Source organism: Pan paniscus, chromosome 17 (genome assembly GCF_029289425.2).
Source record: "Pan paniscus chromosome 17, NHGRI_mPanPan1-v2.0_pri, whole genome shotgun sequence".
NCBI classification, from domain to species: domain Eukaryota; kingdom Metazoa; phylum Chordata; class Mammalia; order Primates; family Hominidae; genus Pan; species Pan paniscus.
In genome coordinates, this window is record NC_073266.2 from 9,275,107 (window position 1) to 9,347,195 (window position 72,089).

Here is a 72,089-nt window from a genome sequence, read left to right on the forward strand (position 1 = left end):
TACAGTAAATATATATTGCACACTCTATGTAAAATATCAAAAACTACACCAAATATATATTATATAATTTACATAAAATATCAAAAGTACACCAAATAGATATTATATACAGTACATGAAATATCAAAAAGTACAGTAAATATATTTCATATATTGTACATATAATATTAACTAAAAGTACACCAAATACATTTTATATACTGTAAATAAAATATCCAATAGTACAGTAAATATATATTACATACTGTACATAAAATATCAAAAAGTACACCAAATATGTGTTATATATTCTGTAAATAAACAATCAAAAACTACAGTAATTATATTTAATATACTGTACATAAAATATCAAAAATTACACGAAATGTATACAATATACCGTAAAAAAAATATCTTAAATTACAATAAATATATATTGCACACTCTATGTAAAATATCAAAAACTACGCCAAATATATTTTATATAATTTACATAAAATATCAAAAGTACACCAAATAGATATTATATACAGTACATAAAATATCAAAAAGTACAGTAAATATATTTCATATACTGTACATATAATATTAACTAAAAGTACACCAAATACATTTTATATACTGTAAATAAAATATCCAATAGTAGAGTAAATATATATTACATACTGTACATAAAATGTCAAAAAGTACACCAAATATGTGTTATGTATACTGTAAATAAACAATAAAAAAATACACTAATTATATTTAATATACTGTACATAAAATATCAAAAATTACACGAAATGTATACTATATACCGTAAAAAAATATCTAAAATTACAGTAAATATATATTGCACACTCTATGTAAAATATCAAAAACTACGCCAAATATATATTACATAATTTACATAAAATATCAAAAGTACACCAAATAGATATTATATACAGTACATAAAATATCAAAAAGTACAGTAAATATATTTCATATATTGTACATATAATATTAACTAAAAGTACACCAAATACATTTTATATACTGTAAATAAAATATCCAATAGTACAGTAAATATATATTACATACTGTACATAAAATATCAAAAAGTACACCAAATATGTGTTATATATACTGTAAATAAACAATCGAAAACTACAGTAATTATATTTAATATACTGTACATAAAATATCAAAAATTACACGAAATGTATACTATATACCGTAAAAAAATATCTAAAATTACAGTAAATATATATTACACACTCTATGTAAAATATCAAAAACTACGCCAAATATATATTATATAATTTACATAAAATATCAAAAGTACACCAAATAGATATTGTATACAGTACATGAAATATCAAAAAGTACAGTAAATATATTTCATATATTGTACATATAATATTAACTAAAAGTACACCAAATATATTTAAAATACTGTAAATAAAATATCCAGTAGTACAGTAAATATATATTACATACTGTACATAAAATGTCAAAAAGTACACCAAATATGTGTTATATATACTGTAAATAAACTATAAAAACTTCAATAATTATATTTAATATACTGTACATAAAATATCAAAAATTACTCAAAATGTATATTATATACTGTTAATAAAATATCAAAAATTACAGTAAATATATATTACACATTCTATTTAAAATATCAAAACTACACCAAAAATATATTTTATAATTTACATAAAATATCAAAAGTACACCAAATAGATATTATATACAGTACATAAAATATCAAAAGTACAGTAAATCTATTTCATATATTGTACATATAATATTAACTAAAAGTACACCAAATACATTTTATATACTGTAAATAAAATATCCAATAGTACAGTAAATATATATTACATACTGTACATAAAATATCAAAAAGTACACCAAATATGTGTCATATATACTGTAAATAAACAATCAAAAACTACAGTAATTATATTTAATATACTGTACATAAAATATCAAAAATTACACGAAATGTATACTATATACCGTAAAAAAATATCTAAAATTATAGTAAATATATATTGCACACTCTATGTAAAATATCAAAAACTACGCCAAATATATATTATATAATTTACACAAAATATCAAAAGTACACCAAATAGATATTATATACAGTACATAAAATATCAAAAAGTACAGTAAATATATTTCATATATTGTACATATAATATTAACTGAAAGTACACCAAATACATTTTATATACTGTAAATAAAATATCCAATAGTACAGTAAATATATATTACATACTGTACATAAAATATCAAAAAGTACACCAAATATGTGTTGTATATACTGTAAATAAACAATCAAAAACTACAGTAATTATATTTAATATACTGTACATAAAATATAAAAAATTACACTAAATGTATAGTATATACCGTAAAAAAAATATCTAAAATTACAGTAAATATATATTGCACACTCTATGTAAAATATCAAAAACTACACCAAATACATATTATATAATTTACATAAAATATCAAAAGTACACCAAATAGATATTATATACAGTACATGAAATATCAAAAAGTACAGTAAATATATTTCATATATTGTACATATAATATTAACTAAAAGTACACCAAATACATTTTATATACTGTAAATAAAATATCCAATAGTACAGTAAATATATATTACATACTGTACATAAAATATCAAAAAGTACACCAAATATGTGTTATATATTCTGTAAATAAACAATCAAAAACTACAGTAATTATATTTAATATACTGTACATAAAATATCAAAAATTACACGAAATGTATACAATATACCGTAAAAAAAATATCTTAAATTACAATAAATATATATTGCACACTCTATGTAAAATATCAAAAACTACGCCAAATATATTTTATATAATTTACATAAAATATCAAAAGTACACCAAATAGATATTATATACAGTACATAAAATATCAAAAAGTACAGTAAATATATTTCATATATTGTACATATAATATTAACTAAAAGTACACCAAATACATTTTATATACTGTAAATAAAATATCCAATAGTAGAGTAAATATATATTACATACTGTACATAAAATGTCAAAAAGTACACCAAATATGTGTTATGTATACTGTAAATAAACAATCAAAAAATACACTAATTATATTTAATATACTGTACATAAAATATCAAAAATTACACGAAATGTATACTATATACCGTAAAAAAAATCTAAAATTACAGTAAATATATATTGCACACTCTATGTAAAATATCAAAAACTACGCCAAATATATATTACATAATTTACATAAAATATCAAAAGTACACCAAATAGATATTATATACAGTACATAAAATATCAAAAAGTACAGTAAATATATTTCATATATTGTACATATAATATTAACTAAAAGTACACCAAATACATTTTATATAATGTAAATAAAATATCCAATAGTACAGTAAATATATATTACATACTGTACATAAAATATCAAAAAGTACACCAAATATGTGTTATATATACTGTAAATAAACAATCAAAAACTACAGTAATTATATTTAATATACTGTACATAAAATATCAAAAATTACACGAAATGTATACTATATACCGTAAAAAAATATCTAAAATTACAGTAAATATATATTACACACACTATGTAAAATATCAAAAACTACGCCAAATATATATTATATAATTTACATAAAATATCAAAAGTACACCAAATAGATATTGTATACAGTACATGAAATATCAAAATGTACAGTAAATATATTTCATCTATTGTACATATAATATTAACTAAAAGTACACCAAATATATTTTAAATACTGTAAATAAAATATCCAGTAGTACAGTAAATATATATTACATACTGTACATAAAATGTCAAAAAGTACACCAAATATGTGTTATATATACTGGAAATAATCAAAAACTACAGTAGTTATATTTAATATACAATACATAAAATATCAAAAATTACACGAAATATATACTATATACCGTAAAAAAAATATCTAAAATTACAGTAAATATATATTGCAGACTCTATGTAAAATATCAAAAACTACGCCAAATATATATTATATAATTTACATAAAATATCAAAAGTACACCAAATAGATATTATATACAGTACATAAAATATCAAAAGTACAGTAAATATATTTCATATATTGTACATATAATATTAACTAAAAGTACACCAAATACATTTTATATACTGTAAATAAAATATCCAATAGTACAGTAAATATATATTACATACTGTACATAAAATGCCAAAAAGTACACCAAATATGTGTTATATATACTGTAAATAAACAATCAAAAACTACAGTAATTATATTTAATATACTGTACATAAAATATCAAAAATTACACGAAATGTATACTATATACTGTAAAAAAAATATCTAAAATTACAGTAAATATATATTGCACACTCTATGTAAAATAACAAAAACTACGCCAAATATATATTATATAATTTACATAAAATATCAAAAGTACACCAAATAGATATTATATACAGTACATAAAATATCAAAAAGTACAGTAAATATATTTCATATATTGTACATATAATATTAACTAAAAGTACACCAAATACATTTTATATACTGTAAATAAAATATCCAATACTACAGTAAATATATATTACATACTGTACATAAAATGTCAAAAATTACACCAAATATGTGTTATATATACTGTAAATAAACAATCAAAAAATACACTAATTATATTTAATATACTGTACATAAAATATCAAAAATTACACGAAATGTATACTATATACTGTAAAAAAAATATCTAAAATTTCAGTAAATATATATTGCACACACTATGTAAAATATCAAAAACTACGCCAAATATATATTATATAATTTACATAAAATATCAAAAGTACACCAAATAGATATTATATACAGTACATAAAATATCAAAAAGTACAGTAAATATATTTCATATATTGTACATATAATATTAACTAAAAGTACACCAAATACATTTTATATAATGTAAATAAAATATCCAATAATACAGTAAATATATATTACATACTGTACATAAAATATCAAAAAGTACACCAAATATGTCTTATATATACTGTAAATAAACAATCAAAAACTACAGTAATTATATTTAATATACTGTACATAAAATATCAAAAATTACACGAAATGTATACTATATACCGTAAAAAATATATCTAAAATAACAGTAAATATATATTGCACACTCTATGTAAAATATCAAAAACTACGCCAAATATATATTATATAATTTACATAAAATATCAAAAGTACACCAAATAGATATTATATACAGTACATAAAATATCAAAAAGTACAGTAAATATATTTCATATATTGTACATATAATATTAACTAAAAGTACACCAAATACATTTTATATACTGTAAATAAAATATCCAATAGTACAGTAAATATATATTACATACTGTACATAAAATGTCAAAAAGTACACCAAATATGTGTTATATATACTGTAAATAAACAATCAAAAAATACACTAATTATATTTAATATACTGTACATAAAATATCAAAAATTACACAAAATGTATACTATATATCCTAAAAAATATCTAAAATTACAGTAAATATATATTGCACACTCTATGTAAAATATCAAAAACTACGCCAAATATATATTATATAATTTACATAAAATATCAAAAGTACACCAAATAGATATTATATACAGTACATAAAATATCAAAAAGTACAGTAAATATATTTCATATATTGTATATATAATATTAACTAAAAGTACACCAAATACATTTTATATACTGTAAATAAAATATCCAATAGTACAGTAAATATATATTACATACTGTACATAAAATATCAAAAAGTACACCAAATATGTGTTATATATACTGTAAATAAACAATCAAAAACTACAGTAATTATATTTAATATACTGTACATAAAATATCAAAAATTACACGAAATGTATACTATATACCGTAAAAAAAAATATCTAAAATTACAGTAAATATATATTGCACACTCTATGTAAAATATCAAAAACTACTCCAAATATATATTATATAATTTACATAAAATATCAAAAGTACACCAAATAGATATTATATACAGTACATAAAATATCAAAAAGTACAGTAAATATATTTCATATATTGTACATATAATATTAACTAAAAGTACACCAAATACATTTTATATACTGTAAATAAAATATCCAATAGTCCAGTAAATATATATTACATACTGTATATAAAATGTCAAAAAGTACACCAAATATGTGTTATATATACTGTAAATAAACAATCAAAAACTACAGTAATTATATTTAATATACTGTACATAAAATATCAAAAATTACACGAAATGTATACTATATACCATAAAAAAAATCTAAAATTATAGTAAATATATATTGCACACTCTATGTAAAATATCAAAAACTACGCCAAATATATATTATATAATTTACATAAAATATCAAAAGTACAACAAATAGATATTATATACAGTACATAAAATATCAAAAGTACAGGAAATATATTTCATATATTGTACATATAATATTAACTAAAAGTACACCAAATACATTTTATATACTGTAAATAAAATATCCAATAGTACAGTAAATATATATTACATACTGTACATAAAATGTCAAATAGTACACCAAATATGTGTTATATATACTGTAAATAAACAATCAAAAAATACACTTATTATATTTAATATACTGTACATAAAATATCAAAAATTACATGAAATGTATACTATATGCCGTAAAAAAAATATCTAAAATTACAGTAAATATATATTGCACACTCTATGTAAAATATCAAAAACTACGCCAAATATATATTATATAATTTACATAAAATATCAAAAGTACACCAAATAGATATTATATACAGTACATGAAATATCAAAAAGTACAGTAAATATATTTCATATATTGTACATATAATATTAACTAAAAGTACACCAAATACATTTTATATACTGTAAATAAAATATCCAATAGTACAGTAAATATATATTACATACTGTACATAAAATGTCAAAAAGTACACCAAATATGTGTTATATATACTGTAAATAAACAATCAAAAAATACACTAATTATATTTAATATACTGTACATAAAATATCAAAAATTACACGAAATGTATACTATATACCGTAAAAAAATATCTAAAATTACAGTAAATATATATTGCACACACTATGTAAAATATCAAAAACTACGCCAAATATATATTATATAATTTACATAAAATATCAAAAGTACACCAAATAGATATTATATACAGTACATAAAATATCAAAAAGTACAGTAAATATGTTTCATATATTGTACATATAATATTAACTAAAGTACACCAAATACATTTTATATACTGTAAATAAAATATCCAATAGTACAGTAAATATATATTACATACTGTACATAAAATATCAAAAAGTACACCAAATATGTGTTGTATATACTGTAAATAAACAATCAAAAACTACAGTAATTATATTTAATATACTGTACATAAAATATAAAAAATTACACGAAATGTATGGTATATACCGTAAAAAAAATATCTAAAATTACAGTAAATATATATTGCACACTCTATGTAAAATATCAAAAACTACACCAAATATATATTATATAATTTACATAAAATATCAAAAGTACACCAAATAGATATTATATACAGTACATGAAATATCAAAAAGTACAGTAAATATATTTCATATATTGTACATATAATATTAACTAAAAGTACACCAAATACATTTTATATACTGTAAATAAAATATCCAATAGTACAGTAAATATATATTACATACTGTACATAAAATATCAAAAAGTACACCAAATATGTGTTATATATTCTGTAAATAAACAATCAAAAACTACAGTAATTATATTTAATATACTGTACATAAAATATCAAAAATTACACGAAATGTATACAATATACCGTAAAAAAAATATCTTAAATTACAATAAATATATATTGCACACTCTATGTAAAATATCAAAAACTACGCCAAATATATTTTATATAATTTACATAAAATATCAAAAGTACACCAAATAGATATTATATACAGTACATAAAATATCAAAAAGTACAGTAAATATATTTCATATATTGTACATATAATAATAACTAAAAGTACACCAAATACATTTTATATACTGTAAATAAAATATCCAATAGTAGAGTAAATATATATTACATACTGTACATAAAATGTCAAAAAGTACACCAAATATGTGTTATGTATACTGTAAATAAACAATAAAAAAATACACTAATTATATTTAATATACTGTACATAAAATATCAAAAATTACACGAAATGTATACTATATACCGTAAAAAAATATCTAAAATTACAGTAAATATATATTGCACACTCTATGTAAAATATCAAAAACTACGCCAAATATATATTACATAATTTACATAAAATATCAAAAGTACACCAAATAGATATTATATACAGTACATAAAATATCAAAAAGTACAGTAAATATATTTCATATATTGTACATATAATATTAACTAAAAGTACACCAAATACATTTTATATACTGTAAATAAAATATCCAATAGTACAGTAAATATATATTACATACTGTACATAAAATATCAAAAAGTACACCAAATATGTGTTATATATACTGTAAATAAACAATCGAAAACTACAGTAATTATATTTAATATACTGTACATAAAATATCAAAAATTACACGAAATGTATACTATATACCGTAAAAAAATATCTAAAATTACAGTAAATATATATTACACACTCTATGTAAAATATCAAAAACTACGCCAAATATATATTATATAATTTACATAAAATATCAAAAGTACACCAAATAGATATTGTATACAGTACATGAAATATCAAAAAGTACAGTAAATATATTTCATATATTGTACATATAATATTAACTAAAAGTACACCAAATATATTTTAAATACTGTAAATAAAATATCCAGTAGTACAGTAAATATATATTACATACTGTACATAAAATGTCAAAAAGTACACCAAATATGTGTTATATATACTGTAAATAAACTATAAAAACTTCAATAATTATATTTAATATACTGTACATAAAATATCAAAAATTACTCAAAATGTATATTATATACTGTTAATAAAATATCAAAAATTACAGTAAATATATATTACACATTCTATTTAAAATATCAAAACTACACCAAAAATATATTTTATAATTTACATAAAATATCAAAAGTACACCAAATAGATATTATATACAGTACATAAAATATCAAAAGTACAGTAAATCTATTTCATATATTGTACATATAATATTAACTAAAAGTACACCAAATACATTTTATATACTGTAAATAAAATATCCAATAGTACAGTAAATATATATTACATACTGTACATAAAATATCAAAAAGTACACCAAATATGTGTCATATATACTGTAAATAAACAATCAAAAACTACAGTAATTATATTTAATATACTGTACATAAAATATCAAAAATTACACGAAATGTATACTATATACCGTAAAAAAATATCTAAAATTATAGTAAATATATATTGCACACTCTATGTAAAATATCAAAAACTACGCCAAATATATATTATATAATTTACACAAAATATCAAAAGTACACCAAATAGATATTATATACAGTACATAAAATATCAAAAAGTACAGTAAATATATTTCATATATTGTACATATAATATTAACTGAAAGTACACCAAATACATTTTATATACTGTAAATAAAATATCCAATAGTACAGTAAATATATATTACATACTGTACATAAAATATCAAAAAGTACACCAAATATGTGTTATATATACTGTAAATAAACAATCAAATCTACAGTAATTATATTTAATATACTGTACATAAAATATCAAAAATTACACGAAATGTATACTATATACCGTAAAAAAAATCTAAAATTACAGTAAATATATATTGCACACTCTATGTAAAATATCAAAAACTACGCCAAATATATATTATATAATTTACATAAAATAACAAAAGTACACCAAATAGATATTATATACAGTACATGAAATATCAAAAAGTACAGTAAATATATTTCATATATTGTACATATAATATTAACTAAAAGTACACCAAATACATTTTATATACTGTAAATAAAATATCCGATAGTACAGTAAATATATATTACATACTGTACATAAAATGTCAAAAAGTACACCAAATATGTGTTATATATACTGGAAATAATCAAAAACTACAGTAGTTATATTTAATATACAATACATAAAATATCAAAAATTACACGAAATATATACTATATACCGTAAAAAAAATATCTAAAATTACAGTAAATATATATTGCAGACTCTATGTAAAATATCAAAAACTACACCAAATATATATTATATAATTTACATAAAATATCAAAAGTACACCAAATAGATATTATATACAGTACATAAAATATCAAAAGTACAGTAAATATATTTCATATATTGTACATATAATATTAACTAAAAGTACACCAAATACATTTTATATACTGTAAATAAAATATCCAATAGTACAGTAAATATATATTACATACTGTACATAAAATGCCAAAAAGTACACCAAATATGTGTTATATATACTGTAAATAAACAATCAAAAACTACAGTAATTATATTTAATATACTGTACATAAAATATCAAAAATTACACGAAATGTATACTATATACTGTAAAAAAATATCTAAAATTACAGTAAATATATATTGCACACTCTATGTAAAATAACAAAAACTACGCCAAATATATATTATATAATTTACATAAAATATCAAAAGTACACCAAATAGATATTATATACAGTACATAAAATATCAAAAAGTACAGTAAATATATTTCATATATTGTACATATAATATTAACTAAAAGTACACCAAATACATTTTATATACTGTAAATAAAATATCCAATACTACAGTAAATATATATTACATACTGTACATAAAATGTCAAAAAGTACACCAAATATGTGTTATATATACTGTAAATAAACAATCAAAAAATACACTAATTATATTTAATATACTGTACATAAAATATCAAAAATTACACGAAATGTATACTATATACCGTAAAAAAAAATCTAAAATTTCAGTAAATATATGTTGCACACACTATGTAAAATATCAAAAACTACGCCAAATATATATTATATAATTTACATAAAATATCAAAAGTACACCAAATAGATATTATATACAGTACATAAAATATCAAAAAGTACAGTAAATATATTTCATATATTGTACATATAATATTAACTAAAAGTACACCAAATACATTTTATATAATGTAAATAAAGTATCCAATAGTACAGTAAATATATATTACATACTGTACATAAAATGTCAAAAATTACACCAAATATGTCTTATATATACTGTAAATAAACAATCAAAAACTACAGTAATTATATTTAATATACTGTACATAAAATATCAAAAATTACACGAAATGTATACTATATACCGTAAAAAATATATCTAAAATAACAGTAAATATATATTGCACACTCTATGTAAAATATCAAAAACTACGCCAAATATATATTATATAATTTACATAAAATATCAAAAGTACACCAAATAGATATTATATACAGTACATAAAATATGAAAAAGTACTGTAAATATATTTCATATATTGTACATATAATATTAACTAAAAGTACACCAAATACATTTTATATACTGTAAATAAAATATCCAATAGTACAGTAAATATATATTACATACTGTACATAAAATGTCAAAAAGTACACCAAATATGTGTTATATATACTGTAAATAAACAATCAAAAACTACAGTAATTATATTTAATATACTGTACATAAAATATCAAAAATTACACGAAATGTATACTATATACCGTAAAAAAAAATCTAAAATTACAGTAAATATATATTGCACACTCTATGTAAAATATCAAAAACTACGCCAAATATATATTATATAATTTACATAAAATATCAAAAGTACACCAAATATATATTATATACAGTACATAAATTATCAAAAAGTACAGTAAATATATTTCATATATTGTATACATAATATTAACTAAAAGTACACCAAATACATTTTATATTCTGTAAATAAAATATCCAATAGGACAGTAAATATATATTACAAACTGTACATAAAATATCAAAAAGTACACCAAATATGTGTTATATATACTGTAAATAAACTATAAAAACTACAGTAATTATATTTAATATACTGTACATAAAATATCAAAAATTACTCAAAATGTATATTATATACTGTTAATAAAATATCAAAAATTACAGTAAATATATATTACACATTCTATTTAAAATATCAAAACTACACCAAAAATATATTTTATAATTTACATAAAATATCAAAAGTACACCAAATAGATATTATATACTGTACATTAAATATCAAAATGCACAGTAAATCTCTTTCATATATTGTACATATAATATTAACTAAAAGTACACCAAATACATTTTATATACTGTAAATAAAATATCCAATAGTACAGTAAATATATATTACATACTGTACATAAAATATCAAAAAGTACACCAAATATGTGTTATATATACTGTAAATAAACAATCAAAAACTACAGTAATTATATTTAATATACTGTACATAAAATATCAAAAATTACACGAAATGTATACTATATACCGTAAAAAAATATCTAAAATTACAGTAAATATATATTGCACACTCTATGTAAAATATCAAAAACTACGCCAAATATATATTATATAATTTACATAAAATATCAAAAGTACACCAAATAGATATTATATACAGTACATAAAATATCAAAAAGTTCAGTAAATGTATTTCATATATTGTACATATAATATTAACTAAAAGTACACCAAATACATTTTATATACTGTAAATAAAATATCCAATAGTACAGTAAATATATATTACATACTGTACATAAAATATCAAATAGTACACCAAATATGTGTTATATATACTGTAAATAAACAATCAAAAACTACAGTAATTATATTTAATATACTGTACATAAAATATCAAAAATTACACGAAATGTATACTATATACCGTAAAAAAAAATCTAAAATTACAGTAAATATATATTGCACACTCTATGTAAAATATCAAAAATTACGACAAATATATATTATATAATTTACATAAAATATCAAAAGTACACCAAATATATATTATATACAGTACATAAATTATCAAAAAGTACAGTAAATATATTTCATATATTGTATATATAATATTAACTAAAAGTACACCAAATACATTTTATATTCTGTAAATAAAATATCCAATAGGACAGTATATATATATTACATACTGTACATAAAATATCAAAAAGTACACCAAATATGTGTTATATATACTGTAAATAAACAATCAAAAATACACTAATTATATTTAATATATTGTACATAAAATATCAAAAATTACACGAAATGTATACTATATACCGTAAAAAAAGATATCTAAAATTACAGTAAATATATGTTGCACACTCTATGTAAAATATCAAAAACTACACCAAATATATATTATATAATTTACATAAAATATCAAAAGTACACCAAATAGATATTATATACAGTACATAAAATATCAAAAAGTACAGTAAATATATTTCATATATTGTACATATAATATTAACTAAAAGTACACCAAATACATTTTATATACTGTAAATAAAATATCCAATAGTACAGTAAATATATATTACATACTGTACATAAAATGTCAAAAAGTACACCAAATATGTGTTATATATACTGTAAATAAACAATCAAAAAATACACTAATTATATTTAATATACTGTACATAAAATATCAAAAATTACACGAAATGTATATTATACCGTAAAAAAAAATCTAAAATTACAGTAAATATATATTGCACACTCTATGTAAAATACCAAAAACTACGCCAAATATATATTATATAATTTACATAAAATATCAAAAGTACACCAAATAGATATTATATACAATATATAAAATATCAAAAAGTAGAGTAAATATATTTCATATATTGTACATATAATATTAACTAAAAGTACATCAAATACATTTTATATACTGTATATAAAATATCCAATAATACAGTAAATATATATTACATACTGTACATAAAATATCAAAAAGTACACCAAATATGTGTTATATATACTGTAAATAAACAATCAAAAACTACAGTAATTATATTTAATATACTGTACATAAAATATCAAAAATTACACGAAATGTATACTATATACCGTAAAAAAAAATCTAAAATTACAGTAAATATATGTTGCAGACTCTATGTAAAATATCAAAAACTACGCCAAATATATATTATATAATTTACATAAAACATCAAAAGTACACCAAATAGATATTATATACAGTACATAAAATATCAAAAAGTACACTAAATATATTTCATATATTGTACATATAATATTAACTAAAAGTACACCAAATACATTTTATATACTGTAAATAAAATATGCAATAGTACAGTAAATATATATTACATACTGTACATAAAATATCAAAAAGTACACCAAATATGTGTTATATATACTGTAAATAAACAATCAAAAACTACAGTAATTATATTTAATACACTGTACATTAAATATCAAAAATTACACGAAATGTATACTATATACCTTAAAAAAAGTATCTATAATTACAGTAAATATATATGGCACACTCTATGTAAAATATCAAAAACTACGCCAAATATATATTATATAATTTACATAAAATATCAAAAGTACACCAAATAGATATTATATACAGTACATAAAATACCAAAAGGTACAGTAAATATATTTCATATATTGTACATGTAATATTAACTAAAAGTACACCAAATACATTTTATATACTGTAAATAAAATATCCAACAGTACAGTAAATATATATTACATACTGTACATAAAATATCAAAAAGTACACCAAATATGTGTTATATATACTGTAAATAAACAATCAAAAAATACACTAATTATATTTAATATACTGTACATAAAATATCAAAAATTACACGAAATGTATACTATATACCGTAAAAAAAATATCTAAAATTACAGTAAATATATATTGCACACTCTATGTAAAATATCAAAAACTACGCCAAATATATATTATATAATTTACATAAAATATCAAAAGTACACCAAATAGATATTATATACAGTACATAAAATATCAAAACGTACAGTAAATATATTTCATATATTGTACATATAATATTAACTAAAGGTACACGAAATACATTTTATATACTGTAAATAAAATATCCAATAGTACAGTAAATATATATTACATACTGTACATAAAATGTCAAAAAGTACACCAAATATGTGTTATATATACTGTAAATAAACAATCAAAAAATACACTAATTATATTTAATATACTGTACATAAAATACCAAAAATTACACGAAATGTATACTGTATACCGGAAAAAAATATCTAAAATTACAGTAAATATATATTGCACACTGTATGTAAAATATCAAAAACTACGCCAAATATATATTATATAATTTACATAAAATATCAAAAGTACACCAAATAGATATTATATACAGTACATAAAATATCAAAAAGTACAGTAAATATATTTCATATATTGTACATATAATATTAACTAAAAGTACACCAAATACATTTTATATACTGTAAATAAAATATCCAATAGTACAGTAAATATATATTACATACTGTACATAAAATGTCAAAAAGTACACCAAATATGTGTCATATATACTGTAAATAAACAATCAAAAACTACAGTAATTATATTTAATATACTGTACATAAAATATCAAAAATTACACGAAATGTATACTATATACCGTAAAAAAATATCTAAAATTACAGTAAATATATATTGCACACTCTATGTAAAATATCAAAAACTACACCAAATATATATTATATAATTTACATAAAATATCAAAAGTACACAAAATAGATATTATATACAGGACATAAAATATCAAAAAGTACAGTAAATATATTTCATATATTGTACATATAATATTAACTAAAAGTACACCAAATACATTTTATATACTGTAAATAAAATATCCAATAGTACAGTAAATATATAGTACATACTGTACATAAAATGTCAAAAAGTACACCAAATATGTGTTATATATACTGTAAATAAACAATCAAAAAATACACTAATTATATTTAATATACTGTACATAAAATATCAATAATTACACGAAATGTATACTATATACCGTAAAAAAAATCTAAAATTACAGTAAATATATATTGCACACTCTATGTAAAATATCAAAAACTACGCCAAATATATATTATATAATTTACATAAAATATCAAAAGTACACCAAATAGATATTATATACTGTACATAAAATAACAAAAAGTACAGTAAATATATTTCATATATTGTACATATAATATTAACTAAAAGTACACCAAATACATTTTATATACTGTAAATAAAGTATCCAACAGTACAGTAAATATATATTACATACTGTACATAAAATATCAAAAAGTACACCAAATATCTGTTATATATACTGTAAATAAACAATCAAAACTACAGTAATTATATTTAATATCCTGTACATAAAATATCAAAAATTACACGAAATGTATACTATATACCGTAAAAAAAAATCTAAAATAATAGTAAATATATATTGCACACTCTATGTAAAATATCAAAAACTACGCCAAATATATATTATATAATTTACATAAAATATCAAAAGTACACAAAATAGATATTATATACAGTACATAAAATATCAAAAAGTACAGTAAATATATTTCATATATTGTACATATAATATTAACTAAAAGTACACCAAATACATTTTATATACTGTAAATAAAATATCCAATAGTACAGTAAATATATATTACATACTGTACATAGAATATCAAAAAGTACACCAAATATGTGTTATATATACTGTAAATAAACAATCAAAAACTACAGTAATTATATTTAATATACTGTACATAAATTATCAAAAATTACACGAAATGTATACTATATACCGTAAAAAAATATCTAAAATTTCAGTAAATATATATTGCACACCCTATGTAAAATATCAAAAACTATGCCAAATATATATTATATAATTTACATAAAATATCAAAAGTACACCAAATAGATATTATATACAGTACATAAAATATCAAAAAGTACAGTAAATATATTTCATATATTGTACATATAATATTAACTAAAAGTACACCAAATACATTTTATATACTGTAAATAAAATATCCAATAGTACAGTAAATATATATTACATACTGTACATAAAATGTCAAAAAGTACACCAAATATGTGTTATATATACTGTAAATAAACAATCAAAAAATACACTAATTATATTTAATATACTGTACATAAAATATCAAAAATTACACGAAATATATACTATATACCGTAAAAAAAAATCTAAAATTACAGTAAATATATATTGCACACTCTATGTAAAATATCAAAAACTACGCCAAATATATATTATATAATTTACATAAAATATCAAAAGTACACCAAATAGATATTATATACAGTACATAAAATATCAAAAGGTACAGTAAATATATTTCATATATTGTACATATAATATTAACTAAAAGTGCACCAAATACATTTTATATACTGTAAATAAAATATCCAATAGTACAGTAAATATATAGTACATACTGTACATAAAATATCAAAAAGTACACCAAATATGTGTTATATATACTGTAAATAAACAATCAAAAACTACAGTAATTATATTTAATATACTGTACATAAAATATCAAAAATTACACGAAATGTATACTATATACCGTAAAAAAAAATCTAAAATTACAGTAACTATATATTGCACACTCTATGTAAAATATCAAAAACTACGCCAAATATATATTATATAATTTACATAAAATATCAAAAGTACACCAAATAGATATTATATACAGTACATAAAATATCAAAAAGTACAGTAAATATATTTCATATATTGTACATATAATATTAACTAAAAGTACACCAAATACATTTTATATACTGTAAATAAAATATCCAATAGTACAGTAAATATATATTACATACTGTACATAAAATGTCAAAAAGTACACCAAATATGTGTTATATATACTGTAAATAAACAATCAAAAACTACAGTAATTATATTTAATATACTGTACATAAAATATCAAAAATTACACGAAATGTATACTATATACCGTAAAAAAAAATCTAAAATTACAGTAAATATGTATTGCACACTCTATGTAAAATATCAAACACTACGCCAAATATATATTATATAATTTACATAAAATATCAAAAGTACACCAAATAGATATTATATACAGTACATAAACTATCAAAAAGTACAGTAAATATATTTCATATGTTGTACATATAATATTAACTAAAAGTACACCAAATACATTTTATATACTGTATATAAAATATCCAATAGTACAGTAAATATATATTACATACTGTACATAAAATGTCAAAAAGTACACCAAATATGTGTTATATATACTGTAAATAAACAATCAAAAAATACACTAATTATATTTAATATACTGTACATAAAATATCAAAAATTTCACGAAATGTATACTATATACCGTAAAAAAAATATCTAAAATTACAGTAAATATATACTGCACACTCTATGTAAAATAACAAAAACTACACCAAATATATATTATATAATTTACATAAAATATCAAAAGTACACCAAATAGATATTATATACAGTACATAAAATATCAAAAAGTACAGTAAATATATTTCATATATTGTACATATAATATTAACTAAAAGTACACCAAATACATTTTATATACTGTAAATAAAATATCCAATAGTACAGTAAATATATATTACATACTGTACATAAAATGTCAAAAAGTACACCAAATATGTGTTATATATACTGTAAATAAACAATCAAAAAATACACTAATTATATTTAATATACTGTACATAAAATATCAAAAATTACACGAAATGTATACTATATACCTTAAAAAAATATCTAAAATTACAGTAAATATATATTGCACACTCTAAGTAAAATATCAAAAACTACGCCAAATATATATTATATAATTTACATAAAATATCAAAAGTACACCAAATAGATATTATATACAGTACATAAAATATCAAAAAGTACAGTAAATATATTTCATATATTGTACATATAATATTAACTAAAAGTACACCAAATACATTTTATATACTGTAAATAAAATATCCAATAGTACAGTATATATATATTACATACTGTACATAAAATATCAAAAAGTACACCAAATATGTGTTATATATACTGTAAATAAACAATCAAAAAATACACTAATTATATTTAATATACTGTACATAAAATATCAAAAATTACACGAAATGTATACTATATACCGTAAAAAAAATATCTAAAATTACAGTAAATATATATTGCACACTCTATGTAAAATATCAAAAACTACGCCAAATATATATTATATAATTTACATAAAATATCAAAAGTACACCAAATAGATATTATATACAGTACATAAAATATCAAAAAGTACAGTGAATATATTTCATATATTGTACATATAATATTAACTAAAAGTACACCAAATACATTTTATATACTGTAAATAAAATATCCAACAGTACAGTAAATATATATTACATACTGTACATAAAATATCAAAAAGTACTCCAAATATGTGTTATATATACTGTAAATAAACAATCAAAAAATACAGTAATTATATTTAATATACTGTACATAAAATATCAAAAATTACACGAAATGTATACTATATACCGTAAAAAAATATCTAAAATTACAGTAACTATATATTGCACACTCTATGTAAAATATCAAAAACTACGCCAAATATATATTATATAATTTACATAAAATATCAAAAGTACACCAAATAGATATTATATACAGTACATAAAATATCAAAAATTACAGTAAATATATTTCATATATTGTACATATAATATTAACTAAAAGTACACCAAATACATTTTATATACTGTAAATAAAATATCCAAAGTACAGTAAATATATATTACATACTGTACATAAAATGTAAAAAAGTACACCAAATATGTGTTATATATACTGTAAATAAACAATCAAAAACTACAGTAATTATATTTAATATACTGTACATAAAATATCAAAAATTACACGAAATGTATACTATATACCGTAGAAAAAAATCTAAAATTACAGTAAATATGTATTGCACACTCTATGTAAAATATCAAAAACTACGCCAAATATATATTATATAATTTACATAAAATATCAAAAGTACACCAAATAGATATTATATACAGTACATAAAATATCAAAAAGTACAGTAAATATATTTCATATGTTGTACATATAATATTAACTAAAAGTACACCAAATACATTTTATATACTGTATATAAAATATCCAATAGTACAGTAAATATATATTACATACTGTACATAAAATGTCAAAAAGTACACCAAATATGTGTTATATATACTGTAAATAAAGAATCAAAAAATACACTAATTATATTTAATATACTGTACATAAAATATCAAAAATTTCACGAAATGTATACTATATACCGTAAAAAAAATATCTAAAATTACAGTAAATATATACTGCACACTCTATGTAAAATAACAAAAACTACACCAAATATATATTATATAATTTACATAAAATATCAAAAGTACACCAAATAGATATTATATACAGTACATAAAATATCAAAAAGTACAGTAAATATATTTCATATATTGTACATATAATATTAACTAAAAGTACACCAAATACATTTTATATACTGTAAATAAAATATCCAATAGTACAGTAAATATATATTACATACTGTACATAAAATGTCAAAAAGTACACCAAATATGTGTTATATATACTGTAAATAAACAATCAAAAAATACACTAATTATATTTAATATACTGTACATAAAATATCAAAAATTACACGAAATATATACTATATACCGTAAAAAAATATCAAAAATTACAGTAAATATATATTGCACACTCTATGTAAAATATCAAAAACTACACAATATATATATTATATAATTTACATAAAATATCAAAAGTACACCAAATAGATATTATATACAGTACATAAAATATCAAAAAGTACAGTAAATATATTTCATATATTGTACATATAATATTAACTAAAAGTACACCAAATACATTTTATATACTGTAAATAAAATATCCAATACTACAGTAAATATATATTACATACTGTACATAAAATGTCAAAAAGTACACCAAATATGTGTTATATATACTGTAAATAAACAATCAAAAAATACACTAATTATATTTAATATACTGTACATAAAATATCAAAAATTACACGAAATGTATACTATATACCGTAAAAAAAATATCTAAAATTACAGTAAATATATATTGCACACTCTATGTAAAATATCAAAAACTACGCCAAATATATATTATATAATTTACATAAAATATGAAAAGTACACCAAATAGATATTATATACAGTACATAAAATATCAAAAATTACAGTGAATATATTTCATATATTGTACATATAATATTAACTAAAAGTACACCAAATACATTTTATATACTGTAAATAAAATATCCAACAGTACAGTAAATATATATTACATACTGTACATAAAATATCAAAAAGTACTCCAAATATGTGTTATATATACTGTAAATAAACAATCAAAAACTACAGTAATTATATTTAATATACTGTACATAAAATATCAAAAATCACACGAAATGTATACTATATAGCGTAAAAAAATATCTAAAATTACAGTAAATATATATTACACACTCTATGTAAAATATCAAATACTACGCCAAATGTATATTATATAATTTACATAAAATATCAAAAGTACACCAAATAGATATTATATACAGTACATAAAATATCAAAAAGTACAGTAAATATATTTCATATGTTGTACATATAATATTAACTAAAAGTACACCAAATACATTTTATATACTGTAAATAAAATATCCAATACTACAGTAAATATATATTACATACTGTACATAAAATGTCAAAAAGTACACCAAATATGTGTTATATATACTGTAAATAAACAATCAAAAAATACACTAATTATATTTAATATACTGTACATAAAATATCAAAAATTACACGAAATGTATACTATATACCGTAAAAAAAATATCTAAAATTACAGTAAATATATATTGCACACTCTATGTAAAATATCAAAAACTACGCCAAATATATATTATATAATTTACATAAAATATGAAAAGTACACCAAATAGATATTATATACAGTACATAAAATATCAAAAATTACAGTGAATATATTTCATATATTGTACATATAATATTAACTAAAAGTACACCAAATACATTTTATATACTGTAAATAAAATATCCAACAGTACAGTAAATATATATTACATACTGTACATAAAATATCAAAAAGTACTCCAAATATGTGTTATATATACTGTAAATAAACAATCAAAAACTACAGTAATTATATTTAATATACTGTACATAAAATATCAAAAATCACACGAAATGTATACTATATAGCGTAAAAAAATATCTAAAATTACAGTAAATATATATTACACACTCTATGTAAAATATCAAATACTACGCCAAATGTATATTATATAATTTACATAAAATATCAAAAGTACACCAAATAGATATTATATACAGTACATAAAATATCAAAAAGTACAGTAAATATATTTCATATGTTGTACATATAATATTAACTAAAAGTACACCAAATACATTTTATATACTGTAAATAAAATATCCAATACTACAGTAAATATATATTACATACTGTACATAAAATGTCAAAAAGTACACCAAATATGTGTTATATATACTGTAAATAAACAATCAAAAAATACACTAATTATATTTAATATACTGTACATAAAATATCAAAAATTACACGAAATGTATACTATATACCGTAAAAAAAATATCTAAAATTACAGTAAATATATATTGCACACTCTATGTAAAATATCAAAAACTACGCCAAATATATATTATATAATTTACATAAAATATGAAAAGTACACCAAATAGATATTATATACAGTACATAAAATATCAAAAATTACAGTGAATATATTTCATATATTGTACATATAATATTAACTAAAAGTACACCAAATACATTTTATATACTGTAAATAAAATATCCAACAGTACAGTAAATATATATTACATACTGTACATAAAATATCAAAAAGTACTCCAAATATGTGTTATATATACTGTAAATAAACAATCAAAAACTACAGTAATTATATTTAATATACTGTACATAAAATATCAAAAATCACACGAAATGTATACTATATAGCGTAAAAAAATATCTAAAATTACAGTAAATATATATTACACACTCTATGTAAAATATCAAATACTACGCCAAATGTATATTATATAATTTACATAAAATATCAAAAGTACACCAAATAGATATTATATACAGTACATAAAATATCAAAAAGTACAGTAAATATATTTCATATGTTGTACATATAATATTAACTAAAAGTACACCAAATACATTTTATATACTGTAAATAAAATATCCAATACTACAGTAAATATATATTACATACTGTACATAAAATGTCAAAAAGTACACCAAATATGTGTTATATATACTGTAAATAAACAATCAAAAAATACACTAATTATATTTAATATACTGTACATAAAATATCAAAAATTACACGAAATGTATACTATATACCGTAAAAAAAATATCTAAAATTACAGTAAATATATATTGCACACTCTATGTAAAATATCAAAAACTACGCCAAATATATATTATATAATTTACATAAAATATGAAAAGTACACCAAATAGATATTATATACAGTACATAAAATATCAAAAATTACAGTGAATATATTTCATATATTGTACATATAATATTAACTAAAAGTACACCAAATACATTTTATATACTGTAAATAAAATATCCAACAGTACAGTAAATATATATTACATACTGTACATAAAATATCAAAAAGTACTCCAAATATGTGTTATATATACTGTAAATAAACAATCAAAAACTACAGTAATTATATTTAATATACTGTACATAAAATATCAAAAATCACACGAAATGTATACTATATAGCGTAAAAAAATATCTAAAATTACAGTAAATATATATTACACACTCTATGTAAAATATCAAATACTACGCCAAATGTATATTATATAATTTACATAAAATATCAAAAGTACACCAAATAGATATTATATACAGTACATAAAATATCAAAAAGTACAGTAAATATATTTCATATGTTGTACATATAATATTAACTAAAAGTACACCAAATACATTTTATATACTGTATATAAAATATCCAATAGTACAGTAAATATATATTACATACTGTACATAAAATGTCAAAAAGTACACCAAATATGTGTTATATATACTGTAAATAAAGAATCAAAAAATACACTAATTATATTTAATATACTGTACATAAAATATCAAAAATTTCACGAAATGTATACTATATACCGTAAAAAAAATATCTAAAATTACAGTAAATATATACTGCACACTCTATGTAAAATAACAAAAACTACACCAAATATATATTATATAATTTACATAAAATATCAAAAGTACACCAAATAGATATTATATACAGTACATAAAATATCAAAAAGTACAGTAAATATATTTCATATATTGTACATATAATATTAACTAAAAGTACACCAAATACATTTTATATACTGTAAATAAAATATCCAATAGTACAGTAAATATATATTACATACTGTACATAAAATGTCAAAAAGTACACCAAATATGTGTTATATATACTGTAAATAAACAATCAAAAAATACACTAATTATATTTAATATACTGTACATAAAATATCAAAAATTACACGAAATGTATACTATATACCGTAAAAAAATATCAAAAATTACAGTAAATATATATTGCACACTCTATGTAAAATATCAAAAACTACACAAAATATATATTATATAATTTACATAAAATATCAAAAGTACACCAAATAGATATTATATACAGTACATAAAATATCAAAAAGTACAGTAAATATATTTCATATATTGTACATATAATATTAACTAAAAGTACACCAAATACATTTTATATACTGTAAATAAAATATCCAATACTACAGTAAATATATATTACATACTGTACATAAAATGTCAAAAAGTACACCAAATATGTGTTATATATACTGTAAATAAACAATCAAAAAATACACTAATTATATTTAATATACTGTACATAAAATATCAAAAATTACACGAAATGTATACTATATACCGTAAAAAAAATATCTAAAATTACAGTAAATATATATTGCACACTCTATGTAAAATATCAAAAACTACGCCAAATATATATTATATAATTTACATAAAATATGAAAAGTACACCAAATAGATATTATATACAGTACATAAAATATCAAAAATTACAGTGAATATATTTCATATATTGTACATATAATATTAACTAAAAGTACACCAAATACATTTTATATACTGTAAATAAAATATCCAACAGTACAGTAAATATATATTACATACTGTACATAAAATATCAAAAAGTACTCCAAATATGTGTTATATATACTGTAAATAAACAATCAAAAACTACAGTAATTATATTTAATATACTGTACATAAAATATCAAAAATCACACGAAATGTATACTATATAGCGTAAAAAAATATCTAAAATTACAGTAAATATATATTACACACTCTATGTAAAATATCAAATACTACGCCAAATGTATATTATATAATTTACATAAAATATCAAAAGTACACCAAATAGATATTATATACAGTACATAAAATATCAAAAAGTACAGTAAATATATTTCATATGTTGTACATATAATATTAACTAAAAGTACACCAAATACATTTTATATACTGTAAATAAAATATCCAATACTACAGTAAATATATATTACATACTGTACATAAAATGTCAAAAAGTACACCAAATATGTGTTATATATACTGTAAATAAACAATCAAAAAATACACTAATTATATTTAATATACTGTACATAAAATATCAAAAATTACACGAAATGTATACTATATACCGTAAAAAAAATATCTAAAATTACAGTAAATATATATTGCACACTCTATGTAAAATATCAAAAACTACGCCAAATATATATTATATAATTTACATAAAATATGAAAAGTACACCAAATAGATATTATATACAGTACATAAAATATCAAAAATTACAGTGAATATATTTCATATATTGTACATATAATATTAACTAAAAGTACACCAAATACATTTTATATACTGTAAATAAAATATCCAACAGTACAGTAAATATATATTACATACTGTACATAAAATATCAAAAAGTACTCCAAATATGTGTTATATATACTGTAAATAAACAATCAAAAACTACAGTAATTATATTTAATATACTGTACATAAAATATCAAAAATCACACGAAATGTATACTATATAGCGTAAAAAAATATCTAAAATTACAGTAAATATATATTACACACTCTATGTAAAATATCAAATACTACGCCAAATGTATATTATATAATTTACATAAAATATCAAAAGTACACCAAATAGATATTATATACAGTACATAAAATATCAAAAAGTACAGTAAATATATTTCATATGTTGTACATATAATATTAACTAAAAGTACACCAAATACATTTTATATACTGTAAATAAAATATCCAATACTACAGTAAATATATATTACATACTGTACATAAAATGTCAAAAAGTACACCAAATATGTGTTATATATACTGTAAATAAACAATCAAAAAATACACTAATTATATTTAATATACTGTACATAAAATATCAAAAATTACACGAAATGTATACTATATACCGTAAAAAAAATATCTAAAATTACAGTAAATATATATTGCACACTCTATGTAAAATATCAAAAACTACGCCAAATATATATTATATAATTTACATAAAATATGAAAAGTACACCAAATAGATATTATATACAGTACATAAAATATCAAAAATTACAGTGAATATATTTCATATATTGTACATATAATATTAACTAAAAGTACACCAAATACATTTTATATACTGTAAATAAAATATCCAACAGTACAGTAAATATATATTACATACTGTACATAAAATATCAAAAAGTACTCCAAATATGTGTTATATATACTGTAAATAAACAATCAAAAACTACAGTAATTATATTTAATATACTGTACATAAAATATCAAAAATCACACGAAATGTATACTATATAGCGTAAAAAAATATCTAAAATTACAGTAAATATATATTACACACTCTATGTAAAATATCAAATACTACGCCAAATGTATATTATATAATTTACATAAAATATCAAAAGTACACCAAATAGATATTATATACAGTACATAAAATATCAAAAAGTACAGTAAATATATTTCATATGTTGTACATATAATATTAACTAAAAGTACACCAAATACATTTTATATACTGTAAATAAAATATCCAATACTACAGTAAATATATATTACATACTGTACATAAAATGTCAAAAAGTACACCAAATATGTGTTATATATACTGTAAATAAACAATCAAAAAATACACTAATTATATTTAATATACTGTACATAAAATATCAAAAATTACACGAAATGTATACTATATACCGTAAAAAAAATATTTAAAATTACAGTAAATATATATTGCACACTCTATGTAAAATATCAAAAACTACGCCAAATATATATTATATAATTTACATAAAATATGAAAAGTACACCAAATAGATATTATATACAGTACATAAAATATCAAAAATTACAGTGAATATATTTCATATATTGTACATATAATATTAACTAAAAGTACACCAAATACATTTTATATACTGTAAATAAAATATCCAACAGTACAGTAAATATATATTACATACTGTACATAAAATATCAAAAAGTACTCCAAATATGTGTTATATATACTGTAAATAAACAATCAAAAACTACAGTAATTATATTTAATATACTGTACATAAAATATCAAAAATCACACGAAATGTATACTATATAGCGTAAAAAAATATCTAAAATTACAGTAAATATGTATTGCACACTCTATGTAAAATATCAAATACTACGCCAAATGTATATTATATAATTTACATAAAATATCAAAAGTACACCAAATAGATATTATATACAGTACATAAAATATCAAAAAGTACAGTAAATATATTTCATATGTTGTACATATAATATTAACTAAAAGTACACCAAATACATTTTATATACTGTATATAAAATATCCAATAGTACAGTAAATATATATTACATACTGTACATAAAATGTCAAAAAGTACACCAAATATGTGTTATATATACTGTAAATAAAGAATCAAAAAATACACTAATTATATTTAATATACTGTACATAAAATATCAAAAATTTCACGAAATGTATACTATATACCGTAAAAAAAATATCTAAAATTACAGTAAATATATACTGCACACTCTATGTAAAATAACAAAAACTACACCAAATATATATTATATAATTTACATAAAATATCAAAAGTACACCAAATAGATATTATATACAGTACATAAAATATCAAAAAGTACAGTAAATATATTTCATATATTGTACATATAATATTAACTAAAAGTACACCAAATACATTTTATATACTGTAAATAAAATATCCAATAGTACAGTAAATATATATTACATACTGTACATAAAATGTCAAAAAGTACACCAAATATGTGTTATATATACTGTAAATAAACAATCAAAAAATACACTAATTATATTTAATATACTGTACATAAAATATCAAAAATTACACGAAATGTATACTATATACCGTAAAAAAATATCAAAAATTACAGTAAATATATATTGCACACTCTATGTAAAATATCAAAAACTACACAAAATATATATTATATAATTTACATAAAATATCAAAAGTACACCAAATAGATATTATATACAGTACATAAAATATCAAAAAGTACAGTAAATATATTTCATATATTGTACATATAATATTAACTAAAAGTACACCAAATACATTTTATATACTGTAAATAAAATATCCAATACTACAGTAAATATATATTACATACTGTACATAAAATGTCAAAAAGTACACCAAATATGTGTTATATATACTGTAAATAAACAATCAAAAAATACACTAATTATATTTAATATACTGTACATAAAATATCAAAAATTACACGAAATGTATACTATATACCGTAAAAAAAATATCTAAAATTACAGTAAATATATATTGCACACTCTATGTAAAATATCAAAAACTACGCCAAATATATATTATATAATTTACATAAAATATGAAAAGTACACCAAATAGATATTATATACAGTACATAAAATATCAAAAATTACAGTGAATATATTTCATATATTGTACATATAATATTAACTAAAAGTACACCAAATACATTTTATATACTGTAAATAAAATATCCAACAGTACAGTAAATATATATTACATACTGTACATAAAATATCAAAAAGTACTCCAAATATGTGTTATATATACTGTAAATAAACAATCAAAAACTACAGTAATTATATTTAATATACTGTACATAAAATATCAAAAATCACACGAAATGTATACTATATAGCGTAAAAAAATATCTAAAATTACAGTAAATATATATTACACACTCTATGTAAAATATCAAATACTACGCCAAATGTATATTATATAATTTACATAAAATATCAAAAGTACACCAAATAGATATTATATACAGTACATAAAATATCAAAAAGTACAGTAAATATATTTCATATGTTGTACATATAATATTAACTAAAAGTACACCAAATACATTTTATATACTGTAAATAAAATATCCAATACTACAGTAAATATATATTACATACTGTACATAAAATGTCAAAAAGTACACCAAATATGTGTTATATATACTGTAAATAAACAATCAAAAAATACACTAATTATATTTAATATACTGTACATAAAATATCAAAAATTACACGAAATGTATACTATATACCGTAAAAAAAATATCTAAAATTACAGTAAATATATATTGCACACTCTATGTAAAATATCAAAAACTACGCCAAATATATATTATATAATTTACATAAAATATGAAAAGTACACCAAATAGATATTATATACAGTACATAAAATATCAAAAATTACAGTGAATATATTTCATATATTGTACATATAATATTAACTAAAAGTACACCAAATACATTTTATATACTGTAAATAAAATATCCAACAGTACAGTAAATATATATTACATACTGTACATAAAATATCAAAAAGTACTCCAAATATGTGTTATATATACTGTAAATAAACAATCAAAAACTACAGTAATTATATTTAATATACTGTACATAAAATATCAAAAATCACACGAAATGTATACTATATAGCGTAAAAAAATATCTAAAATTACAGTAAATATATATTACACACTCTATGTAAAATATCAAATACTACGCCAAATGTATATTATATAATTTACATAAAATATCAAAAGTACACCAAATAGATATTATATACAGTACATAAAATATCAAAAAGTACAGTAAATATATTTCATATGTTGTACATATAATATTAACTAAAAGTACACCAAATACATTTTATATACTGTATATAAAATATCCAATAGTACAGTAAATATATATTACATACTGTACATAAAATGTCAAAAAGTACACCAAATATGTGTTATATATACTGTAAATAAAGAATCAAAAAATACACTAATTATATTTAATATACTGTACATAAAATATCAAAAATTTCACGAAATGTATACTATATACCGTAAAAAAAATATCTAAAATTACAGTAAATATATACTGCACACTCTATGTAAAATAACAAAAACTACACCAAATATATATTATATAATTTACATAAAATATCAAAAGTACACCAAATAGATATTATATACAGTACATAAAATATCAAAAAGTACAGTAAATATATTTCATATATTGTACATATAATATTAACTAAAAGTACACCAAATACATTTTATATACTGTAAATAAAATATCCAATAGTACAGTAAATATATATTACATACTGTACATAAAATGTCAAAAAGTACACCAAATATGTGTTATATATACTGTAAATAAACAATCAAAAAATACACTAATTATATTTAATATACTGTACATAAAATATCAAAAATTACACGAAATGTATACTATATACCGTAAAAAAATATCAAAAATTACAGTAAATATATATTGCACACTCTATGTAAAATATCAAAAACTACACAAAATATATATTATATAATTTACATAAAATATCAAAAGTACACCAAATAGATATTATATACAGTACATAAAATATCAAAAAGTACAGTAAATATATTTCATATATTGTACATATAATATTAACTAAAAGTACACCAAATACATTTTATATACTGTAAATAAAATATCCAATACTACAGTAAATATATATTACATACTGTACATAAAATGTCAAAAAGTACACCAAATATGTGTTATATATACTGTAAATAAACAATCAAAAAATACACTAATTATATTTAATATACTGTACATAAAATATCAAAAATTACACGAAATGTATACTATATACCGTAAAAAAAATATCTAAAATTACAGTAAATATATATTGCACACTCTATGTAAAATATCAAAAACTACGCCAAATATATATTATATAATTTACATAAAATATGAAAAGTACACCAAATAGATATTATATACAGTACATAAAATATCAAAAATTACAGTGAATATATTTCATATATTGTACATATAATATTAACTAAAAGTACACCAAATACATTTTATATACTGTAAATAAAATATCCAACAGTACAGTAAATATATATTACATACTGTACATAAAATATCAAAAAGTACTCCAAATATGTGTTATATATACTGTAAATAAACAATCAAAAACTACAGTAATTATATTTAATATACTGTACATAAAATATCAAAAATCACACGAAATGTATACTATATAGCGTAAAAAAATATCTAAAATTACAGTAAATATATATTACACACTCTATGTAAAATATCAAATACTACGCCAAATGTATATTATATAATTTACATAAAATATCAAAAGTACACCAAATAGATATTATATACAGTACATAAAATATCAAAAAGTACAGTAAATATATTTCATATGTTGTACATATAATATTAACTAAAAGTACACCAAATACATTTTATATACTGTAAATAAAATATCCAATACTACAGTAAATATATATTACATACTGTACATAAAATGTCAAAAAGTACACCAAATATGTGTTATATATACTGTAAATAAACAATCAAAAAATACACTAATTATATTTAATATACTGTACATAAAATATCAAAAATTACACGAAATGTATACTATATACCGTAAAAAAAATATCTAAAATTACAGTAAATATATATTGCACACTCTATGTAAAATATCAAAAACTACGCCAAATATATATTATATAATTTACATAAAATATGAAAAGTACACCAAATAGATATTATATACAGTACATAAAATATCAAAAATTACAGTGAATATATTTCATATATTGTACATATAATATTAACTAAAAGTACACCAAATACATTTTATATACTGTAAATAAAATATCCAACAGTACAGTAAATATATATTACATACTGTACATAAAATATCAAAAAGTACTCCAAATATGTGTTATATATACTGTAAATAAACAATCAAAAACTACAGTAATTATATTTAATATACTGTACATAAAATATCAAAAATCACACGAAATGTATACTATATAGCGTAAAAAAATATCTAAAATTACAGTAAATATATATTACACACTCTATGTAAAATATCAAATACTACGCCAAATGTATATTATATAATTTACATAAAATATCAAAAGTACACCAAATAGATATTATATACAGTACATAAAATATCAAAAAGTACAGTAAATATATTTCATATGTTGTACATATAATATTAACTAAAAGTACACCAAATACATTTTATATACTGTAAATAAAATATCCAATACTACAGTAAATATATATTACATACTGTACATAAAATGTCAAAAAGTACACCAAATATGTGTTATATATACTGTAAATAAACAATCAAAAAATACACTAATTATATTTAATATACTGTACATAAAATATCAAAAATTACACGAAATGTATACTATATACCGTAAAAAAAATATCTAAAATTACAGTAAATATATATTGCACACTCTATGTAAAATATCAAAAACTACGCCAAATATATATTATATAATTTACATAAAATATGAAAAGTACACCAAATAGATATTATATACAGTACATAAAATATCAAAAATTACAGTGAATATATTTCATATATTGTATATATAATATTAACTAAAAGTACACCAAATACATTTTATATACTGTAAATAAAATATCCAACAGTACAGTAAATATATATTACATACTGTACATAAAATATCAAAAAGTACTCCAAATATGTGTTATATATACTGTAAATAAACAATCAAAAACTACAGTAATTATATTTAATATACTGTACATAAAATATCAAAAATCACACGAAATGTATACTATATAGCGTAAAAAAATATCTAAAATTACAGTAAATATGTATTGCACACTCTATGTAAAATATCAAATACTACGCCAAATGTATATTATATAATTTACATAAAATATCAAAAGTACACCAAATAGATATTATATACAGTACATAAAATATCAAAAAGTACAGTAAATATATTTCATATGTTGTACATATAATATTAACTAAAAGTACACCAAATACATTTTATATACTGTATATAAAATATCCAATAGTACAGTAAATATATATTACATACTGTACATAAAATGTCAAAAAGTACACCAAATATGTGTTATATATACTGTAAATAAAGAATCAAAAAAAACACTAATTATATTTAATATACTGTACATAAAATATCAAAAATTTCACGAAATGTATACTATATACCGTAAAAAAAATATCTAAAATTACAGTAAATATATACTGCACACTCTATGTAAAATAACAAAAACTACACCAAATATATATTATATAATTTACATAAAATATCAAAAGTACACCAAATAGATATTATATACAGTACATAAAATATCAAAAAGTACAGTAAATATATTTCATATATTGTACATATAATATTAACTAAAAGTACACCAAATACATTTTATATACTGTAAATAAAATATCCAATAGTACAGTAAATATATATTACATACTGTACATAAAATGTCAAAAAGTACACCAAATATGTGTTATATATACTGTAAATAAACAATCAAAAAATACACTAATTATATTTAATATACTGTACATAAAATATCAAAAATTACACGAAATGTATACTATATACCGTAAAAAAATATCAAAAATTACAGTAAATATATATTGCACACTCTATGTAAAATATCAAAAACTACACAAAATATATATTATATAATTTACATAAAATATCAAAAGTACACCAAATAGATATTATATACAGTACATAAAATATCAAAAAGTACAGTAAATATATTTCATATATTGTACATATAATATTAACTAAAAGTACACCAAATACATTTTATATACTGTAAATAAAATATCCAATACTACAGTAAATATATATTACATACTGTACATAAAATGTCAAAAAGTACACCAAATATGTGTTATATATACTGTAAATAAACAATCAAAAAATACACTAATTATATTTAATATACTGTACATAAAATATCAAAAATTACACGAAATGTATACTATATACCGTAAAAAAAATATCTAAAATTACAGTAAATATATATTGCACACTCTATGTAAAATATCAAAAACTACGCCAAATATATATTATATAATTTACATAAAATATGAAAAGTACACCAAATAGATATTATATACAGTACATAAAATATCAAAAATTACAGTGAATATATTTCATATATTGTACATATAATATTAACTAAAAGTACACCAAATACATTTTATATACTGTAAATAAAATATCCAACAGTACAGTAAATATATATTACATACTGTACATAAAATATCAAAAAGTACTCCAAATATGTGTTATATATACTGTAAATAAACAATCAAAAACTACAGTAATTATATTTAATATACTGTACATAAAATATCAAAAATCACACGAAATGTATACTATATAGCGTAAAAAAATATCTAAAATTACAGTAAATATATATTACACACTCTATGTAAAATATCAAATACTACGCCAAATGTATATTATATAATTTACATAAAATATCAAAAGTACACCAAATAGATATTATATACAGTACATAAAATATCAAAAAGTACAGTAAATATATTTCATATGTTGTACATATAATATTAACTAAAAGTACACCAAATACATTTTATATACTGTAAATAAAATATCCAATACTACAGTAAATATATATTACATACTGTACATAAAATGTCAAAAAGTACACCAAATATGTGTTATATATACTGTAAATAAACAATCAAAAAATACACTAATTATATTTAATATACTGTACATAAAATATCAAAAATTACACGAAATGTATACTATATACCGTAAAAAAAATATCTAAAATTACAGTAAATATATATTGCACACTCTATGTAAAATATCAAAAACTACGCCAAATATATATTATATAATTTACATAAAATATGAAAAGTACACCAAATAGATATTATATACAGTACATAAAATATCAAAAATTACAGTGAATATATTTCATATATTGTACATATAATATTAACTAAAAGTACACCAAATACATTTTATATACTGTAAATAAAATATCCAACAGTACAGTAAATATATATTACATACTGTACATAAAATATCAAAAAGTACTCCAAATATGTGTTATATATACTGTAAATAAACAATCAAAAACTACAGTAATTATATTTAATATACTGTACATAAAATATCAAAAATCACACGAAATGTATACTATATAGCGTAAAAAAATATCTAAAATTACAGTAAATATATATTACACACTCTATGTAAAATATCAAATACTACGCCAAATGTATATTATATAATTTACATAAAATATCAAAAGTACACCAAATAGATATTATATACAGTACATAAAATATCAAAAAGTACAGTAAATATATTTCATATGTTGTACATATAATATTAACTAAAAGTACACCAAATACATTTTATATACTGTAAATAAAATATCCAATACTACAGTAAATATATATTACATACTGTACATAAAATGTCAAAAAGTACACCAAATATGTGTTATATATACTGTAAATAAACAATCAAAAAATACACTAATTATATTTAATATACTGTACATAAAATATCAAAAATTACACGAAATGTATACTATATACCGTAAAAAAAATATCTAAAATTACAGTAAATATATATTGCACACTCTATGTAAAATATCAAAAACTACGCCAAATATATATTATATAATTTACATAAAATATGAAAAGTACACCAAATAGATATTATATACAGTACATAAAATATCAAAAATTACAGTGAATATATTTCATATATTGTACATATAATATTAACTAAAAGTACACCAAATACATTTTATATACTGTAAATAAAATATCCAACAGTACAGTAAATATATATTACATACTGTACATAAAATATCAAAAAGTACTCCAAATATGTGTTATATATACTGTAAATAAACAATCAAAAACTACAGTAATTATATTTAATATACTGTACATAAAATATCAAAAATCACACGAAATGTATACTATATAGCGTAAAAAAATATCTAAAATTACAGTAAATATATATTACACACTCTATGTAAAATATCAAATACTACGCCAAATGTATATTATATAATTTACATAAAATATCAAAAGTACACCAAATAGATATTATATACAGTACATAAAATATCAAAAAGTACAGTAAATATATTTCATATGTTGTACATATAATATTAACTAAAAGTACACCAAATACATTTTATATACTGTAAATAAAATATCCAATACTACAGTAAATATATATTACATACTGTACATAAAATGTCAAAAAGTACACCAAATATGTGTTATATATACTGTAAATAAACAATCAAAAAATACACTAATTATATTTAATATACTGTACATAAAATATCAAAAATTACACGAAATGTATACTATATACCGTAAAAAAAATATCTAAAATTACAGTAAATATATATTGCACACTCTATGTAAAATATCAAAAACTACGCCAAATATATATTATATAATTTACATAAAATATGAAAAGTACACCAAATAGATATTATATACAGTACATAAAATATCAAAAATTACAGTGAATATATTTCATATATTGTACATATAATATTAACTAAAAGTACACCAAATACATTTTATATACTGTAAATAAAATATCCAACAGTACAGTAAATATATATTACATACTGTACATAAAATATCAAAAAGTACTCCAAATATGTGTTATATATACTGTAAATAAACAATCAAAAACTACAGTAATTATATTTAATATACTGTACATAAAATATCAAAAATCACACGAAATGTATACTATATAGCGTAAAAAAATATCTAAAATTACAGTAAATATATATTACACACTCTATGTAAAATATCAAATACTACGCCAAATGTATATTATATAATTTACATAAAATATCAAAAGTACACCAAATAGATATTATATACAGTACATAAAATATCAAAAAGTACAGTAAATATATTTCATATGTTGTACATATAATATTAACTAAAAGTACACCAAATACATTTTATATACTGTAAATAAAATATCCAATACTACAGTAAATATATATTACATACTGTACATAAAATGTCAAAAAGTACACCAAATATGTGTTATATATACTGTAAATAAACAATCAAAAAATACACTAATTATATTTAATATACTGTACATAAAATATCAAAAATTACACGAAATGTATACTATATACCGTAAAAAAAATATCTAAAATTACAGTAAATATATATTGCACACTCTATGTAAAATATCAAAAACTACGCCAAATATATATTATATAATTTACATAAAATATGAAAAGTACACCAAATAGATATTATATACAGTACATAAAATATCAAAAATTACAGTGAATATATTTCATATATTGTACATATAATATTAACTAAAAGTACACCAAATACATTTTATATACTGTAAATAAAATATCCAACAGTACAGTAAATATATATTACATACTGTACATAAAATATCAAAAAGTACTCCAAATATGTGTTATATATACTGTAAATAAACAATCAAAAACTACAGTAATTATATTTAATATACTGTACATGAAATATCAAAAATCACACGAAATGTATACTATATAGCGTAAAAAAATATCTAAAATTACAGTAAATATATATTACACACTCTATGTAAAATATCAAATACTACGCCAAATGTATATTATATAATTTACATAAAATATCAAAAGTACACCAAATAGATATTATATACAGTACATAAAATATCAAAAAGTACAGTAAATATATTTCATATGTTGTACATATAATATTAACTAAAAGTACACCAAATACATTTTATATACTGTAAATAAAATATCCAATACTACAGTAAATATATATTACATACTGTACATAAAATGTCAAAAAGTACACCAAATATGTGTTATATATACTGTAAATAAACAATCAAAAAATACACTAATTATATTTAATATACTGTACATAAAATATCAAAAATTACTCAAAATGTGTATTATATACTGTTAATAAAATATCAAAAATTACAGTAAATATATATTACACATTCTATTTAAAATATCAAAACTACACCAAAAATATATTTTATAATTTACATAAAATATCAAAAGTACACCAAATAGATATTATATACTGTACATTAAATATCAAAATGCACAGTAAATCTATTTCATATATTGTACATATAATATTAACTAAAAGTACACCAAATACATTTTATATAGTGTAAATAAAATATCCAATAGTACAGTAAATATATATTACCTACTGTACATAAAATATCAAAAAGTACACCAAATATGTGTTATATATACTGTAAATAAACAATCAAAAACTACAGTAATTATATTTAATATACTGTAGATAAAATATCAAAAATTACACGAAATGTACACTATATACCGTAAAAAAAATCTAAACTTACAGTAAATATATATTGCACACTCTATGTAAAATATCAAAAACTACGCCAAATATATATTATATAATTTACATAAAATATCAAAAGTACACCAAATAGATATTATATACAGTATATAAAATATCAAAAAGTACAGTAAATATATTTCATATATTGTACATATAATATTAACTGAAACTACACCAAATACATTTTATATACTGTAAATAAATATCCAATAGTACAGTAAATATATATTACATACTGTACATAAAATATCAAAAAGTACACCAAATATGTGTTATATATACTGTAAATAAACAATCAAAAAATACACTAATTATATTTAATATACTGTACATATAATATCAAAAATTACACGAAATGTATACTATATACCGTAAAAAAAATCTCTAAAATTACAGTAAATATATATTGCACACTCTATGTAAAATATCAAAAACTACGCCAAATATATATTATATAATTTACATAAAATATCAAAAGTACACCAAATAGATATTATATACAGTACATGAAATATCAAAAAGTACAGTAAATATATTTCATATATTGCACATGTAATATTAACTAAAAGTACACCAAATATATTTTATATACTGTAAATAAAATATCCAATAGTACAGTAAATATATATTACATACTGTACATAAAATGTCAAAAAGTACACCAAATATGTGTTATATATACTGTAAATAAACAATCAAAAAATACACTAATTATATTTAATATACTGTACATAAAATATCAAAAATTAAACGAAATGTATACTATATACCGTAAAAACTCTAAAATTACAGTAAATATATATTGCACACTCTATGTAAAATATCAAAAACTGCCCCAAATATATATAGTATAATTTACATAAAATATCAAAAGTACACCAAATAGATATTATATACAGTACATAAAATATCAAAAAGTACAGTGAATATATTTCATATATTGTACATATAATATTAACTAAAAGTACACCAAATACATTTTATATACTGTAAATAAAATATCCAACAGTACAGTAAATATATATTACATAATGTATATAAAATATCAAAAAGTACACCAAATATGTGTTATATATACTGTAAATAAACAATCAAAAACTACAGTAATTATATTTAATATACTGTACATAAAATATCAAAAATCACACGAAATGTATACTACATACCGTAAAAAAATATCTAAAATTACAGTAAATATATATTACACACTCTATGTAAAATATCAAAAACTACGCCAAATGTATATTATATAATTTACATAAAATATCAAAAGTACACCAAATAGATATTATATACAGTATATGAAATATCAAAAAGTACAGTAAATATATTTCATATGTTGTACATATAATATTAACTAAAAGTACACCAAATATATATTATATACTGTAAAAAAAAATCCAATAGTACAGAAAATATATATTACATACTGTACATAAAATGTCAAAAAGTACACCAAATATGTGTTATATATACTGTAAATAAACTATAAAAACTACAGTAATTATATTTCATATACTGTACATAAAATAAAAATTACTCAAAATGTATATTATATACTGTTAATAAAATATCAAAAATTACAGTAAATATATATTACACATTCTATTTAAAATATCAAAACTACACCAAAAATATATTATATAATTTACATAAAATATCAAAAGTACACCAAATAGATATTATATACTGTACATTAAATATCAAAATGCACAGTAAATCTATTTCATATATTGTACATATAATATTAACTAAAAGTACACCAAATACATTTTATATACTGTAAATAAAATATCCAACAGTACAGTAAATATATATTACATACTGTATATAAAATATCAAAAAGTACACCAAATATGTGTTATATATACTGTAAATAAACAATCAAAAACTACAGTAATTATATTTAATATACTGTACATAAAATATCAAAAATCACAAGAAATGTATACTATATACCGTAAAAAAATATCTAAAATTACCGTAAATATATATTACACACTCTATGTAAAATATCAAAAACTACGCCAAATGTATATTATATAATTTACATAAAATATCAAAAGTACACCAAATAGATATTATATACAGTATATGAAATATCAAAAAGTACAGTAAATATATTTCATATGTTGTACATATAATATTAACTCAAAGTACACCAAATATATTTTATATACTGTAAAAAAATATCCAATAGTACAGAAAATATATATTACATACTGTACATAAAATGTCAAAAAGTACACCAAATATGTGTTATATATACTGTAAATAAACTATAAAAACTACAGTAATTATATTTAATATACTGTACATAAAATATCAAAAATTACTCAAAATGTATATTATATACTGTTAATAAAATATCAAAAATTACAGTAAATATATATTACACATTCTATTTAAAATATCAAAACTACACCAAAAATATATTTTATAATTTACAGAAAATATCAAAAGTACACCAAATAGATATTATATACTGTACATTAAATATCATAATGCACAGTAAATCTATTTCATATATTGTACATATAATATTAACTAAAAGTACACCAAATACATTTTATATACTGTAAATAAAATATCCAATATTACAGTAAATATATATTACATACTGTACATAAAATATCAAAAAGTACACCAAATATGTGTTATATATACTGTAAATAAACAATCAAAAACTACAGTAATTATATTTAATATACTGTACATAAAATATCAAAAATTACACGAAATGTACACTATATACCGTAAAAAAATATCTAAAATTACAGTAAATATATATTGCACACTCTATGTAAAATATCAAAAACTACGCCAAATATATATTATATAATTTACATAAAATATCAAAAGTACACCAAATAGATATTATATACAGTACATGAAATATCAAAAAGTACAGTAAATATATTTCATATGTTGTACATATAATATTAACTAAAAGTACACCAAATATATTTTATATACTGTAAAAAAGAATCCTATAGTACAGAAAATATATATTACATACTGTACATAAAATGTCAAAAAGTACACCAAATATGTGTTATATATACTGTAAATAAACTCTAAAAACTACAGTAATTATATTTATTACACTGTACATAAAATATCAAAAATTACTCAAAATGTATATTATATACTGTTAATAAAATATGAAAAATTACAGTAAATATATATTACACATTCTATTTAAAATGTGAAAACTACACCAAAAATATATTTTATAATTTACATAAAATATCAAAAGTACACCAAATAGATATTATATACGGTACATTAAATATCAAAATGCACAGTAAATCTATTTCATATATTGTACATATAATATTAACTAAAAGTACACCAAATACATTTTATATACTGTAAATAAAATATCCAATAGTACAGTAAATATATAGTACATACTGTACATAGAATGTCAAAAAGTACACCAAATATGTGTTATATATACTGTAAATAAACAATCAAAAAATACACTAATTATATTTAATATACTGTACATAAAATATCAAAAATTACACGAAATGTATACTATATACAGTAAAAAAAAATATAAAATTACAGTAAATATATATTGCACACTCTATGTAAAATATCAAAAACTACGCCAAATATATATTATATAATTTACATAAAATATCAAAAGTACACCAAATAGATATTATATACAGTACATAAAATATCAAAAAGTACAGTGAATATATTTCATATATTGTACACATAATATTAACTAAAAGTACACCAAATACATTTTATATACTGTAAATAAAATATCCAACAGTACAGTAAATATATATTACATACTGTACATAAAATATCAAAAAGTACACCAAATATGTGTTATATATACTGTAAATAAAAAATCAAAAACTACAGTAATTATATTTAATATACTGTACATAAAATATCAAAAATCACACGAAATGTATACTATATACCGTAAAAAAATATCTAAAATTACAGTAAATATATATTACACACTCTATGTAAAATATCAAAAACTACACCAAATGTATATTATATAATTTACATAAAATATCAAAAGTACACCAAATAGATATTATATACAGTACATGAAATATCAAAAAGTACAGTAAATATATTTCATATGTTGTACATATAATATTAACTAAAAGTACACCAAATATATTTTATATACTGTAAAAAAAATATCCAATAGTACAGAAAATATATATTACATACTGTACATAAAATGTCAAAAAGTACACCAAATATGTGTTATATATACTGTAAATAAACTATAAAAACTACACTAATTATATTTAATATACTGTACATAAAATATCAAAAATTACTCAAAATGTGTATTATATACTGTTAATAAAATATCAAAAATTACAGTAAATATATATTACACATTCTATTTAAAATATCAAAACTACACCAAAAATATATTTTATAATTTACATAAAATATCAAAAGTACACCAAATAGATATTATATACTGTACATTAAATATCAAAATGCACAGTAAATCTATTTCATATATTGTACATATAATATTAACTAAAAGTACACCAAATACATTTTATATAGTGTAAATAAGATATCCAATAGTACAGTAAATATATATTACCTACTGTACATAAAATATCAAAAAGTACACCAAATATGTGTTATATATACTGTAAATAAACAATCAAAAACTACAGTAATTATATTTAATATACTGTAGATAAAATATCAAAAATTACACGAAATGTACACTATATACCGTAAAAAAAATCTAAACTTACAGTAAATATATATTGCACACTCTATGTAAAATATCAAAAACTACGCCAAATATATATTATATAATTTACATAAAATATCAAAAGTACACCAAATAGATATTATATACAGTATATAAAATATCAAAAAGTACAGTAAATATATTTCATATATTGTACATATAATATTAACTAAAAGTACACCAAATACATTTTATATACTGTAAATAAATATCCAATAGTACAGTAAATATATATTACATACTGTACATAAAATATCAAAAAGTACACCAAATATGTGTTATATATACTGTAAATAAACAATCAAAAAATACACTAATTATATTTAATATACTGTACATATAATATCAAAAATTACACGAAATGTATACTATATACCGTAAAAAAAATATCTAAAATTACAGTAAATATATATTGCACACTCTATGTAAAATATCAAAAACTACGCCAAATATATATTATATAATTTACATAAAATATCAAAAGTACACCAAATAGATATTATATACAGTACATGAAATATCAAAAAGTACAGTAAATATATTTCATATATTGCACATGTAATATTAACTAAAAGTACACCAAATATATTTTATATACTGTAAATAAAATATCCAATAGTACAGTAAATATATATTACATACTGTACATAAAATGTCAAAAAGTACACCAAATATGTGTTATTTATACTGTAAATAAACAATCAAAAAATACACTAATTATATTTAATATACTGTACATAAAGTATCAAAAATTAAACGAAATGTATACTATATACCGTAAAAAAAATCTCTAAAATTACAGTAAATATATATTGCACACTCTATGTAAAATATCAAAAACTACCCCAAATATATATAGTATAATTTACATAAAATATCAAAAGTACACCAAATAGATATTATATACAGTACATAAAATATCAAAAAGTACAGTAAATATATTTCATATATTGTACATATAATATTAACTAAAAGTACACCAAATACATTTTATATACTGTAAATAAAATATCCATTAATACAGTAAATATATAGTACATACTGTACATAAAATGTCAAAAAGTACACCAAATATGTGTTATATATACTGTAAATAAACAATCAAAAAATACACTAATTATATTTAATATACTGTACATAAAATATCAAAAATTACACGAAATGTATACTATATACCGTAAAAAAAAATCTAAAATTACAGTAAATATATATTGCACACTCTATGTAAAATATCAAAAACTACGCCAAATATATATTATATAATTTATATAAAATATCAAAAGTACACCAAATAGATATTATATACAGTACATAAAATATCAAAAAGTACAGTAAATATATTTCATATATTGTACATATAATATTAACTAAAAGTACACCAAATACATTTTATATACTGTAAATAAAATATCCAACAGTAGAGTAAATATATATTACATACTGTACATTAAATATCAAAAAGTACACCAAATATGTGTTATATATACTGTAAATAAAGAATCAGAAACTACAGTAATTATATTTAAAATACTGTACAGAAATTATCAAAAATTACACGAAATGTTTACTATATACCGTAAAAAAATATCTAAAATTACAGTAAATATATATTACACACTCTATGTAAAATATCAAAAACTACGCCAAATGTACATTATATAATTTACATAAAATATCAAAAGTACACAAAGTAGATATTATATATAGTACATGAAATATCAAGAAGTACAGTAAATATATTTCATATGTTGTACATATAATGTTAACTAAAGTACACCAAATATATTTAATATAGTGTAAAAAAAAATCCAATAGTACAGAAAATATATATTACATACTGTACATAAAATGTCAAAAAGTACACCAAATATGTGTTATATATACTGTAAATAAACTATAAAAACTACAGTAATTATATTTAATAAACTGTACATAAAATATCAAATATTACTCAAAATATATATTATATACTGTTAATAAAATATCAAAAATTACAGTAAATATATATTACACATTCTATTTAAAATATCAAAGCTACACCAAAAATATTTTTTATAATTTACATAAAATATCAAAAGTACACCAAATAGATATTATATACTGTACATTAAATATCAAAATGCACAGTAAATCTATTTCATATATTGTACATATAATATTAACTAAAACTACACCAAATACATTTTATATACTCTAAATAAAATATCCAATAGTACAGTAAATATATATTACATACTGTACATAAAATATCAAAAAGTACACCAAATATTTGTTATATATACTGTAAATAAACAATCAAATCTACAGTAATTATATTTAATATACTGTACATAAAATATCAAAAATTACACGAAATGTAAACTATATACCGTAAAAAAAATCTAAAATTACAGTAAATATATATTGCACGCTCTATGTAAAATATCAAAAACTACGCCAAATATATATTATATAATTTACATAAAATATCAAAAGTACACCAAATAGATATTATATACAGTACATAAAATATCAAAAAGTACAGTAAATATATTTCATATATTGTACATATAATATTAACTAAAAGTACACCAAATACATTTTATATACTGTAAATAAAATATCCAATAGTACAGTAAATATATATTAGATACTGTACATAGAATGTCAAAAAGTACACCAAATATGTGTTATATATACTGTAAATAAACAATCAAAAAATACACTAATTATATTTAAGATACTGTACATAAAATATCAAAAATTACACGAAATGTATACTATATACCGTAAAAAAAATATCTAAAATTACAGTAAATATATATTGCACACTCTATGTAAAATATCAAAAACTACGCCAAATATGTATTATATAATTTACGTAAAATATCAAAAGTATACCAAATAGATATTATATACAGTACATAAAATATCAAAAAGTACAGTGAATATATTTCATATATTGTACATATAATATTAACTAAAAGTACACCAAATACATTTTATATACTGTAAATAAAATATCCAACAGTACAGTAAATATATATTACACAATGTATATAAAATATCAAAAAGTACACCAAATATGTGTTATATATACTGTAAATAAACAATCAAAAACTACAGTAATTATATTTAATATACTGTACATAAAATATCAAAAATCACACGAAATGTATACTATATACCGTAAAAAAATATCTAAAATTACAGTAAATATATATTACACACTCTATGTAAAATATCAAAAACTACGCCAAATATACATTATATAATTTACATAAAATATCAAAAGTACACCAAATAGATATTATATACAGTACATGAAATATCAAAAAGTACAGTAAATATATTTCATATATTGTACATGTAATATTAAGTAAAAGTACACCAAATATATTTTATATGCTGTAAATAAAATATCCAATAGTACAGTAAATATATATTACATACTGTACATAAAATGTCAAAAAGTACACCAAATATGTGTTATATATACTGTAAATAAACAATCAAAAAATACACTAATTATATTTAATATACTGTACATAAAATATCAAAAATTACACGAAATGTATACTATACACCGTAAAAAAATATCTAAAATTACAGTAAATATATATTACACACTCTATGTAAAATATCATATACTACGCCAAATGTATATTATATAATTTACATAAAATATCAAAAGTACACCAAATAGATATTATATACAGTACATGAAATATCAAAAAGTACAGTAAATATATTTCATATGTTGTACATATAATATTAACTAAAAGTACACCAAATATATTTTATATACTGTAAAAAAAATATCCAATAGTACAGAAAATATATATTACATACTGTACATAAAATGTCAAAAAGTACACCAAATATGTGTTATATATACTGTAAATAAACTATAAAAACTACAGTAATTATATTTATTATACTGTACATAAAATATCAAAAATTACTCAAAATGTATATTATATACTGTTAATAAAATATCAAAAATTACAGTAAATATATATTACACATTCTATTTAAAATATCAAAACTACACCAAAAATATATTTTATAATTTACATAAAATATCAAAAGTACACCAAATATATGTTATATACTCTACATTAAATATCAAAATACACAGTAAATCTATTTCATATATTGTACATATAATATTAACTGAAAGTACACCAAATACATTTTATATAATGTAAATAAAATGCCCAAAAGCACAGTAAACATATATTACATACTGTACATAAAATACCAAAAAGTACACCAAATATGTGTTATATATACTGTAAATAAACAATCAAACAATACACTAATTATATTTAATATACTGTACATAAAATATCAAAAATTACACGAAATGTATACTATATACCGTAAAAAAAAATCTAAAATTACAGTAAATATATATTGCACACTCTATGTAAAATATCAAAAACTACACCAAATATATATTATATAATTTACATAAAATATCAAAAGTACACCAAGTAGATATTATATACAGTACATAAAATATCAAAAAGTACAGTAAATATATTTCATATATTGTACATATAATATTAACTAAAAGTACACCAAATACATTTTATATACTGTAAATAAAATATCCAATAGTACAGTAAATATATATTACATACTGTACATAAAATATCAAAAAGTACACCAAATATGTGTTATATATACTGTAAATAAACAATCAAAAACTACAGTAATTATATTTAATATACTGTACATAAAATATCAAAAATTACACGAAATGTATACTATATACCGTAAAAAAACTCTAAAATTACAGTAAATATATATTACACACTCTATGTAAAATATCAAAAACTACGCCAAATATATATTATATAATTTACATAAAATATCAAAGGTACACCAAATAGATATTATATACAGTACATGAAATATCAAAAAGTACAGTAAATATATTTCATATATTGTACATATAATATTAACTAAAAGTACACCAAATATATTTTATATACTGTAAATAAAATATCCAATAGTACAGTAAATATATATTACATACTGTACATAAAATGTCAAGAAGTACACCAAATATGTGTTATATATACTGTAAATAAACTATAAAAACTACAGTAATTATATTTAATATACTGTACATAAAATATCAAAAATTACTCAAAATGTATATTATATACTGTTAATAAAATATCAAAAGTTACAGTAAATATATATTACACATTCTATTTAAAATATCAAAACTACACCAAAAATATATTTTATAATTTACATAAAATAGCAAAAGTACACCAAATATATACTATATACTGTACATTAAATATCAAAATGCACAGTAAATCTATTTCATATATTGTACATATAATATTAACTGAAAGTACACCAAATACATTTTATATAATGTAAATAAAATGTCCAAAAGCACAGTAAATATATATTACATACTGTACATAAAATACCAAAAAGTACACCAAATATGTGTTATATATACTGTAAATAAACAATCAAAAAATACACTAATTATATTTAATATACTGTACATAAAATGTCAAAAATTACACGAAATGTATACTATATACCTTAAAAAAAAATCTAAAATTACAGTAAATATATATTGCACACTCTATGTAAAATATCAAAAACTACCCCAAATATATATTATATAAATTACATAAAATATCAAAAGTACACCAAATAGATATTATATACACTACATGAAATATCAAAAAGTACAGTAAATATATTTCATATATTGTACATATAATATTAACTAAAAGTACACCAAATATATTTTATATACTGTAAATAAAATATCCAATAGTACAGTAAATATATATTACATACTGTACATAAAATGTCAAAAAGTACACCAAATATGTGTTATACATACTGTAAATAAACTATAAAAACTACAGTAATTATATTTAATATTCTGTACATAAAATATCAAAAATTACTCAAAATGTATATTTTATACTGTTAATAAAATATCAAAAATTACAGTAAATATATATTACACATTCTATTTAAAATATCAAACTACACCAAAAATATATTTTATAATTTACATAAAATATCAAATGTACACCAAATAGATATTATATAGAGTACATAAAATATCAAAAAGTACAGTAAATATATTTCATATATTGTACATGTAATATTAACTAAAAGTACACCAAATACATTTTATATACTGTAAATAAAATATCCAATAGTACAGTAAATATATATTACATACTGTACATAAAATATCAAAAAGTACACCAAATATGTGTTATATACACTGTAAATAATCAAAAACTACAGTAATTATATTTAATATACTGTACATAAAATATCAAAAATTACACGAAATGTATACTATGTACCGTAAAAAAAATATCTAAAATTACAGTAAATATATATTACACACTCTATGTAAAATATCAAAAACTACGCCAAATATATATTGTATAATTTACATAAAATATCAAAAGTACACCAAATAGATATTATATACAGTACATGAAATATCAAAAAGTACAGTAAATATATTTCATATATTTTACATATAAGATTAACTAAAAGTACACCAAATATATTTTATATACTGTAAATAAAATATCCAATAGTACAGTAAATATATATTACATACTGTACATAAAATGTCAAAAAGTACACAAAATAGGTGTTATATATACTGTAAATAAACTATAAAATCTACAGTAATTATATTTAATACACTGTACATAAAATATAAAAATTACTCAAAATGTATATTATATACTGTTAATAAAATATCAAAAATTACAGTAAATATATATTACACATTCTATTTAAAATATCAAAACAACACCAAAAATATATTTCATAATTTACATAAAATATCAAAAGTACACCAAATATATGTTATATACTGTACGTTAAATATCAAAATGCACAGTAAATCTATTTCATATATTGTACATATAATATTAACTGAAAGTACACCAAATACATTTTATATAATGTAAATAAAATGTCCAAAACACAGTAAACATATATTACATACTGTACATAAAATACCAAAAAGTACACCAAATATGTGTTATATATACTGTAAATAAACAATCAAATCTACAGTAATTATATTTAATATACTGTACATAAAATATCAAAAATTACACGAAATGTATACTATATACCGTAAAAAAAAATCTAAAATTACAGTAAATATATATTGCACACTCTATGTAAAATATCAAAAACTACGCCAAATATATATTTTATAATTTACATAAAATATCAAAAGTACACCAAGTAGATATTATATACAGTACATAAAATATCAAAATGTACAGTAAATATATTTCATATATTGTACATATAATATTAACTAAAAGTACAACAAATACATTTTATATACTGTAAATAAAATATCCAATAGTACAGTAAATATATATTACATACTGTACATAAAATATCAAAAAGTACACCAAATATGTGTTATATATACTGTAAATAAACAATCAAAAACTACAGTAATTATATTTAATATACTGTACATAAAATATCAAAAATTACACGAAATGTATACTAAATACCGTCAAAAAAATCTAAAATTACAGTAAATATATATTGCACACTCTATGTAAAATATCAAAAACTACGCCAAATATATATTATATAATTTACATAAAATATCAAAAGTACACCAAATAGATATTATATACAGTACATGAAATATCAAAAAGTACAGTAAATATATTTCATATATTGTACATATAATATTAACTAAAAGTACACCAAATATATTTTATATACTGTAAATAAAATATCCAATAGTGCAGTAAATATATATTACATACTGTACATAAAATGTCAAGAAGTACACCAAATATGTGTTATATATACTGTAAATAAACTATAAAAACTAGAGTAATTATATTTAATATACTGTACATAAAATATCAAAAATTACTCAAAATGTATATTATATACTGTTAATAAAATATCAATAATTACAGTAAATATATATTACACATTCTATTTAAAATATCAAAACTACACCAAAAATATATTTTATAATTTACATAAAATATCAAAAGTACACCAAATATATATTATATACTGTACATTAAATATCAAAATGCACAGTAAATCTATTTCATATATTGTACATATAATATTAACTGAAAGTACACCAAATACATTTTATATAATGTAAATAAAATGTCCAAAAGCACAGTAAATATATATTACATACTGTACATAAAATACCAAAAAGTACACCAAATATGTGTTATATATACTGTAAATGAACAATCAAAAAATACACTAATCATATTTAATATACTGTACATAAAATGTCAAAAATTACACGAAATGTATACTATATACCGTAAAAAAAATCTAAAATTACAGTAAATATATATTGCACACTCTATGTAAAATATCAAAAACTACGCCAAATATATATTATATAAATTACATAAAATATCAAAAGTACACCAAATAGATATTATATACAGTACATAAAATATCAAAAAGTACAGTAAATATATTTCATATATTGTACATATAATATTAACTAAAAGTACACCAAATACATTTTATATACTGTAAATAAAATATCCAATAGTACAGTAAATATATATTACATACTGTACATAAAATGTCAAAAAGTACACCAAATATGTGTTATATATACTGTAAATAAACTATAAAAACTACAGTAATTATATTTAATATACTGTACATAAAATATCAAAAATTACTCAAAATGTATATTATATACTGTTAATAAAATATCAAAAATTACAGTAAATATATATTACCCATTCTATTTAAAATATCAAACTACACCAAAAATATATTTTATAATTTACATAAAATATCAAAAGTACACCAAATAGATATTATATAGAGTACATAAAATATCAAAAAGTACAGTAAATATATTTCATATATTGTACATATAATATTAACTAAAAGTACACCAAATACATTTTATATACTGTAAATAATATATCCAATAGTACAGTAAATATATATTACATACTGTACATAAAATATCAAAAAGTACACCAAATATGTGTTATATACACTGTAAATAAACAATCAAAAACTACAGTAATTATATTTAATATACTGTACATAAAATATCAAAAATTACACGAAATGTATACTATGTACCGTAAAAAAAATATCTAAAATTACAGTAAAGATATATTACACACTCTATGTAAAATATCAAAAACTACGCCTAATATATATTATATAATTTACATAAAATATCAAAAGTACACCAAATAGATATTATATACAGTACATGAAATATCAAAAAGTACAGTAAATATATTTCATAAATTGTACATATAATATTAACTAAAAGTACACCAAATATATTTTATATACTGTAAATAAAATATCCAATAGTACACTAAATATATATTACATACTGTACATAAAATGTCAAAAAGTACACCAAATAGGTGTTATATATACTGTAAATAAACTATAAAAACTACAGTAATTATATTTAATACACAGTACATAAAATATAAAAATTACTCAAAATGTATATTATATACTGTTAATAAAATATCAAAAATTACAGTAAATATATATTACACATTCTATTTAAAATATCAAAACAACACCAAAAATATATTTCATAATTTACATTAAATATCAAAAGTACACCAAATATATGTTATATACTGTACATTAAATATCAAAATACACAGTAAAACTATTTCATATATTGTACATATAATATTAACTGAAAGTACACCAAATACATTTTATATAATGTAAATAAAATGTCCAAAAGCACAGTAAACATATATTACATACTGTACATAAAATACCAAAAAGTACACCAAATATGTGTTATATATACTGTAAATAAACAATCAAACAATACACTAATTATATTTAATATACTGTACATAAAATATCAAAAATTACACGAAATGTATACTATATACCGTAAAAAAGTATCTAAAATTACAGTAAATATATATTGCACACTCTATGTAAAATATCAAAAACTACGCAAAATATATATTATATAATTTACATAAAATATCAAAAGTACACCAAATAGATATTATATACAGTACATGAAATATCAAAAAGTTCAGTAAATATATTTCATATATTGTACATATAATATTAACTAAAAGTACACCAAATATATTTTATATACTGTAAATAAAATATCCAATAGTACAGTAAATATATGTTACATACTGTACATAAAATGTCAAAAAGTACACCAAATATGTGTTATATATACAGTAAATAAACTATAAAAACTACAGTAATTATATTTAATATACTGTACATAAAATATAAAAATTACTCAAAATGTATATTATATACTGTTAATAAAATATCAAAAATTACAGTAAATATATATTACACATTCTATTTAAAATATCAAAACTACACCAAAAATATATTATATAATTTACATAAAATATCAAAGGTACACCAAATAGATATTATATACAGTACATAAAATATCAAAAAGTACAGTAAATATATTTCATATATTGTACATATAATATTAACTAAAAGTACACCAAATACATTTTATATACTGTAAATAAAATATCCAATAGTACAGTAAATATATATTACATACTGTACATAAAATATCAAAAAGTACACCAAATATGTGTTATATATACTGTAAATAAACAATCAAAAACTACAGTAATTACATTTAATATACTGTATATAAAATATCAAAAATTACACGAAATGTATACTATATATCGTAAAAAAACATCTAAAATTACAGTAAATATATATTACACACTCTAGGTAAAATATCAAAAACTACGCCAAATATATATTATATAATTTACATAAAATATCAAAAGTACACCAAATAGATATTATATACAGTACATGAAATATCAAAAAGTACAGTAAATATATTTCATATATTGTACATATAATATTAACTAAAAGTACACCAAATATATTTTATATACTGTAAATAAAATATCCAATAGTACAGTAAATATATATTACATACTGTACATAAAATGTCAAAAAGTACACCAAATATGTGTTATATATACAGTAAATAAACTATAAAAACTACAGTAATTATATTTAATATACTGTACATAAAATATCAAAAATTACTCAAAATGTATATTATTTACAGTTAATAAAATATCAAAAATTACAGTAAATATATATTACACATTCTATTTAAAATATCAAAACTACACCAAAAATATATTTTGTAATTTACATAAAATATCAAAAGTATACCAAATATATATTATATACTGTACATTAAATATCAAAATGCACAGTAAATCTATTTCATATATTGCACATATAATATTAACTGAAAGTACAACAAATACATTTTATATAATGTAAATAAAATGTCCAAAAGCACAGTAAATGTATATTACATACTGTACATAAAATACCAAAAATACACCACATATGTGTTTTATATACTGTAAATAAACAATCAAAAAGTACACTAATTATATTTAATATACTGTACATAAAATATCAAAAATTACACGAAATGTATACTATATACCGTAAAAAAAATCTAAAATTACAGTAAATATATATTGCACACTCTATGTAAAATATCTAAAACTACACCAAATATATATTATATAATTTACATAAAATATAAAACGTACACAAAATAGATATTATATACAGTACATAAAATATCAAAAAGTACAGTAAATATATTTCATACATTCTACATATAATATTAACTAAAAGTACACCAAATACATTTTATATACTGTAAATAAAATATCCAATAGTACAGTAAATATATATTACATACTGTACATAAAATATCAAAAAGTACACCAACTATGTGTTATATATACTGTAAATAAACAATCAAAAATTACAGTAATTATATTTAATATACTGTACATAAAATATCAAAATTTACACGAAATGTATACTATATACCGTAAAAAAAAATCTAAAATTACAGTAAATATATATTACACACTCTATGTAAAATATCAAAAACTACGCCAAATATATATTATATAATTTACATAAAATATCAAAAGTACACCAAATAGATATTATATACAGTACATGAAGTATCAAAAAGTACAGTAAATATATTTCATATATTGTACATATAATATTAACTAAAAGTACAGCAAATATATTTTATATACTGTAAATAAAATATCCAATACTACAGTAAATATATATTACATACTGTACATAAAATGTAAAAAAGTACACCAAATATGTGTTATATATACTGTAAATAAACTATAAAAAGTACAGTAATTATATTTAATATACTGTACATAAAATATTAAAAGTTACTCAAAATGTATATTATATACTGTTAATAAAATATCAAAAATTACAGTAAATATATATTACACATTCTACTTAAAATATCAAAACTACACCAAAAATATATTTTATAATTTACATAAAATATCAAAAGTACACCAAATATTTATTATATACTGTACATTAAATATCAAAATGCACAGTAAATCTATTTCATATATTGTACATATAATATTAACTGAAAGTACACCAAATACATTTTATATAATGTAAATAAAATGTCCAAAAGCACAGTAAATATATAATACATACTGTACATAAAATACCAAAAAGTACACCAAATATGTGTTATATATACTGTAAATAAACAATCAAAAAATACACTAACTATATTTAATATACTGTACATAAAATATCAACAATTACACGAAATGTATACAATATACCGTAAAAAAAAATCTAAAATTACAGTAAATATATATTGCACACTCTAAAATATCAAAAACTACGCCAAATATATATTATATAATTTACATAAAATATCAAAAGTACACCAAATACATATTGTATAGAGTACATAAAATATCAATAAGTACAGTAAATATATTTCATATATTGTACATATAATATTAACTAAAGTACACCAAATATATTTTATATACTGTAAATAAAATATCCAATAGTACAGTAAATATATATTACATACTGTACATAAAATGTCAAAAAGTACACCAAATATGTGTTATATATACTGTAAATAAACAATCAAAAACTACAGTAATTATATTTAATATACTGTACATAAAATATCAAAAATTACACGAAATGTGTACTATATACAGTAAAAAAAATCTAAAATTACAGTAAATATATATTACACACTCTATGTAAAATATCAACAGCTACGCCAAATATATATTATATAATTTACATAAAATATCAAAAGTACACCAAATAGATATTATATACAGTACATGAAATATCAAAAAGTTCAGTATATATATTTCATATATTGTACATATAATATTAACTAAAAGTACACCAAATATATTTTATATACTGTAAATAAAATATCCAATAGTACAGTAAATATATATTACATACTGTACATAAAATGTCAAAAAGTACACCAAATATGTGTTATATATACTGTAAATAAACTATAAAAACTACAGTAATTATATTTAATATACTGTACATAAAATATAAAAATTACTCAAAATGTATATTATATACTGTTAATAAAATATCAAAAATTACAGTAAATATATATTACACATTCTATTTAAAATATCAAAACTACACCAAAAAGATATTATATAATTTACATAAAATATCAAAAGTACACCACATAGATATTATATACAGTACATAAAATATCAAAAAGTACAGTAAATATATTTCATATATTGTACATATAATATTAACTAAAAGTACACCAAATACATTTTATATACTGTAAATAAAATATCCAATAGTACAGTAAATATATATTACATACTGTACATAAAATATCAAAAAGTACACCAAATATGTGTTATATATACTGTAAATAAAAAATCAAAAACTACACTAATAATATTTAATATACTGTACATAAAATATCAAAAATTACATGAAATGTATACTATATATCGTAAAAAAAATCTAAAATTACAGTAAATATATATTACACACTCTATGTAAAATATCAAAAACAACGCCAAATATATATTATATAATTTACATAAAATATCAAAAGTACACCAAATAGATATTATATACAGTACATGAAATATCAAAAACTAGAGTAAATATATTTCATATATTGTACATATAATATTAACTAAAAGTACACCAAATACATTTTATATACTGTAAATAAAATATCCAATAGTACAGTAAATATATATTACATACTGTACATAAAATATAAAAAAGTACACCAAATATGTGTTATATATACTGTAAATAAACAATCAAAAACTACAGTAATTATATTTAATATACTGTACATAAAATATCAAAAATTACACGAAATGTATATTATATACTGTTAATAAAATATCAAAAATTACAGTAAATATATATTACACATTCTATTTAAAATATCAAAACTACACCAAAAACATATTTTATAATTTACATAAAATATCAAAAGTACACCAAATATATATTATATACTGTACATTAAATATCAAAATGCACAGTAAATCTATTTCATATATTGTACATATAATATTAACTGAAAGTACACCAAATACATTTTATATAATGTCAATAAAATGTCCAAAAGCACAGTAAATATATATTACATACTGTACATAAAATACCAAAAAGTACACCAAATATGGGTTATATATACTGTAAATAAACAATCAAAAGATACACTAAATATATTTAATATGCTGTACATAAAATATCAAAAATTACACGAAATGTATACTATATACCGTAAAAAAAATATCTAAAATTACAGTAAATATATATTGCACACTCTATGTAAAATATCAAAAACTACGCCAATTATATATTATATAATTTACATAAAATATCAAAAGTACATCAAATAGATATTATATACAGTACATAAAATATCAAAAAGTACAGTAAATATATTTCATATATTGTACATATAATATTAACTAAAAGTACACCAAATACCTTTTATATACTGTAAATAAAATATCCAATAGTACAGTAAATATATATTACATACTGTACATAAAATATCAAAAAGTACACCAAATATGCGTTATATATACTGTAAATAAACAATCAAAAACTACAGTAATTATATTTAATATACTGTACATAAAATATCAAAAATTACACGAAATGTATACTATATACCGTAAAAAAAATATCTAAAATTACAGTAAATATATATTACACACTCTATGTGAAATATCAAAAACTACGCCAAATATATATTATATAATTTACATAAAATATCAAAAGTACACCAAATAGATATTATATACAGTACATGAAATATCAAAAAGTACAGTAAATATATTTCATATATTGTACATATAATATTAACTAAAAGTACACCAAATATATTTTATATACTGTAAATAAAATATCCAATAGTACAGTAAATATATATTACATACTGTACATAAAATGTCAAAAAGTACACCAAATATGTGTTATATATACTGTAAATAAACTATAAAAACTACAGTAATTATATTTATTATACTGTACATAATATATCAAAAATTACTCAAAATGTATATTATATACTGTTTATAAAATATAAAAAATTACAGTAAATATATATTACACATTCTATTTAACATATCAAAACTACACCAAAAATATATTTTATAATTTACATAAAATATCAAAAGTACACCAAATATATATTATATACTGTACATTAAATATCAAAATGCACAGTAAATCTATTTCATATATTGTACATATAATATTAACTGAAAGTACACCAAATACATTTTGTATAATGTAAATAAAATGTCCAAAAGCACAGTAAATATATATTACATACTGTACATAAAATACCAAAAAGTACACCAAATATGTGTTATATATACTGTAAATAAACAATCAAAAAATACACTAATTATATTGAATATACTGTACAAAAAATATCAAAAATTACACAAAATGTATTCTATATACCATAAAAAAATATCTAAAATTACAGTAAATATATATTGCACACTCTATGTAAAATATCAAAAACTACGCCAAATATATATTATATAATTTACATAAAATATCAAAAGTACACAAAATAGATATTATATAGAGTACGTAAAATATCAAAAAGTTCAGTAAATATATTTCATATATTGTACATATAATATTAACTAAAAGTACACCAAATACATTTTATATACTGTAAATAAAATATCCAATAGTACAGTAAATATATATTACATACTGTACATAAAATATCAAAAAGTACACCAAATATGTGTTATATATACTGTAAATAAAAAATCAAAAACTACACTAATTATATTTAATATACTGTACATAAAATATCAAAAATTACATGAAATGTATACTATATACAGTAAAAAAATCTAAAATTACAGTAAATATATATTACACACTCTATGTAAAATATCAAAAACTACGCCAAATATATATTATATAATTTACATAAAATATCAAAAGTACACCAAATAGATATTATATACAGTACATAAAATATCAAAATGTACAATAAACATATTTCATATATTGTACATATAATATTAACTAAAAGTACACCAAATACATTTTATATACTGTAAATAAAATATCCTATAGTACAGTAAATATATATTACATACTGTACATAAAATATCAAAAAGTACAACAAATATGTGTTATATATACTGTAAATAAACAATCAAAAACTACAGTAATTATATTTAATATACTGTACATAAAATATCAAAAATTACACGAAATGTATACTATATACCGTAAAAAAAAATCCAAAATTACAGTAAATATATATTACACACTCTATGTAAAATATCAAAAACTACGCCAAATATATATTATATAATTTACATGAAATATCAAAAGTACACCAAATAGATATTATATACAGTACATGAAATATCAAAAAGTACAGTAAATATATTTCATATATTGTACATATAATATTAGCTAAAAGTACACCAGATATATTTTATATACTGTAAATAAAATATCCAATAGTACAGTAAATATATATTACATACTGTACATAAAATGTCAAAAAGTACACCAAATATGTGTTATATATACTGTAAATAAACTATAAAAACTACAGTAATTATATTTAATATACTGTACATAAAATATCAAAAATTACTCAAAATGTATATTATATACTGTTAATAAAATATCAAAAATTACAGTAAATATATATTACACATTCTATTTAAAATATCAAAACTACACCAAAAATATATTTTATAATTTACATAAAATATCAAAAGTACACCAAATATATATTATATACTGTACATTAAATATCAAAATGCACAGTAAATCTATTTCATATATTGTACATATAATATTAACTGAAAGTACACCAAATACATTTTATATAATGTCAATAAAATGTCCAAATACACAGTAAATATATATTACATACTGTACATAAAATAACAAAAAGTACACCAAATATGGGTTATATATACTGTAAATAAACAATCAAAAAATACACTAAATATATTTAATATGCTGTACATAAAATATCAAAAATTACACGAAATGTATACTATATACCGTGAAAAAAATATCTAAAATTACAGTAAATATATATTGCACACTCTATGTAAAATATCAAAAACTACAACAAATATATATTATATAATTTACATAAAATATCAAAAGTACACCAAATAGATATTATATACAATACATAAAATATCAAAAAGTACAGTAAATATATTTCATATATTGTACACATAATATTAACTAAAAGTACACCAAATACCTTTTATATACTGTAAATAAAATATCCAATAGTACAGTAAATATATATTACATACTGTACATAAAATATCAAAAAGTACACCAAATATGCGTTATATATACTGTAAATAAACAATCAAAAACTACAGTAATTATATTTAATATACTGTACATAAAATATCAAAAATTACACGAAATGTATACTATATACCATAAAAAAATATCCAAAATTACAGTAAATATATATTACACACTCTATGTAAAATATCAAAAACTACACCAAATATATATTATATAATTTACATAAAATATCAAAAGTACACCAAGTAGATATTATATACAGTACATGAAATATCAAAAAGTACAGTAAATATATTTCATATATTGTAGATATAATATTAACTAAAAGTACACCAGATATATTTTATATACTGTAAATAAAATATCCAATAGTACAGTAAATATATATTACATACTGTACATAAAATGTCAAAAAGTACACCAAATATGTGTTATATATACTGTAAATAAACTATAAAAACTACAGTAATTATATTTAATATACTGTACATAAAATATCAAAAATTACTCAAAATGTATATTATATACTGTTAATAAAATATCAAAAATTACAGTAAATATATATTACACATTCTATTTAAAATATCAAAACTACACCAAAAATATATTTTATAATTTACAAAAAATATCAAATGTACACCAAATATATATTATATACTGTACATTAAATATCAAAATGCACAGTAAATCTATCTCATATATTGTACATATAATATTAACTGAAAGTACACCAAATACATTTTATATAATGTAAATAAAATGTCCAAAAGCACAGTAAATATATATTACATACTGTACATAAAATACCAAAAAGTACATCAAATATGTGTTATATATACTGTAAATAAACAATCAAAAAATACACTAAATATATTTAATATGCTGTACATAAAATATCAAAAATTACACGAAATGTATACTATATACCGTAAAAAAAATATCTAAAATTACACTAAATATATATTGCACACTCTATGTAAAATATCAAAAACTACGCCAATTATATCTTATATAATTTACATAAAATATCAAAAGTACACCAAATAGATATTATATACAGTACATAAAATATCAAAAAGTACAGTAAATATATTTCATATATTGTACATATAATATTAACTAAAAGTACACCAAATACCTTTTATATACTGTAAATAAAATATCCAATAGTACAGTAAATATATATTACATACTGTACATAAAATACCAAAAAGTACACCAACTATGTGTTATTTATACTGTAAATAAACAATCAAAAACTACAGTAATTATATTTAATATACTGTACATAAAATATCAAAAATTACACGAAATGTATAATATATACCGTAAAAAATATATCTAAAATTACAGTAAATATATATTACACATTCTATGTAAAATATCAAAAACTACGCCAAATATATATTATATAATTTACATAAAATATCAAAAGTACACCAAATAGATATTATATACAGTACATGAAAAATCAAAAAGTACAGTAAATATATTTCATATATTGTACATATAATATTAACTAAAAGTACACCAAATATATTTTATATACTGTAAATAAAATATCAAATAGTACAGTAAATATATATTACATACTGTACATAAAATGTCAAAAATTACACCAAATATGTGTTATATATACTGTAAATAAACTATAAAAACTACAGTAATTATATTTATTATACTGTACATAAAATATCAAAAATTACTCAAAATATATATTATATACTGTTAATAAAATATCAAAAATTACAGTAAATATATATTACACATTCTATTTAAAATATCAAAACTACACAAAAAAATATAATTTATAATTTACATAAAATATCAAAAGTACACCAAATATATATTATATACTGTACATTAAATATCAAAATGCACAGTAAATCTATTTCATATATTGTACATATAATATTAACTGAAAGTACACCAAATACATTCTATATAATGTAAATAAAATGTCCAAAAGCACAGTAAATATATATTACATACTGTACATAAAATACCAAAAAGTACACCAAATATGTGTTATATATACTGTAAATAAACAATCAAAAAATACACTAATTATATTTAATATACTGTACAAAAAATATCAAAAATTACACGAAATGTATACTATATACCATAAAAAAATATCTAAATTTACAGTAAATATATATTGCACACTCTATGTAAATTATCAAAAACTACGCCAAATATATATTATATAATTTACATAAAATATCAAAAGTACACCAAATAGATATTATATAGAGTACATAAAATATCAAAATGTACAGTAAATATATTTCATATATTGTACATATAATATTAACTAAAAGTACACCAAATACATTTTATATACTGTAAATAATATATCCAATAGTACAGTAAATATATATTACATACTGTACATAAAATATCAAAAAGTACACCAAATATGTGTTATATATACTGTAAATAAACAATCAAAAACTACAGTAATTATATTTAATATACTGTACATAAAATATCAAAAATTACATGAAATATATACTATATACCGTAAAAAAAAATATCTAAAATTACAGTAAATATATATTACACACTCTATGTAAAATATCAAAAACTACGCCAAATATACATTATATAATTTACATAAAATATCAAAAGTACACCAAATAGATATTATATACAGTACATGAAATATCAAAAAGTACAGTAAATATATTTCATATATTGTACATATAATATTAACTAAAAGTACACCAAATACATTTTATATACTGTAAATAAAATATCCAATAGTACAGTAAATATATATTACATACTGTACATAAAATATCAAAAAGTACACCAAATATGTGTTATATATAGTGTAAATAAAAAATCAAAATCTACAGTAATTATAATTAATATACTGTACATAAAATATCAAAAATTACACGAAATGTATACTATATACCGTAAAAAAAATATCTAAAATTACAGTAAATATATATTGCACACTCTATGTAAAATATCAAATCTACGCTAAATATATATTATATAATTTACAGAAAATATCAAAAGTACACCAAATAGATATTATATAGAGTACATAAAATATCAAAAAGTACAGTAAATATATTTCATATGTTGTACATATAATATTAAATAAAAGTACACCAAATACATTTTATATACTGTAAATAAAATATCCAATAGTACAGTAAATATATATTACATACTGTACATAAAATATCAAAAAGTACACCAAATATGTGTTATATATACTGTAAATAAAAAATCAAAAACTACACTAATTATATTTAATATACTGTACATAAAATATCAAAAATTACATGAAATGTATACTATATACAGTAAAAAAAATCTAAAATTACAGTAAATATATATTACACACTCTATGTAAAATATCAAAAACTACGCCAAATATATATTATATAATTTACATAAAATATCAAAAGTACACCAAATAGATATTATATACAGTACATGAAATATCAAAAAGTACAGTAAATATATTTCATATATTGTACATATAATATTAACTAAAATTACACCAGATATATTTTATATACTGTAAATAAAATATCCAATATTACAGTAAGTATATATTACATACTGTACATAAAATGTCAAAAAGTACACCAAATATGTGTTATATATACTGTAAATAAACTATAAAAACTACAGTAATTATCTTTAATATACTGTACATAAAATATCAAAAATTACTCAAAATGTATATTATATACTGTTAATAAAATATCAAAAATTACAGTAAATATATATTACACATTCTATTTAAAATATCAAAACTACACCAAAAATATATTTTATAATTTACATAAAATATCAAAAGTACACCAAATATATATTATATACTGTACATTAAATATCAAAATGCACAGTAAATCTATTTCATATATTGTACATATAATATTAACTGAAAGTACACCAAATACATTTTATATAATGTCAATAAAATGTCCAAAAGCACAGTAAATATATATTGCATACTGTACATAAAATACCAAAAAGTACACCAAATATGGGTTATATATACTGTAAATAAACAATCAAAAAATACACTAAATATATTTAATATGCTGTACATAAAATATCAAAAATTACACGAAATGTATACTATATACCGTAAAAAAAATATCTAAAATTACAGTAAATATATATTGCACACTCTATGTAAAATATCAAAAACTACACCAAATATATATTATATGATTTACATAAAATATCAAAAGTACTCCAAATAGATATTATATACAGTACATAAAATATCAAAAAGTACAGTAAATATATTTCATATATTGTACATATAATATTAACTAAAACTACACCAAATACCTTTTATATACTGTAAATAAAATATCCAATATTACAGTAAATATATATTACATACTGTACATAAAATATCAAAAAGTACACCAAATATGCGTTATATATACTGTAAATAAACAATCAAAAACTACAGTAATTATATTTAATATACTGTACATAAAATATCAAAAATTACACGAAATGTATACTATATACCGTAAAAAAATATCCAAAATTACAGTAAATATATATTACACACTCTATGTAAAATATCAAAAACTACACCAAATATATATTATATAATTTACATAAAATATCAAAAGTACACCAAGTAGATATTATATACAGTACATGAAATATCAAAAAGTACAGTAAATATATTTCATATATTGTAGATATAATATTAACTAAAAGTACACCAGATATATTTTATATACTGTAAATAAAATATCCAATAGTACAGTAAATATATATTACATACTCTACATAAAATGTCAAAAAGTACACCAAATATGTGTTATATATACTGTAAATAAACTATAAAAACTACAGTAATTATCTTTAATATACTGTACATAAAATATCAAAAATTACTCAAAATGTATATTATATACTGTTAATAAAATATCAAAAATTACAGTAAATATATATTACACATTCTATTTAACATATCAAAACTACACCAAAAATATATTTTATAATTTACATAAAATATCAAAAGTACACCAAATATATATTATATACTGTACATTAAATATCAAAATGCACAGTAAATCTATTTCATATATTGTACATATAATATTAACTGAAAGTACACCAAATACATTTTATATAATGTCAATAAAATGTCCAAAAGCACAGTAAATATATATTGCATACTGTACATAAAATACCAAAAAGTACACCAAATATGGTTTATATATACTGTAAATAAACAATCAAAAAATACACTAAATATATTTAATATGCTGTACATATAATATCAAAAATTACACGAAATGTATACTATATACCGTAAAAAAAATATCTAAAATTACAGTAAATATATATTGCACACTCTATGTAAAATATCAAAAACTACACCAAATATATATTATATAATTTACATAAAATATCAAAAGTACTCCAAATAGATATTATATACAGTACATAAAATATCAAAAAGTACAGTAAATATATTTCATATATTGTACATATAATATTAACTAAAACTACACCAAATACCTTTTATATACTGTAAATAAAATATCCAATAGTACAGTAAATATATATTACATACTGTACATAAAATATCAAAAAGTACACCAAATATGCGTTATATATACTGTAAATAAACAATCAAAAACTACAGTAATTATATTTAATATACTGTACATAAAATATCAAAAATTACACGAAATGTATACTATATACCGTAAAAAAAATATCCAAAATTACAGTAAATATACATTACACACTCTATGTAAAATATCAAAAACTACGCCAAATATATATTATATAATTTACATGAAATATCAAAAGTACACCAAATAGATATTATATACAGTACATGAAATATCAAAAAGTACAGTAAATATATTTCATATATTGTAGATATAATATTAACTAAAAGTACACCAGATATATTTTATATACTGTAAATAAAATATCCAATAGTACAGTAAATATATATTACATACTGTACATAAAATGTCAAAAAGTACACCAAATATGTGTTATATATACTGTAAATAAACTATAAAAACTACAGTAATTATATTTAATATACTGTACATAAAATATCAAAAATTACTCAAAATATATATTATATACTGTTAATAAAATATGAAATATTACAATAAATATATATTACACATTCTATTTAAAATATCAAAACTACACCAAAAATATATTTTATAATTTACATAAAATATCAAAAGTACACCAAATATATATTATATACTGTACATTAAATATCAAAATGCACAGTAAATCTATTTCATATATTGTACATATAATATTAACTGAAAGTACACCAAATACATTTTATATAATGTAAATAAAATGTCCGAAAGCACAGTAAATATATATTACATACTGTACATAAAATACCAAAAAGTACACCAAATATGTGTTATATATACTGTAAAAAAACAATCAAAAAATACACTAATTACATTTAATATACTGTACATAAAATATCAAAAATTACACGAAATGTATACTATATACCGTAAAAAAAATATCTAAAATTACAGTAAATATATATTGCACACTCTATGTAAAATATCAAATCTACGCTAAATATATATTATATAATTTACAGAAAATATCAAAAGTACACCAAATAGATATTACATAGAGTACATAAAATATCAAAAAGTACAGTAAATATATTTCATATATTGTACATATAATATTAACTAAAAGTACACCAAATACATTTTATATACTGTAAATAAAATATCCAATAGCACAGTAAATATATATTATACTGTACATAAAATATCAAAAAGTACACCAAATATGTGTTATATATACTGTAAATAAAAAATCAAAAACTACACTAATAATATTTAATATACTGTACATAAAATATCAAAAATTACATGAAATGTATACTATATATCGTAAAAAAAACCTAAAATTACAGTAAATATATATTACACACTCTATGTAAAATATCAAATACTACGCCAAATATATATTATATAATTTACATAAAATATCAAAAGTACACCAAATAGATATTATATACAGTACATGAAATATCAAAAAGTACAGTAAATATATTTCATATATTGTACATATAATATTAACTAAAAGTACACCAAATATATTTTATATACTGTAAATAAAATATCCAATACTACAGTAAATATATATTACATATTGTACATAAAATGTCAAAAATTACACCAAATATGTGTTATATATACTGTAAATAAACTATAAAAACTACAGTAATTATATTTAATATACTGTACATAAAATATCAAAAATTACTCAAAATGTATATTATATACTGTTAATTAAATATCAAAAATTACAGTAAATATATATTACACATTCTATTTAAAATATCAAAACTACACCAAAAATATATTTTATAATTTACATAAAATATCAAAAGTACACCAAATATATATTATATACTGTACATTAAATATCAAAATGCACAGTAAATCTATTTCATATATTGTACATATAATATTAACTGAAAGTACACCAAATGCATTTTATATAATGTAAATAAAATGTCCAAAAGCACAGTAAATATATATTACATACTGTACATAAAATACCAAAAAGTACACCAAATATGTGTTATATATACTGTAAATAAACAATCAAAAACTACAGTAATTATATTTAATATACTGTACATAAAATATCAAAAATTACACGAAATGTATACTATATACCGTAAAAAAAATATCCAAAATTACAGTAAATATATATTACACACTCTATGTAAAATATCAAAACTACGCCAAATATATATTATATAATTTACATAAAATATCAAAAGTACACCAAATAGATATTATATACAGTACATGAAATATCAAAAAGTACAGTAAATATATTTCATATATTGTACATATAATATTAACTAAAACTACACCAGATATATTTTATATACTGTAAATAAAATATCCAATAGTACAGTAAATATATATTACATACTGTACATAAAATGTCAAAAAGTACACCAAATATGTGTTATATATACTGTAAATAAACTATAAAAACTACAGTAATTATATTTAATATACTCTACATAAAATATCAAAAATTACTCAAAATGTATATTATATACTGTTAATAAAATATCAAAAATTACAGTAAATATATATTACACATTCTATTTAAAATATCAAAACTACACCAAAAATATATTTTATAATTTACATAAAATATCAAAAGTACACCAAATATATATTATATACTGTACATTAAATATCAAAATGCACAGTAAATCTATTTCATATATTGTACATATAATATTAACTGAAAGTACACCAAATACATTTTATATAATGTAAATAAAATGTCCAAAAGCACAGTAAATATATATTACATACTGTACATAAAATACCAAAAAGTACACCAAATATGTGTTATATATACTGTAAATAAACAATCAAAAAATACACTAATTATATTTAATATACTGTACATAAAATATCAAAAATTACACGAAATGTATACTATATACCGTAAAAAAAAATCTAAAATTACAGTAAATATATATTGCACACTCTATGTAAAATATCAAAAACTATGCCAAATATATATTATATAATTTACATAAAATATCAAAAGTACACCAAATAGATATTATATACAGTACATAAAATATGAAAAAGTACAGTAAATATATTTCATATATTCTACATATAATATTAACTAAATGTACACCAAATACATTTTATATACTGTAAATAAAGTATCCAATAGTACAGTAAATATATATTACATACTGTACATAAAATATCAAAAAGTACACCAAATATGTGTTATATATACTGTAAATAAACAATCAATAACTAGAGTAATTATATTTAATATACTGTACATAAAATATCAAAAATTACACGAAATGTATACTATATACAGTAAAAAAAATCTAAAATTACAGTAAATATATATTACACACTCTATGTAAAATATCAAAAACTACGCCAAATATATATTATATAATTTACATAAAATATCAAAAGTACACCAAATAGATATTATATACAGTACATGAAATATCAAAAAGTACAGTAAATATATTTCATATATTGTACATATAATATTAACTAAAAGTTCACCAAATATATTTTATATACTGTAAATAAAATATCCAATACTACAGTAAATATATATTACATATTGTACATAAAATGTCAAAAATTACACCAAATATGTGTTATATATACTGTAAATAAACTATAAAAACTACAGTAATTATATTTAATATACTGTACATAAAATATCAAAAATTACTCAAAATGTATATTATATACTGTTAATTAAATATCAAAAATTACAGTAAATATATATTACACATTCTATTTAAAATATCAAAACTACACCAAAAATATATTTTATAATTTACATAAAATATCAAAAGTACACCAAATATATATTATATACTGTACATTAAATATCAAAATGCACAGTAAATCTATTTCATATATTGTACATATAATATTAACTGAAAGTACACCAAATGCATTTTATATAATGTAAATAAAATGTCCAAAAGCACAGTAAATATATATTACATACTGTACATAAAATACCAAAAATTACACCAAATATGTGTTATATATAGTGTAAATAAACAATCAAAAAATACACTAATTATATTTAATATACTGTACATAAAATATCAAAAATTACACGAAATGTATACTATATACCGTAAAAAAATATCTAAAATTACAGTAAATATATATTCCACACTCTATGTAAAATATCAAATCTACGCAAAATATATATTATATAAATTACATAAAATATCAAAAGTACACCAAATAGATATTATATACAGAATATAAAATATCAAAAAGTACAGTAAATATATTTCATATATTGTACATATAATATTAACTAAAAGTACACCAAATACATTTTATATACTGTAAATAAAATATCCAATAGTACAGTAAATATATATTACATACTGTACATAAAATGTGAAAAAGTACACCAAATATGTGTTATATATACTGTAAATAAACTATAAAAAGT